This window comes from Leptosomus discolor, chromosome 1, assembly GCF_034619465.1.
Source record: "Leptosomus discolor isolate bLepDis1 chromosome 1, bLepDis1.hap2, whole genome shotgun sequence".
Classification (NCBI taxonomy): Eukaryota; Metazoa; Chordata; class Aves; order Leptosomiformes; family Leptosomidae; genus Leptosomus; species Leptosomus discolor.
Genome location: NC_141391.1, coordinates 20,087,435 through 20,159,205, shown reverse-complemented (window position 1 = coordinate 20,159,205; position 71,771 = coordinate 20,087,435). Strand labels below are relative to the sequence as shown.

The window sequence follows — 71,771 nt, the reverse complement described above, 5'->3', positions numbered from 1 at the left end:
AGCAGAAATTTTAAAAATTGTGTTTTATAGAGAGGACAACCAACATCAAAAGTTTGTCAGCCTGTAACTCACTGCAAATAGGTCGGCAGCATGAGCCCCTGCCTACACTCCCTTGTAGCTGTGTTTCCCAGTTTTCCTTCAGTGGGGCAGCTCTGCTACTTGAAGCAGCAGTGGGAAACCCAGCGTGAGGGTTGCTTTCATTGCTGGTGCTTTTCCCAGTTGCAGGTATTGCTGCCACCCATTGAGCTAACTGGTTTGCCCTGGGAACACGGCAGCTACCTGACCTGCAGCCCCTGCGCCGACTGCTCTGAGGGCAACAGCACTGTCCTCCAAACACCCTGTGTGTCCCCTCGCAGCAGCAGCATCTGTAAGAGATGTCCTTAACGTTGTCTTCCACATTTCCTGTGCAGACAAATCCCTTCCCTGCCTGCTTCCTGGGTTTATGACACAAAAGGCTGAGAAGGGGGTGAGTGTCTCTGTCGGACACAGTCCTGCTCGTGCTTTGGTGGGAACATTTCCACGAGTAAGCGTTAACAGATTAGGTTGATGATTATTCCAGCATCTTCCCCCAAATATCTGTTCTTTTCCTTTCCCATGGAAGAATAATATTAAAAGACAAGCTTTTTCTCCTAAAGTAGAAAATTCCAAGAGATCTGCCTGAATGTACCGAAGTACAAATATTTTTTACGCAGCTCCCTGGCCTTGCTTCTCTTCAGCTTGCCATACATCTCTAGAAGTTTCCAGCCTGAGACATGCACTGTTCCTATTGAAGATAGTTGGTGGATAAAGCTGCATCCTGCACACCCAGAACAGGTATTTCCTTCTCTGTTTTCTGCCCCAGGATGATGGATGTTAACACAAAGAATCTCCCAGTGTCTGTGGCATTTCACACTGAATCTTTAATGACAATGGAGCTGTTGATAAATAAATCCTTTCTGGTCAGCCACGGTAGAGGCATGTTTTATTTGGCTTTATTCTGGGGCTCACAGAGCCCCGCAGACCGTTTATGAGAGCAGCACATATCCTTCATAACAAAGGTTGGTGGTGTGTAAGCCATTACATGTGTCCTGCGTCCAGAAGCATCATCATAAAGAGTCGAGCAAAACTTTTCTCCAAAATAAGTAGTTCCATGTGGCAAGCCTTGACAAGCACAAAGCAAAGCCTCAGCACCCTGGGACAGCTCAGCTACGTTGCAGAAATATCTTCCATGGCTCAACATGCAGGTCAGAAAATACAAATTCTGTAACTTTTTCTTTTTTTTTTTTTTTTTTTTGCCTGAGTGGCCATTCATGACCAAAATGTTCCGGCTGCAATAAATTACCTGCAACAATTTGAATAGGGCAATACAAAACCAAATTCTTTTCTCAATGCTATGTCGCATGTATTGCAATATCAATTAACTCGGTGTTTTTTTAAAGAAAGGAAATGTCCATCACTGGGGATTTACAATATGTGAAGTTTGAGTCCAGAATGAATTCTGACATCTTGGTTACCATAAGCTCCTCAGAGACACAGTGCTCAGTGGAAACACTGACATAATCTTAACGATAGTGGCGGGAATAGTGCCAGTAAAACAGAAAGTCCTGTGGGCATAATGTAAGGCAGAATCACTTTGGCTCCTCAGATCACCGTATCTTCGAAAGAAAAGTTGATAGGAAATTTGTGCACGCCTGTTCCTTTGACCAAGAAAGAATAATCTCTGTATGTACTGCTGCCCGTTGTTACCAGCTGTGTGATGTTCCATTCTGCACATGCAAAAGGTGCTGGGGAAATTTAAAGGGCAGTTTGTTGCAAACCTCTGATGTCTTCTGCAGAGCAGCGGAGGCATGGTGGGGTTGTAGATGAGTGACCATAAGGGCGTGGACAGAGGTGCACGCTGCAGCCAGGGGGCTAGGGAAGAAGTTGCTGCTTTTACATTTCTTGCTGTTCCTTCGCTGTCAGCTCTCTTGGCAGAGCTGGTCAGGGAAGCTCCACAGGCTTCTTACAATGAAACAGGTTAGTAAAGGCTTTGTACTTAGGTTGTGTACAAGAATCTCTTTGCTCTTGCCTGGAACGGGCGAGGAAAGGTTCGCACAAGTAGCTGTGCTGGCCCCGTCAGTGGCCAGAGGGCGTGGTGATAAAGGGCAGCCTCCTGCAGTGGTTCAGCTGGAGTCGGAAGCTGATACCTGTCCATAACCTGCTGCTTTCAAATGACAAGCTGTAAGATGTGATGTTTTGTGTGACAGCATGACAGACTGTGACATTTCAGATTGCTGTGAGCGGTGCTCTTTTTTCTGTTCACAAGATGTATAAGAAAAGTGCAGCATTCCAGAAAATAAGTGCCTCAGAATTGCTGGGGGGAAATTCTTGCAAGGAAAGAAAAACTATTTAAAAAGAAGTGGATCAGAAAATCAAGGACCTTAGGTTGACACTACTTCACAGTCAGCTCTATGCTTTGTTATCCCTGTTACAAAGCTAAGAATAATTCAGATTCATTTCTAGAAAACTTCAGGGCATAGAAGAGCAGAAGAAATGGCTCTTCTACCCCTATTAAATTAGGTTTGTTCAACATGAAGCAAGCTAAAATATGCTCTGTTTTTTTATTTTGGCTTGAGGAATGCAAAGGCGTAGTAATTACCGGTTGATACACCAATTTAATGCCAGTGTTCAGATTTTTAAAAGACCACTATCACTTAACATTACCTTTAAAAAAAGAGATCTCAGATTTTTCAATGAAACAAATACTACAAAAAGAGACACAATTACATGAGAGGAGGTGAAACTTTCAGATACAAGAATTGCAAAAATTCTGTTATTGGAGGTACAGATAGATTATCTCCTGTTAGAGACGAATGATTAGCTAAGCACAAAGGTTTGAAAATATAAAAGTGAAACATTAAGAACACAAGACACAGTTATTGATAAATTCTTACATTCTTATATACAAATTCTGATGTATGGGCTAGATCTTAAAATGCCATTAAAGTACAGCAGTCTGGCTGCTGATTACTTGTTTCAGACTTGGGTCTAGCCTCACCCAAAAAAATATGGAGCTGCTGCTCAAACAAGCTTCAGCCAGTATCATGAATGAGATTCAGAAAGGATTTTACCCAAGACCAAAGATGAAATTATACACTGTAGAAGTTATTAATTGGTTTCTGATTAGAAACCATGAAGACTAGTCAGAATGAGAGATTCTTGGGCTGCAAACAAAGTGGGAAGATTTGTGTATTTCATAGAATCATCACAGAATCGTTTGGGTTGGGAGGGACCTTAAAGATCATCCAGTTCCAAACCCCCCTGCTATGGGCAGGGACACCTCCCACCAGACCAGGTTGCTCAAAGCCCCATCCAGCCTGGCCTTGAACACTGCCAGGGAGGGGGCAGCCACAGCTTCTCTGGGCAACCTGTGCCAGTGTCTCACCACCCCCACAGTGAAGAGCTTCTTCCTAATATCTAATCTAAATCTCCCCTCTTTCAGTTTGAAGCAGTTACCCCTCATCCTATCACTATACTCCCTGATCAAGGGTCCCTCCCCACCTTTCCTGTAGATCCCTTTTAAGTATTGGAAAGCCACTATAAGGTCTCCCTGGACCCTTCTCCAGGCTGAACAACCCCAACTCTCTCAGCCTGTCCTCACAGGGGAGGTGCTCCAGCCCCTTGATCATCTTCATGGGCTCCTCTGGACCCACTCCAACAGGTCCATGTCTGTCTCGTGTTTGGGGCCCCAGAGCTGGACACAGCACTGCAGGTGGGGTCTCACCAGAGCAGAGCAGAGGGGCAGAATCACCTCCCTGGAGTTGCTGGTTAACAAAGCTTGTAGTTCTTCTTTGAACTATGGCCAGCAGATGCACACAATTTGGCATACGAAGGCATTGCACATTTTTCATTATTTTATGTTTAGATGGCAGATGAAATCTTTGGTCAGTCATGGAGAAGTTCTCACTCCATTTGCACTCAGGGATGCCTGGATTTGGATGAACGCTTTTTCATCCCACATTCTTTGAGCGTCTTTTCTTAAGTTGGTAATTTTTGGTGGTGTCAGTGGAAGAAAGCCACCAAGAATGGGCTATGCACCTGCTTCTGGTGGCTCTGAAGTTTATTTTCCTCCTGCTCTCTGCGGGATGTGAGTTGCAGAGCTCTTTAGCTCTGCACACACTGGATCCTGACACTGCTGAAATGTGGGAAATTATACTTTGTGCACGCTATTTCCTGGCCCAGCCAGGAGCAAAGCCAAAGCTATGACAAACAGCAATGCAGTCTTTTACTAATATCATAGCTTTTAAAGGAAGACTCCCAGAAAAGATGATTCTTGCTTTCCTGACTATAACAATGCATATTTAATCCCAAACTACCTTTTTTGCTGTCAAAGTATAAACAAGCCCTCTGACTTCTTGGAGAAGAATGTGCAGAATGCCAGGCGCTCTGCTTGACAGACGTGCGAAAAACTTCACTCACTGGAGCGCCGTAGCAGAAGAGGGGTGAGGCAGGCGTGGCGCAGGCAGGGTGTCTGTGCGCAGGGAACGTGGCCGTGGCAGGTCCCCGGGGAGTCTGCGAAGTGGCGCTGAGGCATGTGCCTGTCCTGCCACACCAGCACCACCGTAGGGGACAAACTAGGACGTTAAACTCCCTTCACTGAATAGACCATTCAGCTCCTGCGCTGTCCTCTTCAAGTAAATAACGCGTTTCCTCCGTGAAATTATTTTGCATTTCCCCAAAGGGTTCTTAAAATATCCGCGACACAAAGCGCATTGGAAAAACTGCTGGAATTTGGTCCTGCTGAGGGTAAGGTAACAATCTGAAGGATATGAGGCAAAGTACCATTTCATTGTGCTTTACTAGTGCTTGTAATTTACATCTCATAGTTTTCAAGGCCTCTGCTGGTAATATTTCCTTCTTCTAAGAATAGAGCTTAAAGGTATTTTAAGAATTCTAGTTGTCGTGCAATTAATAGCATAACACTTTGTTCTGAGTAAAAAGATTTGCTTGTTTTGAGCAGTAACAGTATTTTGCATGTAAAAAAAGGGGAATGGGGAATGTTTTGTTGCCAGCACTTTTCCTTACAGGGGGATGAATCACTTACATTCTTGGCAACCAAGCTCAAATTCACAAGAATGCTCAGTTTGATCAACTTCCTTCAAAACACTAAACTCAAAGTAAAGAGGAAAAAAGAGAGAAAGAAACTTGGATGGGCTTGGATGCGGAAGACATTTCAAGATGGACATCCAAGTAGGAAGACAATAAATCTAGTGTACAAATTGTTTTGCCCAAAGCAAGTCACTTACTTGCTGTTACAGGAGGATCCAGTCTAAATTAAGAGAATACTGGAAGGGAAAAAAAAAAAAAAGACAAGGAGGAAAAAAGCCAGAGAAAAGAAAGAAAACTGCTGATCTGGCAGACATGGCGGATGCTGTGTCAAATATGAGTTTATTTGCTAACAAAACAATGTGAATTTTCAAAAAAAAATTACCACCCTTCCCTTCAGAATGGAAGAGTGTGCTGTGAAACAAAATATGAGAATATGGTTAATTTAGGCGTGAGGAAACCGCCCATGTTCAGGCTGTGGTTTCACACAACAAAGATGAGGATCATAGGGGGCCTTCTTTGGCAGCAGCACCAAAGGGGTGAACCAAGCCGTCCACTGGTTGCTTCTCTCCACCCATGCAGTGGACCCCCCTGAGGAAGGGATGGCACTGAAAATGCTCCCTTTTGGTTTTATTCTAATGGATTCTTTCTCAGCTGGATCGGTTCCCCGGGCCAGTTCACCAAACAGCCACCCATGGCACTGCACAACGTACCCAAGCAGCAGTGGAGAGGATGACAAGGGGAAGGGGACATGGCGGAGGGAGAAGGATGAAGCTGGACAGGCATCCCTGCTGCAACAGTGCCACCTAAGCCGTGGTCTTCAGCACAGCACCGGCCTAAGGCATATTTGGCCCTGCTGCTCACTTCTGCTCAGATGGTCAAATAGAGACCAGTGCAAATGCTTGTTGGCTGAAGTAAAAACAACCCAAGCAAAACCAAAAACATTATTTAGTGTGGAATTCCCCTTTTGCTAGGTTAGGTTCTAGGTCACTCTGTGATCATGCAAACAGCTCTGCACGACTGTGAGGAGTGGTGGAAGACAAAGAGGGAAGTACTGCTCCCCAAAATGACATGTATCTTCTGTGTATCTCACTTGGTACCTTTTGATCTCCCCTGGTCCTCACCCCAGTGCTCTGCCCCCCAGCACCTGTGATGCACCACTGGGGCTGCAGCAGAGCATAGGGCAGCAGCACCGCAGGATGCTTAAGATAAGTGTGAGTGTGTCACGCCCTGCAGCCAGCATAGGGCTGCTGTGCTTCTGTGCAGGTGTCCCCTCAAAATATGTGTTCACTTAGTGAGCCTAATATGAGGGAAATAAATAACAGGGGAAGAATGAGAAGGAGGGCTGGGCCAGGCCACAAAGGGTGAGTGCAACTCTAAGCAGGACTCAAGGTACTGCAGCAGTGTCGGTGGCTAATACCCTGGGCATCATGCAATTGCTGTCGTGTATCTTCAGGATCATAGTTTCAGTGTGTTGCCTGGTTCTGTCATGCTCTGCAGTGCCCGTGCAGCAACTGCAGTACTTCCTCTCTGATTCTGTAATCAGATGTTTCTTGTATGTAGTAAATCCCACACTTCTGGGACATTGTGAATTTACTGTGTGTTCACCAAGCAACCACATCCCATCCATGGAAGAAGATCAGTGCTTCCTGGTCTGGTTTCCTGCACACAGATTGTACAATAGGTCAGCACAGGTCCTGGGGATTGTCCAGGTTCTCCACATGTGTAGCCTTCCTATCCAAGCTATGATACAGATAATCCTCAAAATTCTGTGCAGGCGATTTTTCTGGGCAGAAAAAGAAAACACCTATCTGAGCACAGGGCAGCCTCAAGTCAGAATCTCCAACACGACATGAATCACTGGACCAAGCTCCCAAGGAGAAATGTGTGGAATCTTTTAGCACTGGAGTTTTTAAGGCTAGACAAAAATCTGTCACAGCAAAGAGGGACAGCCCAAACTAGATCCTTCTCAGCCTTACATTCCTGTGAATCCCTGTAAGGAAGGACTGGTTTGACTCTCCCTGGCATGAAGAATGGCAAGCACAGTCTGTTCTCTGCTCTGCAACCTGCTCTCTCTTTCTCCAGCCTCTTGCTGGGACCAGCACGAAACCCAGGACAGACACTACTCCCAACCCAACGGGGCTGGGCACTGAGAAAAGGGAGATTTGTATGCAATGAGTCTGTGTATTCATGCATGGGAGAAATTGTGGTGGCAATGGTGTTCTTTCATACTAATGCAGAGCAAGATGGAAATGTGATGAAGGTTTTTTTCAAGATTAAAATAAGCAGAACAACAGCCAGTTGTTGTTTTGGGGAAAAGGAAAGCAGTTGCTGTCAAAACATTTCACTACTTGGCAAAAAATGCCAAGCTGACCCTGCCTGCAGTGTACATGGACTTCAAAGGGCTTATCTTGAATAAGGATTAGAGGGAGCCAGATCACTGCTTCCTACATGTATTCAGCTGAGGTTAAATGATATGCAAGGCTATACCCCAAGGGTGTGTTTTCTTTCGGATGACAGCCAAGTTGCTGACACCTCTGCCTGCAGGTTTCTGGGCTCAGTCTTGCTTTAGCCGCACACGCCCAGAGGGAGCTCAGCTCTGACCCAGCACCAGAAGAGCTGGGTCACACTCTCACAACCGGTCCCTTCAGGAGCGCTGCTCCACAGTGGGAACGCTCTGAAACAAACGGTCAGGCCCCCGCTCCAGCGGTGAGCCGCCGCTCAGGAGGGGCGTGTGGTTCTCAAACAGGATGCAGGCTGAATAACCCTCCATTCCTGAAGAGGGTGGTCCCCGAAGGTCAGGGCTGCCTTCAATGGTGTGGCAGTGTGAGAGGAAACTGCCTCAGAGGGTGCTTTCATAATGCTTGGGCTATGAATAAATTCAGCCTGTTGTACTCCGGGTTCCCAAGTGTTAGTCATTGAAAATGTGAACAGGAGAATAAGGTTAGGAAACGAACAATTCTCCAGCTGAACTTTCGTTGCAGGATGAATAGGGGTCCTGCTCCCCCCACCCTGCTTTGATTTCAAAGGGCTTTGCATCCCACGTAGGAGTTCTGTTTGCTGCCTGGGAGGAACACGCAAATGTAGGTGATACAAACTTGGTAGGGCCCAGCTCTCAGAATCACAGAATACTTGAGGTTGGAAGGGACCTCTTGAGACAATCTAGTGCAAACCCCTGCTCAAGCAGGGTCAGCTAGAGCAGGTTGCCCAGGACCGTGTTCAATCAGATTCTGCCTATCTCCACAGATGGAGGCTCCACAGCCTCTCTGGGCAACCTGCTCCAGCTGTAAACGAACAGGCAATGACCAGACCTGATGTCAGCATAGCTCATTCTGGCACTTTTCACCTTTATGGTAAATTATTAAATAAAAGTGCAGCCTTAATAAATATGCTTGGTATTTGCTCACTAACTCTGGTTCTGGTGAGGCTGGGTATAACGATGTGGGCCAAGGCTGGTCCATGCTTTACCCAGCTGCTTAATTATGAAAAAAAGACAGTTTAAGGGACGGTTGGGTGCCACATGGGATTAACACACAGTGGCCCCAAGGGATCGCTCCTGCTTCAGGACAGAAGCAACCATTATCCCAGTCAATGATGTGCTAATTTAGTGGAAGGAGGGCCAAGGGCCTCTGAACCTGTTACAACAATAAATCCAGAAAAATGATGGAGATTTTTCATCCTTTCAGACACAAAGAGTTTTCTGAGAATATTTGTCCCTTGAGCTCCAGAAGGTGAGGGAACAGACAGGGTCATGCTTTCTGTTCCCGTGTTTCCGAGCCAGCACTTTGCCCTGACTGTCACTGTTACCAGGGCATCTTCTCAGTTCTGGCAGGAGATCTTATCTGAAATCTTAATTGAGGCACATTTAGGCTATCCAAGGCAGTTTGATATTGCTCAAGCTAAAGTCACTGCAATGTGTTAATTAGCGAGCAAACACGGACGGTCTGTCGCTTTCCTCTCTGTGACGCACAGAAATCTGTCTGCTTCTTCCCTGAGTACGGTACAGCATGTCTGAGCCACTGGCTACTATCATTGCAATGGGGTGAGCATTTATATGGCACTATAAAGGTGAACGGGGTGCTTTGCAAATACAAAACCGTTAATCTCATTCCCAAAGAATTTAGAGTCAAACATGGTCAAGAAAAAACACGAGGCAATTGTCTCGAGGGAAAAAATGGTTCCTGTAGAGACCAAGAATCGCCAGGGCAGGAGGTCTGAAGGACAGATCTGGAGAGGAGGAGTCCTGGGCTGAATGACTGGATGCCACTCAGAAACACTGGGGTTTCTTTCCTAATCTGCCATGGACCTCATAGATGACCTTCAGGAGTCAAGGAGTCTGTGCATGAGTTCTCCTCCCTGTAAAACTGATATTACTTCAACTCATGCAGCTACCACATTAAAGGCAGGCTACAGAACAGAGGCTGGGGGGAGACAAGAAGTAGAGTGGCAGGAGAGTGTCGGGAGGCACACATGAAGCAAGAGAGGGAATGGGGGAAAAGGAGAGAAAACCTCTGAAGAGTGAGGAGGCAGGGAACCAACGACAAGTTAAGAAACAAGAAGGTATCCTTCAAGTGTGGGGGAGGAGAAGGTAGATTAACAACCTTTTGGTTAGGCTAAAGGGCGTATGGAAGAGCCTGAAGAGAGCAAATTACAGTAGCTGAAGCAGGTAATGGCCAGAGCATAGAAAAGATTTGTAGCCATGGTGATAGAAAAGCAAGGACCACTTCAAGAAGATGATACTGAGACAGAAACTAAAAGCTTCAGATTAGGCCTTTAATGAGCAACTGGTGTATGACATAAAATGAAAGAAGAGAAAAAACCTCCCCAAACCCAGAAAAAATAGAGGAAGTACTGAAAGCAGGTTTAGGGAGAACTGATATTACTTATATTGAAAAAGATCGATTTGAGGCAGAGGAATGTGTAATAGCAGCAAGAACTTTAGGAGAAGAAATTAAAAAACCCACAGGGATATGAAATTGGACAGTCACGGACAGAACAGAAAATAACTTCCCCACTAGAAGGTGCAGGCAGAAATGATCGAGTGCATTCGAGAGGAGGGTGGAACGATCAGCAGTGCTGTGTTTCAGGGGCCACCAGACAAACAACTCCAACTGCACCAGTACCGACGTTTGGTGTCACTCACTCTGTGCACACGCCTCCTCTCATTTGCTGAGATGAGGTTTAACCGTGATGTTTCAAATGGACGTGAAGTGAAGAACAGCAATAACTGTGAAATTCCAAGTGGCCAAGAAAACCCTTGTTGCACACAAACACGGCCTTTGCTTGCATTTCACAACATTGCACAAGGCTTCTTAAAAAGTAACTTCTACATTTGCACACCCATATCGCTATGTACACAGGGGATGGCTAAACATGTGTTGAAACTCATGACATAGCCTGAGCCCGCCATCTTGCTACAGGCACACCCAGGGAGTGGCACTGCAGGGAGCATTAGAGCATCATGAGTTCTGTGCGATTATGTGAGAAATGGAAAATAGATGGAAGAGCAATTAAGCTGATTTTCTTAAGCTAAAGGGAGTACAGAGGAGCATGGAGAGTGACTAAATAAATTACAGTACCTGAAGCAAGAAATGGCCAGAGGTTTGTAGTCATGGTGATAGAAAAGCAAGGGCCACTGGAGGTGTTTCGCATGCTGTCATGAAATGCCGCTTTAAAACAATTTGTTGTGACTTCTGTGTCTCTATTCACTTTGGTTTACGGTATAATAATATTACTATTCATGTGTTTATCACATTCCAAGACTTACAGAAGACTACTCATTTAAGTTAGAGACTCAGCATGGTGATTCTCATTATAACCAAATTATCTATTTTAATTATTTGCAAATCACGTGTTATCCAACCTGTACAGTGATGTATGGCGATGCATAAAAGCTACCCCCAACATTCAGAGCCTTTTTTCTTTAATCACAGAGTGAAGATTTTATGAGCTCTAGCACAGTATGCAAAGGTAACATACAGCAGAGACTGAAAGAAAATAGCTAAAAATTGAAAGTGTGTTTAGGACTGCTGTGGAGCCTTTTAGACAAGCAAGTGTGTATTCCTGAAGTGAGCTAAAGGCAGCAGCTGGTGTGGGAAGAAAGTTCAAAATAGACGTAGGTTGAAAGGCTGTGTGGAACACCAGGAGACACGTGGTGATAATGATAGTCGTCAAACAGGAACATGCGGTGGTGAAGCATTTTAGAGTGGAAAGTCTTTCAGTTTGGGTGCTGTTTTCATGTTCTGTTATTCCGTGATGACACTCCAGTAGAGCATTGTGGACAGTTGGGGATTTTTCACAGTCTCCTACGCAGGGGTCTTTCAGAATTTTCCCCAGTAACTTTTTAGGGGCTGTAATCCTGAACCTGATTTCCATAAAGCTTTATCTTTAAACTGGATGTGTGGCACATAGGGATGACAAGTCCCAACAGGCAGTTTTCTGTTTCTATTGCAAAGGCCAAGCAATAGTTACCACCATCCTTCCATCCTGCTTGTCATTATCCCAACTGATCCACAGGATTCAGGACAAGTTATTTTATTCATGCAAGTCACTCACCTCATTGACAGTAGTAAATACCTTCTCTGTGTTTTCTGGTGTCCTTCTTTGCTGATAAAGGTATGTAAACAAGTGCAAAGCACAGAGGATCTCAGCTCCCAGAGTACACAGAGGTGTGACTGTAGTTCTTCCTCTACTCGGTATCTTTCCCTCTCCCCCAAGAAAATACGTGAGGTTTGTTGAGTGGAGCTTCTTAGACTGCTTTGGGATGCCTTGCAAGTTGTATGTTATCCCACTTCCTTCCTGCAGGCGATCCAAACAGGGGAGGCTTTCCCCGGAGCCCTGCCCCTCACAGCTGCCCCACAGAGCTGCTCAGCTCTCAGGCCCTCTTACAGCACCAGAAGGGTGGTGGCTGAGTGCTGGGCTCAGCAGAAGCTCTGAGAACAGGCCACTTCTGCGGGCAGACCTCGAACAGGAGAGTGCTGCAACCCCGCCGTGCTCGGAGCTCAGGAGATGCCATGAGCTTGCGGCTGCCGCCTCGCCCTGCTGCACCGTGGGGCTGCTCCACACCGTCTCGCAGATGTGGCAGGTGTGCCAGCAGAAGGCCGGCTCAGCTGGTGCAGTCACCATGAAAAGCCAGTTTATTTAGGAAAATGGGACACAGCAATGGGCTTACAGCACCACTGGAAAATTGCTGTGTGTCAAAGAGAGGCTGAGCAGCAAGGGTCTGAGTTTCTGCAGACTATATAGGGTAAGACCTAAGTCTTACAGGTTTCCCCTGGAGCTTTGTGTCTGGGCAATAGCCTGGGGCCGAGAAACTGGACATCCCCTCTGACTCTTCGTGTTTTGCATCCTTTTAAATTTTTTTATTGCTGACAGCATGATCTAATTGCTGACCATGATTCAGGAGACGAGGATTCTGGTCCTGGCTTTGCCGTTGAATTGCTGTGTTCCTTGTGCACATTCATGCAGCCTAGCTGTGTTCCTCCATGCAACTTCTCTGTCCATCATACCTGTAAGATGTAATCTCTGCTCTGAAGAGGTGGTCCCATATTATGGTGGGGTTTTTTGAGAGCAGTTGCAGCCTTCCAGCGCACCACCACGTGTAGAAGATTAACTGACAGTTGCCCCATGCTTCTTTGGAATGTTCTCATTTAGTAGCTGTTCCACACATGCAGTTGCCTTGTGTTAGCATGGTCTTAGTTTTGTTTCTTTTTTTAATTTATGGACATTTCTGTCACTTGCTTCCACACTCTTCAATACAAATGCAGACTTTTTAAAAAAACAGAGGTATAAATAGTTTGTCTAAAACCTCACCACTTCTGTCTATAGCTGACACCTGTCCCTGTTTCCACTGTGGTCTTATTCAGTGTATCTAGAATGTATGAATGCACATAGTTCAATCTCTTACAGTTTGATTTCCATGTTTTATACCGGCTCACCCCTTTTTGCCTTGTGCATTACTGCAGTCAGTCTGCGATCTGTCTAGTTCTGTTCCTCTGCACTACGTGTCTTTTTCTTATCCACGGTTGTACTTCCTTGCCCATCTGTATTACTATTTTGTCTTTGAATACACATTAATAGTACTTCTGAATGCATGCCAGTGCCCATTTTTCTATCCCATCCCTTCCTTCACTCTGTTCCATGTCCAGTTTTCTCTCAGAATTTAATCAGTTGAAATTTGTTGCTAGTTTTTGGTATGGTGTTTTTGTTTGGTTGGTTGGTTGGTTTGGGGGGAGCTGATTTAGTCATAATAACAAGGCTTACAGGGAAGGATCCAAGTCTTGTTGAAAGATCTGATCCAAAGCTCATTACCATGGTCACTATTTTTTGGATAATCTTCCAACTATACTTGCCTGCTTTTACAGACTCTGGAAGATCCAGCATCTCAGAAGCCGAATGGTTTCCTCTGAGTCCCACATCTGGCCCAAACCACACATTATGTTTGGAACCCAAAATGTGCTCAAATGGTATCTAATCTGACACATCCTTGTCCTTTTCTGAAGTATTGCTTCTCCTTGTATTGCTTTTGATAAGGCAGCCTATTGAAAATGCTAACTTCTGACTCAATTCTACTCATTAGCTGGGAGAGAACGATCTATATGTTTGTAAGCCGAGATGATTATAACCTGCCTAGTTTTATTTTCTGAGGATACTGGACTGACAGCCCTGGCTGTTGAAATCCTTTGTTAGTACCTTTCTTCTCTCTAGCCATACCTGCATGTCCTTCCTCAGGACAAGAAGGATCTGGGTAAGTTTCTAAGGCATGGATGGCTCAAGGTTTTCTGAAATGGTCTTGTTTTGTGCTCTGAGAAGGGTTAGGAGTAATTGGAGTGAAATGCCTGTGACTCAATCTGGTTTGCAACCAAATGTACGTGGGTTCCTAACTATCCCTGAGGATGGGAGTTGAGTGAATCCCCCTGCTGCCACTGCTGCATCTCTGTGACATTTTGTCTCCCTGTTGGAAATTATCTATCAGGTTTTGCTGGTGAGGTGTCTGGTAGGCAGTTGCCAGTGGTGCTTTTAGGGAATGCAACATTTAGCTTTAGTGACCAGGCATTAATTGCAAGTAGGTAACTAACCGAAAATACCCATTTTCAAGAAAGTTTTGTTCGCTGCTCTTTTGGGCTTCATTTGAGTAGATTGCAGCCTCTGCCACATGAGTAATTTTTGTCTCTTCTTCCAGGATCTTACCTAAAAAATCTCAGATTTCCCCTATGTATGAGCTACTCAAAGGACAAAGCATGTGCCATTTTATACTGACATAGTAATTTATTTCTATATTCTTGGTGAAATGTGACACCATTTTTTTCTGCTTTCCAGACTTCAGGTTTTCCATAAACTAAATATATCACAGGAAATAGGAGATTTCTTCTCCTGCCCTCAAAGTTGGTAACAGAAAACAAGAAAACACTGGATTTGGGTTAAGAGGTGAAACATTAAATACATCCTTTCCTTGATAAACTCCAAAATATGTGTCATTTATTGTAGAGGTGACAATAACAATTCCTTAGCAGCCAACAGGTTTTAAATTGATAGATCAGTCTAATGCAAAGTGCAAATTTGATAGATAATTTAAAAAATATGTAATTTTCTCATGGGAAGAGCTACACGTGACTTTAATAGCAGACCTTCTAAATAGGTACAGTAAATTATCAGAGAAATGAGCAGTTTTCTTTGAAATTAATGTTACGTTATGATGCTGGGCTTTGAGGCATCAATTTAGCATAATGATAGCTCACAGAAGGAGCTAGTCATCCAGAGATTTCCTAGGCTTTCCAAGGCGTGGGAATCGTTCCTCTTTCCTTACAGACAGGGAAGCTGAGGTGGAGAAGTGAAATGGTTTGCTGACAGTCCCAAGGCAGGACAGGGAATGGAGAAAAGCTAATCTCTGATATCTTTGGCTCAACAGACCTGGCTGCCACCACCTCTCCCAAATCAACATGAAACTTTTCTAGTGGAGTATCACCCTTCTGAAACCTCGGATGGTCTGTTCCGGTTGCAAAACGCCCTTGCACTGGCGCGTGCATGTGTGTGTGTGGGACAGGGCGCAGTTTGTAGTCTCCATAGGCTACACACGTGGCTCATTCCTCCTCACTGTGCTTTGGTGCTGCTTACCCATCCTGTACTCCTCTAGGAGTTTCCTAGTCCCAAACCCTCACCTTGAAAACCAGTGGCTCTGGAAATTCTCTCCTATTTTCTTCTCCAGAGTACTGTGCCTCATTTGTTCCTTCAGGGTTACTCCCTCCATTTTCTTCCTCCCTACAGAGGCATTTTGGGAAGCTACTCTTCTCCTCGCCAGTTCCAGGGTCTCTCATTTTCTGCACGAAGCCAAGGGCTCTGAATGTGCGCGTGTTCCACCCACACCTTTTCTTTCTGTCTGGAGGGTGAATCATTCAGGGCATCTGAAGCAAGAAGGGCAGAGCTGTGGTGAGGATATTGTTGTGCTGGGAGATGCTAACAGCTCCTGTGCCAGACCTTTGATGAAAAGATAATTACAGGCCAGATTGATGGTTGCTGGATGCCCTCACCAGATGCCAGGGCTTCATGTGTCCTGCATTATCTCCTTCTCATTTTCTTCAGGATCAGAAGGGCACTGCCTACAGATGCCTGAAAACTTTTCCCAAAATTTTGGAATCAGTTGGCTGTGACTTTGGGAGGCTGTCTGCATTGCATCTGAACAAAGTGATGCCATCAAGCTGATTGCAGGGACATGAAAATTTGGCTGATTCATTCCCAAATGGAGAGCACAACTGGTTCCCGCTGGTGAAATTCCACACAAAGTCCCCACATTCCTGCGCTGCCTGGGCTCCAGCTGCAGTCAATGATTGATATGAAGTGTGGGGCTGGGGGCAGAGTACATAGGAACATGGGTCCTTGTGAAATTCAGAGTTTTGAACCTTCTGTGTGAGGGCTATAAAGGCAGTCTGAGCATCCAGAAGGCCTTACCCAGTTAACGTGAGCCTGGGTTCATGTTGCTTCTGCAAAGCTGAGGCAGTTTCTTTGTCAGATCTGTCCTGTTTCACCTACTTCGTGCTGAAATCAAATGTATTTCTGAAGTATGAGCTCTTACATTCGCTACACCTTTGCTGCCCCAAAAAAGTGCTGTGATAGATCTCATAGACATAGTCCTGACAGAAAAAGCATATCCAAATCATAGGTAGAATTTGATTAAAGTTTATTTTTTCACCCACTCAATTGTTGGAGCAATGAGCCTACCAGAAATGTAATTTTGCATCATGGTTAAACGTATACATTATCTTCACATATAGGATGTGCTGCCTACTGTGCTGGAGGACCCAGAACTCCTGTTTCTGTTTTTGCATTGCTGATTTGGGAAGAATGATTCCCCAGTATTATTCTGCAAAGAAAGTCAATATACTAAAACAAGAACATTTCAGTGATGTTTACCTAAGTCTTTTTTCCTTGCACATCATTCATTTTGTGTCACAGTGGTTTGTCCTAGACACATTGTCCTGATGAAGGATGTCACTGTCAGCAAATTCTTTGTCTCTGCATGCCCATACACACGTATGTTCATGTGTTCATAATCATTTCACGTGTGTGTGTTCCTCTTTTTGAAAAAAGACTAGCAGAGAGCTAGACGTGGCTGACATTTTTGCTTTACCTTCCTTTTTCAAGTTTTCTGAATGGGTTCAAGCTTTTTATTGACTACCAGTACTGTGTAAAGAAAAAGTTCATCTGCCCACATCACAATTATTTTCTGCTAGGAGTATTTTTAGCAGCACAATTTGGTAATTGGTTCCAAATGTGATAGTTTAGAAAGAGTCACACTGTGGCCCAGCAAACGGTGAAACGAGCACAGAGAGAGGGCACGAGGCAACCTGCAGCGTCAGATGCAAGGGGATGGAGCTGCAGAAAGCTCACACTTCCCTCATTGTCTCAGGTGGGTAGAAGGAGAAAGAATGTGAAATGGCGGAGCCACAGTTGCTCCCACCGTACCCACACGGCGGGGCAGACAGCTGCTCAGGCAAGTCGGGAGGTGAGTGCTGGAATCACCACAGATCCAGCAGAGTCACTGAAGCAGAGCTATGAATAAACACACTGACCCTTACTCATGGTAGATTGTTATCTCATGGTCTAGTCTGTGAGCAGATTTGCTCGTACAGACAAATTGTATTTTCTTTTTTGTAGCATCTTTCCTTCTGGAGATACCTTACTGTGGAGAACATAGTTGGGAGGAAAGACTTGACTGATACACAGTAGTCTCCAAAAACTTACAGAGATCAAATCATGTTTTAACAAAGTTGTATCATGCTGCAACCCAACTGAATTCCATTTCCTTAGTATTTTTGAGGAATGTGATTTCTAATAGTTTAGGTTTCTGAAGGCTAAAAGCAAAAATAGTCCAAGTCTGTGGCAGACCAGCCAAACATGGGTACTTTCTGGAGAGCAGATTCAAGCCATCTCTCCTCTCCTGTACCTGCTGCCGTGCTGGTGGGGATTCAAACCCAGCAACTCCGTGCAAATTCATGAAATTCAGCAAGTGCAGCTGGCTGGAACCAGGAGGTGAAACAGTGCAGCTGAGTCTCATTCCCAGATGGGTTGGAATGCAAAAGGAAAACAAAGAGTTCCGAAGGAGAAAAATAAATTAAAAGATGTGTTTTACCTAGATTTAAGAAGAACCAAATCTTACGAAAGAGCACATTAGCACAGAGTAAGCAATTTTTATCTTGATGCTGTTCCTTTAAACCAGCCTGAACTTTGTTGGGAAAAGGTCTCAAGCCATTGAGCAATCTCTGGTTTGGGCAATCATGTTGCTGTGCTTCATCGGTTAAGCACAGCAGTAATTCAGAAAATGAAGCCATGCTGCATCTGTCATATCATTTAAAATTTACTTCAGTTTTGCAGGTATTTGAAGATTGCAAAATGAACCACATTACCTTGCAATATTCTGCCGACGTTGGAATCTGCTTTGAACCTAATGTGTTTGTTTAGCTCCCCAGAGTTGGAGGTTTCCTCCCTCCCGCAATATAGTCTAGTCAATGATACTATTGAAATTCCGACAGAAATTTATATACAGTAACTGGCTGCCCTCAGATGAGACGCTAAACAATTTCTATGCACCAGGCTGCATTTTTCTCACGAAATGCAGCGCTCTGTTGGCAGTCACTTCTCCTCCCAAACCAGCATCATTTATAAGCACTATCGACAGTTTGCATGGAGGGCATTTGAAAAATCCCCAAGGATTATGATAAACAAGCCCAGAGAAATATCCTTAGATAGGACTGTCCACGAGCAACATTACTTATAAAAATAGTCCCCATGGCTTGGAAAAGGCCGTAAATATAGCTCCCATCCTGGAAAGACAGTTAGGCACAGACTTCTCTTTATACGTGCTCTTGGCCCTGTTGAGGACAGTGGGACTAGTCACATGATTAAAGATAACCATGCATCTGAAGCGTTTGCAAGACTCACATTTTCCCTGCCAAACAGAGCACCTCTACAATGAGGATCTCTCAGCTTTGCAACAGGGTTTCAAGATTTTTGAAGTATTATTTCAGGACTGCAGGCTTCTTCCATATTAATGATCTAAAGATATATGCATATATATATATATATAAGCTTACTTTCTTGTTGTTCTTGCTCTGTTATTAGTATTCCCTGGTTATGGCTAGTGTGCATATCTGTCATGCTGAGGGGTCACAGCCAGCCTCCCAGATCCAAATGTTGCAGTATTTGGGTGTGTGCGGATTATTTCTCATGGATAATTGTCTTTATTAAAGACTACAGAGATAGCGAAAATCAGACTGTTCCGGCTTTCATGAAAAACAGGCTCAGATCCAGACGGCTCCATCCATAACGAGGTCAAACACAAGCTTTGCATCCAAAAATCCTCCAGATGTGAATTCCATGGCTGCCCTCCTCTGACACCTCATAGCCCCATTGACATGATAAAAGACATGAAAAATAAGCAACCCACCCAAAAAAACCCCAAGAAACGAAAAGCCCAAATGGGCATTGATAGCCTTGCCACTTTGCAAGCACAGTTTTAGTTCAGCATGGAAGGAATAATAATAAAAGATTACCACCTCAAAACGCACACCTAATATGAGTTTTGGGGCATCCTGCAAGCAGACGGGCACCTCCAAGCCGCCTGCCTCCACCCTTTTCACCTCAAAAAAGCAGAGGCGACGCCATCCCCTCACCACCTCCGCCACCCCTCTCCCTCAAAACCCTGCGGGTCTGTGAGGGGAAAGAGTGCCACAAGCTGCTGGGGAAGCGCACCCTGAGGGGACTACAGAGCGGAGGCCGCCGCCGCGTTCGCCTCCCCTCCGCCCTCCGGTCCCCTCAGGGTGCGACAACCCTTAACGGCCCTTCCCGCCCTCGAAGCCCCTCCCCCCGCTGGTATGCGCCGGGAGGGGCGGCGGGAAGGCGGGGGGGGGAGTGGAATGACGCGGGCGCCGCGGGTCACGTGACGCGAATGGAATGCCAACAATGTAGCGAATGTCCCGACTGCGCCCCGCACTCGGCGCCCGGGACGGCCGAGGGGGAAGATGGAGACCGGACCGCCCCGTCGGGGTCGCCGCCGCCGTCGTTGAGACGTTCTCGTTACGCTCCTCCGGTAGGCGAGGCGCTGGGCGCCCCGAGGAGGTGAGTGAAAATGTGGGGGGTGGGTGTGTGGGGAGGCGCGGCGTCGCGTTGTTGTCCCCCCGTCCCGTCCCGTCCGTCCCCCCCCCCCCCCCGCAGCTGCGGTGTCCTGAGGGGAAAGACGTATGGGGAAAGTGGGGGGGGGGCGGGCGGTGGCGCGAAGGCGGGTCGGTCCGTTGAAGCGAGCGTCCCGTGTGTGTATCCCCCTCCCGGGGGCAGCTTCGGCGCCCTGCCCGCACCCTTCGACATTTTCCGGACACCCGTGTGACAGCCCAGCCCCAGCGGCGGAGAGGCGAAGGAGTCCCGCCTGCCTGCCTGAGGCCTCCGCCCCAGGCCGGGCAGCCCGGCTCCCCCCCGCCGTGGTGCCCCAGCAGGCCGGAGCTGCCGCTGGTAAATGGCCGGAGTTTATTTTGGGAGCTTTATGCTTGCGAAAGGAGTGGGGTTTGGGGCTGGGGGAGAAGGGGTTGGGGCGCCCGCGTCCCCCGGGGTTACTCCCGGCCGGTACGGGGGTTGGAGGCGACGAGCCTGGGCCAGACCCCGCCAGGGGGGTGTCTCTGGAGGCGAGGGCCGGGTGAGAGCCGAGCCGGGGCATCCAGAGCCTTCGAGGTCCCATCCGGCTGCAGCGGGAGCCCTGCTGTTCCCAGTCAGTTGAAGGTCACTGCCAAAATTCAGCACTTCGCCACTCTCCCTCCTGCCTCGTGAATGGTGTGCGTGTTGAAATACCCCCTTCTCCGGCAAAGGCACTGGTGCAAATGACGCAAAAAAAAAGCTTGTTTGGAGTGTCCAGGCTCTGCGGTCGATTACTGCTGGTCTGCTGTGGATGGGGAAGGTGAGCTGGATTGGGCCGGTGCTTATGGCTGGCAGTGGAACGTGGGCACAGAGTTACTTTTGGGCAGTTTTGTTAACAGGAGGAAGGAGAGGAGGAATGATTTTGGGGGAAATCCCCACTTCTTTTCACTTTCACTGTGTGCCGACTTGTAAAGGGGAGCACAGTTTGTTTGTAATAATGAAATGCCTGAAACACTCCCCCTCTGCTCCCTGACAATCTTAGTCCTCCAGTACGAAGTGGACAGTCCCTGCTTCCATGAATATGTGATCCAAAAAAACCAATGCAATACCTGCGAATTGGGAGAGGGAAGGCAGTTGTAGCAGTTTCTTAAAACTTTACTTCTGCAGTGATCACTGGTGCCTGCACGGTTATAGGCAGGGAAGCAGCTCACCAGCTCGTGGTTTGGGACTTGGCTCTTGAAACACAAGGAAGCTTTAGTTTCTTGCCTGTGTCCCAGCTCCACAGTGACAGTAGCACACGCAGCCTGTTGGTGAATGAAGAAGTGGGAGAGTGAATAGCTAGTGTTGTTGGGACAACAGACATCAGCATATAATTTTGGTGTGTGGTTGTTTACTGCCAGAGCAGCTATTGATATTTCGCAAATGAAGAAGAATAATCAGTTATTTAAAAATTGTTCTAATTTGATGCAATTGAAGTAATGCTGCGCTTATTTGAAATACTATATCTTCAGGATAATGGACAAGCTTCTGATTAGTGCAGAACGGATAACATTTTGAAAAAAAGCTTAGGATTGTTTAGTCAGAATGGCTTGAAGCTCAAAAATATTCTGAAAAATCATTTCTTGTGATGGCAGGAAGGCTATTGATACACTCATGCTGTAGGCAATGTGCAGATTAGAAGGATTTGGAGTTATCCAAATCCAGATGTACAGTCAGAAATGCTTAGACAGAATTAGACACACTACATGTCTTTTAAAGCATACAACTCTTATCTTTTGCTAAAAATGCAAATCACAGGAATATTTTAAAAAGCAGACAGTTTATCTTTCTTTGTAAATCACCTGTAATATTCAATGTTCTGATTTCTTGGCTTATCCTACATATTTAGTTAAAAAGCCCTTCTGCAAAATAATGAAACATGTTTGCAGTCAGCACCAATGCTTACTGTTTTTGCTGTTCTCATTTGTACTGTCTAAATGATCACTGTTTCTGGTTTAGTGGTGTTGTAAATGTAAGCTGAGGAAGTTGCCAGCTGGCTTGACCTAGCATTATTAGACGCGAGCTTAGGCTAAAGGTCACAAAAGTTCTTTATGTGAAGCATGTGTGTAAGTGGGAAAGCAGTCCTTTGCTGCAAAAAGGTGGGGGGTTTGCAAGCTTTTCCAGTGTGTCCCAGGCCTGAGGATTGGCACAGGGACTGAGGAGGAAGAACAGCCCAGATTACTAAACCCAGCCATATGGTGCCTGCTGCTGTCAGGAAAAGAAGGACAGTTATAGACCAATTAATTGCTCTGTATCTTTTAAGCACTAGCTAGTTATGATGTAATCCTAAAAAGGCTGCAATAATATTTTGGTTGTTTTTTGTTTTTTTAACAAGGCTGTGTGTTATCTTTTGCTATATTTTGTCTAAATAAAAAATATTCTGGTCTTGGGGTCCTTCAGTTGCTTTTGTCTTCATTGAGAGTAGTGAAAACTTGATCTGTTATTGACTAATAGCTGATTTGTTGTTTGTGGAAATATCAAAATCTAGATGAACAGCTTTAGCACTTCCCTTAAAACAAGTGACAAACCCTTTCCAATATGCATGTGGGCATTTATGTCACTCTTAGTCCTCTATGTGTTAGGGTTGCAGGATACCCTTAGAGAGTACCGAGTGGAAGAGCTCAAGACCTTGAATGCATTACAGGTGTCTTGTAGTTAACTGAGCATTTAAATCTTAGCAAAAGAGGTTGATATGGATTAATCTCAAGTGATTAATCTGTGCTCCTACATTTCCAACTGATGAACCACCTTAAAAGAGTCTGGGATCTGACTTCACTGTTGTGTTTCAGTCCGTGGTTGTAGAGGAAGGCTTGAACTGGACTCTACTGATGAGGAAGTGGTGACGGGCTTCACAGGTGAATGTGTCCAGATTCTCTTGTCTTCCAACAGCAGTAAGCTGTTTGTCTGGCAGTGAGAAGAAATGGTAAACATATGGAAATGGTTGTTTGGTTGGGAAATGCCATAGCTATCACAGGAAGAGTTGTCACAATGAGTTGAGTTTTAGTATGAGCACGTGAAAATAAAGAACAATACTTTCTGGAGAAACTCTTTGCAATGATAAATATGCTATGATCGGAAGTGGAGCTCCTTTTTTTTTTTTTTTTTTTTTAAAAATCCAATCAGCTTGTCACTGAGAGGAACATACAGTGTGTTACCATCTTCTGTAGTTGTGATTTGAAAATAACCGAACAAAGTTCTAACCTTCCCAACACGGTGACGGGAGCAGCATTCACGAGTCACTTTGTAAGTGTTAATGTCAGCAGCAGGAGCAAACTTGTGTAAGCGGCATCAATAGCAAGATGACATTTCTGATTAAGCTATCTTGTTCATCCTTTTCCAAATGCACCGTTATTTGATGTTTCGCTTATGGTGATGCCACAAAGACTTAGTTAAGGTAGGATTCTTGTTGTAATTTCGTGCTGCACAGAGATAGCAAGTTGCACAGTAGCTCAGCTGTGCTGCATGGTTTTTCTCTGCTGCGTGTCAGAAGAGGTGCATAAAGCTGTCTTAAAGTCTTTTTCTTTTTTCTAGGTGCTCACTGAGCTGGTTCTGCCTCTTCTGCTGTTACTGAGTAGCTCCGTCTACCCCTCTTTTCCCTTTCTTCCCTGTAAGGCACAGCTAATGAAATATCATATAACCCTCCTTTATTTTTTTTCCCCCTCCTCCTTCCAGTTCTGGGGAGAATTCTTACCTTCAGGCTTTGCTAAGATATTCATGTGGAAAGGCAAAATACCTTGTCTTTCTGTTACTCGCTTTGTTATTGAAATACTAGAAGTTGCTATGGTTAGAGTCATCAATATTTCCATTATGAATCTTTTTCATAAACTTCTGAAACTGAGCTTAGCTAGTGTAAAACAAACAAGATCTTAAGTGGGGGAAAAACACTTCATGAGCATACGCTTCCCTAATTATGAAATAGGATAGGCTTGTCCAGGATTTGGTTGTGCAATTGTGTGGGAAACTTGCTGCAGTTGGGTACTGGAAGGTTCTTAAGCATGGTACTTTTTAATGGTTTTATTTCATTTATTTTGAAAGTGAAACTTTAAAGGAAAATGAATTATTTATTATGTTGAGAAAGCCTTTTGGAATTCTATTCTTGAAAACAGATAAAGTGAAAATCATTAAAGAGAATCCAGCTGTGACAGCTTAATAGGTTAAACTGATTCACTTTCACTTGATTAATTGTCATGCTGTCCCTTCAGAGGCGTTTACAATACCGACTTAATTGCATGTACTTTCTGTTTTCTTTTGTTTCAGACACTGTCAGTCTGCAAAATGATGATTCCAAGGATTTTCATTTTCTGTAGGAAACGTGAAGATTGTGAGCTGAAGTAAAACATTGGCAGAAATTTCTTGAGAATTTTGCCTTTTCTTTTTCTCTTTGAAGGATTATGTTTACAAGAAATTGATACCGTCAAGCAACACTTTTTCGAAGTAATTTAAAAAACCCCCTAAGAATAAAGCTGTATTTATGCTCAGAGAAAACTGGATTAACAATGAGGCCAAAGACTTTTCCTGCTACGACATACTCTGGAAACAGCAGACAGAGGTTACAAGAGATTCGAGAAGGTTTAAAGCAACCATCCAAATCTTCAGGTCAGGGGCTACCTGTTGGACCAGGAAGTGAAACTTCTCTGGACCCTAAGATTTTAATAGGGAAGGATGCTGCAAGGCAGCAGCAGATGAGACAAACACCTAAATTTGGACCATATCAGAAAGCTCTGCGAGAAATTAGATATTCTTTGCTGCCTTTTGCTAATGAGTCAAGCACTACAGCAGCTGTTGAAGTAAATAGGCAGATGCTCCAGGAACTGGTGAATGCAGGTTGCGATCAGGTATGTATGAGTTTGGAGGGGGGGATTGTCACTGCCTTCAAGACGAGTTTGTACTTCAGTTGTACTTGTACAAACTGGAGAAAGGATTTTGATGGCAGTTTTCAAGCTTGTGACAAAATGCTCTGACTCTTCTGGCAGTTGTGTTGATGTATAACTAGCAGAGTAGATGGACTTGCTGTTGAAAGATGTGCCTGTTGTGGGGTTGATTCATGTTAAAGATGGTCATGCTGACCTCTTTAAGAATTCTCTTACGATTTCTCCAGTTGATGTATAAGGCTAAACAGGGTGGCTTGTCTTTTTTTTTTTTTTTTTTTCCTTCTTTTTTTCCCTCAATACTGGAACAAGCCTTAGCTGTGAGTAATAGGGTAGAATTTTGTCTAGCCATCTAAGCTCAGTCCACTGTCAGAAGCAAGTAGAAGAAATGACAGAGACAGTATGTGGTCTGTGAAGCAGCTCACTTGCTGTTTGCCAGAAGCAGGTGAAATTGGCTGGATGTTCAGCAAGCAGCAGTGGTTGGGTGCACACCTTTTCTTTCTCACCTTCACTGCTTCTGTCAAGAGGTGGTAGTCCTGTCTCAGGTAAGGGACTTGGCACAGAGATACTTGCTTTTGTCACTGATGCTAGAATGTATTCCTGATTCAAAGACCGTTCACCTAGTGCAGAACATGCTCTTTTTGTGTTGAGCTGCATTCGTCTTGCATGTGCTTCCAGTGTTGGTATTGACTTTGACCTCTGTCGAGGAATAGTTCAAATTTTTGATTTTTAGAGATGAAGTGGTGTTTTGGGTTTAGATTGTGATTGTTGTAGAAAAATTTTTTTCACTGTGTGATTGAATGGTTGTTGTTGATGTGCTGAAACATTTCCATTTATAGTCCTTGATACAAATTGGAGAGATTTAAAACCAAGTGCTTTCAGTGGCATTTCCTTGAGTTCAAAACTTAATCTCCATGGCATATCATGGCAGAGTGACTCTTGACTCTCCTAGACCATATATTCTGCATCTGTATAACAAAACTAATATCAGGCATTATTATAAACAGTCTGCATTTCGCTAGAGCCATATAGACATTAATTAGTGCTATTTCTATTCCAAAGAGTTTATGCTGTGTGAGATAATCAGAGCTAAGAGTGGACTGCAGATCCAGTGAGAAGTGCTGCAGTACAACTGAACACTTCCTAGTCCAGTGAACTGAGATGCTGCACTGAATTATTTAACTGGAGGAACCAAGGATTTTCTCTGATCTTAAGCATGTCATGAAAACACAGTGTTTTTTAGAACTCTACCCTCTAAATTTCCCTAGCTGTGTAGGATGAGAACACTCCTTGTGCATATGAGCCAAGGTTAAGTGAGCACAGCTGGATTCTGGATTGGAAATGTGCATTTAGTAGGTTACATGGACAAAGCATTCGCACACAGAACAGGCTTGTTGGACTGAAATCTTGGAAAATACTTTGAGCACACTGCAGCACAGAAATGTTGAACCAATGTGTAAAACAGAAATACCTGAGCACCTGTTAAAATGTCTTGGTATTAAAGACAGTGTAATGCACTGTATGTGTAAAGTTTTTAATATCTTTAGCTATTTTGACTTCAATGGTCATACGATGGTGTTGCTTCCTATATAGCACTGAGAATGAGCCCAGTTCTGACTCTGATGTGGAGATCTTTGCTACCTCGTTAAATTTGGCTGCACATTTTTGGTAGTGTGGTTTGTTGTTTTGTTGTTTGGGTTGTTCCCCCCCTTCCCTCACTGGCCGTGATCCTTCCATCCTCACATTTAGCTTTTCTCCCTAGCTGTGACTTGTTGCCTGGAGATGGCATTATTGGTGTGTTTGGCTTTCAACCCTAAGCATAGCAGGATCGCATTTGGCTAGAGTCCAGATAGGGGTTCCAAAACTGGAGTTTTGTGGCTAAAAATGCTGTGTTTTGTAACCATATGAAGGTTGGCTGTCCTGGAGGATTGTGAATGAATGGAGCTTCTTGAGATGGTGTGAATGGTATCTGGCCCTGGGGATGGCATGGTGTAGGGTGACAGACTTGATTACTACCTCTAGATTCTTCCTTTTCTCCTGGTGTCTGAGCTGTTTTGAATCAAATGCTGAACTGTTTCAGAGCACGACGTGTAGTAAATCAGCCATCCCAAGCTACCCTGTCCCTGCTTGTGAATCAAAGCCTTTAAATGCCTGCTGCAGGGACAGCTTCTGTAGTCCTGCAGGCAGCTAGCAGATCTCTAATTTAACAGAGGTGAAGTCAGCTTCAGTTTCTTTGGGGATGGTTTTATTTACCTCTGAACCCAGTGCTAGTGTGAGGTTGGTAAATGGACATTGAAGACCCCCTGCACCCATCTTAAATGCCAGGAGCAAATGTTTCGAGGTTAAAGATTTCAGTCCATGAATAGCTAACGGTCTGCTTGAGCCTTCCCCTGCAGCAAGCTTGCAGAGTAGGGGATCTTACACCTCCTGATTCCGCCTCATGGTCACTGATCAGCTGTTCAGTGGCTGCAAGTGTCCTGAAGTCGGCAGTTCGTTGTAAGAAGCTCTAATCGTGGGTGTTCTAGGAAGTTGTGAAAAATGAATAGGTGACTAAAAAATTATTCAGTTTGATCTTATGTGAACTCCATTTTCAAATTCGATTTGGGCTGATGCTTTTTGATGTTCTAGATGGAACACTGGAAAGTGATCCTAACCTTGTGGGTAATCTGTTCTGGTGGACACCATGCAAGGACTGGGATTCTTCTTCAGTCTGTTTATTGGGCCACAATAAGGATTTTTGGTAGGGTGAAGGGGAGCAGTGACAATTAAGGAAGAAGGCGTGTAAATTGTATATGCTGGGGAAAGGCTACTTCTATTTATTGCTCTTATTAGCTCCACTCATCGAGTGTCTCTGTAGCATGGTTAGATTTTAACAAGCACCATTTAACATACTACAAGAGATGATGCCTATTAGGTAACATAAAGGTAGGGTTTGTAGCTCCCTGTTCTGCATAAGTGACTCTAAGATTTAAGGTGAAATTGAAATCGGTTTAATTAAATAAAAAGGAAATATCATAAGATTTTATCACTTATTACTCTTGCTCTATAAAAGACCCATGCAGACAGGAAACTGGTTGTAAGCTGGTTGGTGAACATAACAAGTGTATAAAATGCAGTGTAATTAATGAAGTAAATAGAAAATTGTTGTCTCTGTTACAGTCATCATAGGTGATGCATGTGAAAATGGATTATTTGTTTTTAAACAAATTGATTAGGAAGTTCCCAGTGTCCTTTTAAATGACCTATGTTCTTTCACAAAGATTTCTTTTCAGCCATTGTGCAGCTTATGATTTTATAGTGAAATCTGGCCCCCAAAACTTAATGGGGACTTTGTTCTTGACCTGAAAGAAGCCAGGATTACACACTTTTAAGAGATACAAAACAAAATTACACACATAATTAGTCATAGTGCTTCTCAAACAAATGGAGTAACTTGTCTGTTGTTTGCTTAAGTCATCTTTTCAACAGTAATTATTTGGCAAGTTTCAATCAAAAATAATTAGTGCAGCATAAGTTGTTTTGAAACTTGTAGAATATGACTGCAAAAGACCAGACCTTTTTTGTTGCACAAGCTTGAAGCCAGAAGCACTCCTAATATACCTTTCTTTAGTAAATAAAACCCCTTGGGCTTGGAAGTGTAACTTGCAGTCACTGCAGAAGGACAAGGTCGTGGGGCGTCTGTCCTGGGGGCTGGTAAACCGCTGGAAACACCTGGGGCAACTGGATGGCGTTTGGGGTGTGGTGGTAAATGCAGCTGCTGTTGTGGATTGAATTTTTCTAATGAATAGATGCAATTGAGCATATGATCAGTGACATTCCAGCAACCTGAATGGGCTGTACTGTACTTACTGTACTTCCTTGGAGCATAAACAGCCACTGACATTGTAATTTAGAGTGGACTGCAGCAGTTCTAGATGAACTGTGGAACATTACACACTTGTCACTTCCCCCCGCCCCCCCCCCCCCCGCAAACTTCTTTTCTTTGAGCAAGGGTGCCTTTCCTGGATTTATGTTTTTTTACAGGCTGTGTATCTCCAGTAACATGCATCAGGAACTATATACTGAGTAACTATGTGAATATGTGAGGTGGGGAAGTCCTTATGCTTCATTTTTTCCAGAGGCTTTTATAAATATCTCTGTAATAAAACATGTACGCCCCACCTGTGCCAGTATCAGAACATTCCAAAGGGGAAGATCTGTCCTTTGGACACTAATTATAGTGTCTTTCAAGGAAGTGGAATGGTGTTTGTGGGTACTGTAATGTGTCTAAGAATATCAAGCTGACTATCTTGTCATCTGTGTTGCACTGAGTTCATGGAATTCACTTTGTAGAAGTGGGGTGGGTTTGTTTTTTTTTTTTAATTCCTCCTCCTTGCATTCCAGGATTCTTTTGATCTCTTCATCGTGGATGACATCCTTTTTATTTAACCCATTGGACAAAGATTCTACCCTGATTTAGGAATGCTGCTTGATTTTGGGGAAACTTTGAGAATGGGGAATGCAGTATTTATCTCAATTTGAAAAAAATATTTGCGCTTGTTTAAGTGAGGGAAGTTCTGCTATGCCAAATAGAGCTTGGGAAGAAAATACTTTTTTATGTTTTGTATGTGGAATTAGTATTGTTTTTTCTTTCCTGCATAGGGTTTTAGGTCACGGTTGTTCACGTATAATCCATGAGCAGTGTGTTACTGTGGCTTTTCAAGGAGCAATGAGACCAAGCAGATACAGTGCTAAGTTTTGTTTTGGTTACGGTGCATGGCTGGAGTTTTGCTTGTAGTAATCTGTTGTGATGTATTTGTTAAAAGGACAAGTCTAAAAAGACAGCTTGCCTTCAAGGTGAAGGGTAGCAAATTTTGTAATAGCCCTGAGCAAATGGGGGAATTAATTTCATAACATTGGCCTGTCCTGTAACAGAATTTTGTCTTCTGCTTGGGTAAACTTTACCTGTGTTAAGAGTTCTGCTTGCCCAGCTATTTACCAAAACCACCATGGTGAACTTCTTAGTCACCTTCTGGGTGTTTTGGGTACAGATTGTTTTGTTAATGAAAAATGACCAAAGAATGAGCTGTTAGAAGATTGCCTAGGTTATGCTGTGGGACATATGTTAAAGGTGACAAGAGTCATTACAAGCTGTGTTGCAGGTCAGGAGGATGCAAGTGTTCTTGAGTTACAAGGAGAAAAAAGGGACCTTCGAATGAGGGCACTCACTGCTGAATGCAGGAGAAGGATTTTATTTTAGCAACTGAAGTAGATTTGATAATTCAGGCCAACAGTCTCTTGTGTGCTCGTTGCCTCCCTGATTTGAAGGTAAGTTGTTCACTGTGTCTTCTCTTTCCTGGCTGTGTTGAGAGCTTTGTTCATAACCTTTTCCTGTACTTTCTATCTTTTCTTTATAACCTCCCTGTTAGGTTTCAACCTTTTTCTCGTTTCTGAGAAGTTCCCAGTATCTTCCAGTATCATCCAGTGTTCTTCCATCAAAGCATGTAAGGGAATGTGTTTTCCCACCAATACACCTGAAGTTAACTCCTTAAGTCATTTCTGGTTTTAGCTGGTTCAGGAAAAAAAAAGTGAGTTGTAGCTTTCCAAGGGCTGAAAGCAAGAGGCAAGGATTGCTCTTGAGCTGATACCTGCTGACACCTCTCCCTTCTATCCCGTTTCTCCTGTCTCCAGTCTTCCTGTGTTGCTGTCACTTCTTGATGACACTGTCTTAGTGAATATACTTAAATCCTCTATCTCATGACGCAGTTCCCACAATATATTTGGGAAGGTGCTTTTGGCTTTTTTCTCTGTGAGTGTGGCTTGGAGTATGCTTGTCCTGCAAAAGGAAGAAGAAAAATATTGTCTTTTCCCTTGCATTTCCATGGTAGTGGAAATATTCCTTAGCTGTAGTAGGTGATTGCATGTGCTCCTTCACATTATGAGATGTGGCTTCTTGGCAACTGGGCAGTAATATGGCACTGAACAAGACTGCGGTATGTTTTAAACTCTGTGCTTGTTAGTCTCCTTTCTTCTTTGGCAAACTGTAGAATAAATGGTGGTGGGATTATGTTTGAAAGGACAGAACAGGAATTAGGTGCCAGACTTCAACTGTAGATGAGTGTGTGAATCTTGAGTTATGTTAAACTAGTGTTTCCCTATTCCTCGTGTCAAATAATCGTTCTAGAAGCTTGGGAGTTAATGTAAAAGTCTGAAATTATATATTGCTGTAACAGGGTGCAGGATTAACTTGCATTGGACGCTTAAATTGTATTTATTAACATTTAATTGCCAGGAGAAGATTGATCTATGGTTTTTATTTTTTTTTTTAATAAAAAAGGAAATTGCTTCATCACAGTCACTAAAAATTCTGCATAAGCATTAACTTCAGTGTCTGAATAAAAGAGCCACTGTGACCGAAAGTAAAGATTGCCATTATTATAACAGGAAGTTGATATCACAATAGTAGTAGGGTGTAACTGTTCCTTTTGCATTTTTTTGTTGTTCTCAGCCTAAATCTCTGCTGTTCTTTTTAGCTTGTATCTGAGAGGAACCAGTGTGATTTTATGCTGAGACTGAAAAATAGTATCTCTGCATGGGGGGCGGGGTGGTTTTTTTTGGTTGTGTTTGTGGATGATTTTTTTCTTTGTCAAAAAAAATGCAATGATGATTTTAAACTTAGAGAAATTTCAGCAGAAGGACTGGATGCAAGGCTTTTGCATGCTACAGTCCTTAGAGGTAATCCAAGATGTGCATTTGGAACTCATTTAATTCAACCTAGGAATGCTTTTCTGATAGTTGCTAAACTAAATAAAAGCTCATGTTAAAGCTGCTAATTGAATATCAGTAGAATGCAAATAAAAGTCTGTGACTACTTCTCATGTGATACACAAGTATGTGCCATACTTGTGTGGAGTGATTTTTTTTTTTAATTTTTTTTTTTTTCCCCTAAAGCATGGACAAATATACATAGAGTAACTTCCAGTAGCAGATCTTTTTCCCCACCTTTTTTTTGTGCTGTACCCATAGGAAAAATTATTTTACAGACATTTTGAAATTAGTTGATCAGCGAAACTGAAACTAAGTTAACAGGAGGAAAAAAAATGAGGAATTTACTATCACCAGGTACATGAGCTTACGGTAATTTAAATTACAAGAGTGTAGCCAGGCATTCAGTTGCATAATATAATCTGATAAACTAAAAGGAACTGAACTACTTTTTCTTTCATTTTATTTGTAAAATATCATTGCCAGATACTGTTATATTTGGCCAAGGGCACAATGAAGTTACTGTAACTACATTTTCTGGAAGCATGGTAGTATTCTATCTGTTTCATGGAAATGTTAAAAATGCTAGCTGAATTCTTACCAGGCTGTTGTTGGAAGGAGAAATGGTGACTGGCAGGGTCATGCCCAGGAGGTTGGGACTGAGGACCACATCACTGTTGCTCTGAAGGTGCATGGTTATGTGCTACAAAATACAGCAGAAGTGCTTTTTTTTATTGTGAGATTGATTGTGTCACTCTCCAGCAGACCACAGCTTGTTGGTTCTCCCTTGGGCACAGTGTTCAAATCCTGCTTGGCAGCTGCTTGTGTTGGTTGTGGCTCCTATAGACTGTCCAGGTCCCATGTGTGTTGTCTGTGTATCCTCCCCAGTCTACCATAAATCAGTCTCCAGTACATACATTCTTTGTTCCTTGGGTACTGGCTGTCTTCTGTGACTTGCAAATGCGTGTATGCAATGCTATCTAAAATAGGCGAGGAGAGACATGAAAGAGACCTTCAAGTCAAGTTTTCTTGGTGATGGCAGCTGCTGTTTTTCTCATTCCCCACCACTACCCCCCCGCCGATCTTTTTTTTTTTTTTTTTTAATCTCTCTTAACAAACAGCTGGGTGGGTGCAGGTTTTCCTTTATTTGACTTTGGAAGGAATTCTGGTTGGATTGCAAACTGCCTCACAATGGATATAGCTACTCTAGAGTAGATGTTTTACAATCAAGTACTGCTGGAACAAATGCAGTTCACACTAGTAAAATCTAGGACGGACAGAAACCATGTATGCTTTAAAGCTACAGATGATTGTGTTAATTTGGGCCTTATCCTTATAGAAGTCATGTACGGCATGTGAAATATATTCTACTTTTTTCACTTTTTCTGTGTATGTTCGTAACTTAACTGTAAGTATAGCTTAGATCTGGCATTTTTGTTGCTTGGAGCCGAGGTTTAGAGTGGAAAATGCTGGCCCTTATTTCTAGGTTTTCGTAATTCCCTAGCTTTTTGTAAAAAAAAACCAAAAAAACCAAAACAAAACAAAAAAAAAACCCCACATACATTTAAAAATGCCTCTGATTACCAAAATAGAGCCTGAAGTTGCTGTGGCATTGTGATCTTTAGTGCTATCCTACTGTAGCAACAACAGGCTGATATTGTTCAGACTTGAGAAGGATCCCAGTTTCCCATCTTCAGAAGATGCTTGAATAAAAGGCTGGTGAAAGTCAAGGAAACTTGCTGTCTGCCTGCTCTACACATCTGCTGCTGGTCACCCAAAAGGCTGTTGCTGCTGGAATGTTTTCGACTTCGTGTTGTTTGGCAGATGCGTCTTCCCTGATACCATGTGGCTTCTGCTAAGGTGGTTCTGTCAGCTTTGATCTTGATGGGGTCACCCAGCTATGGTTGCATGACAGCAAAACTGGTTTTGTTCTAATATTGATGTCCTGTGTCGTGGTTTAACCCAGGCCAGCAGCTCAGCCCCACACAGCCACTCACTTACACCCCCTGGTGGGATGGGGGAGAGAATGAGAAGAGTAAAAGTGAGAAAACTCATGGGTCGAGATAAAGACAGTTTCATAGGTAAAGCAAAAGCCGCGCACTCAAGTAAAGCAAAACAAGGAATTCATTCCCACTTCCCATCATCAGGCAGGTGTTCAGCCATCTCCAGGACAGCAGGGCTCCATCACATGTAACGGTTACTTGGGAAGACAAACCCCTTAACTCTGAATGTCCCTTCCTTCTTCTTCCGCCAGCTTTATATGCTGAGCATGACATCACGTGGTCTGGGATATCCCTTTGGTCAGTTGGGGTCAGCTGTGGTCAGTTGTCCCAGCTGTGCTCCCTCCCAACTCCTGGTGTACCCCCAGCCTGCTTGCTGGTGGGGTGGTATGAGGAGCAGAAAAGGCCTTGGCTCTGTGCAGGCACTGCTCAGCAGTAACTAAAACATCCCTGTGTTATCAATACTGTTTTCAGCACAAATCCAAACCACAGCCCCATGCTAGCTACTGTGAAGAAAATCAACTCTGTCCCAGCCAAAACCAGCACATCCTGCCATCTGCACTGTCACTGGCAGTTCACGATGAACTTCTTTTATACAATTGACACACAGAAATTAGGTTTCACCTGAGAAATGCATGTGTGCATTTATGTGTTATCATGATTGCAGCATTTGCATGGTACCAGCTGTTTGTGAAGGACTTAATCCATAGGATTTACTGCAGCACTGAAGATTTCTCTTTCAGTCTAAGTAAACAAGATTCTAATGTTGAGGCTGTCTTCTGCTTCCCTGCAGTGTAAGAGGTGGATTTTTCCTGATGAGAAACTTGTGCTCTTCATTTTAACTGAATCCAAGCAATTAAAAATATTTCCTTAGGGAGGCAAAGGATTAAGAGAACAGGAGAGGATATGAAATTTTTTTTTTTTTTTTTTTTTAAAAAAAGATTCTAGGTCAGTTAATTTTCAAAAGGCTAAAGCCAAAGAACACTGTGTACCCATAACTGTGAATCAGGTAACCGCTATGTCAGGGACAGCCTGTGAAAATAGCTGTTCTGTGCTGCTTTGTCTTTAACTGTTACCAGTGTATGTGTGCGTATGTGAAACTATTACTGCAACACATGCTTTCTTCTACACATTTAAAGAAATCTAAATGCAATGTGAATGGAAAAATGTTGGGATTTAAATGTAGATTGCTTGAATGACTATTTTGCAACTGTTTTCTGTATCCTTCATTAATCTAATGCATGATTTGTAAATTACTCATTTCAGCTGAAGCATGCAACCATGCGGTATATTATTCCTCACATACATAAAAGGCTAGAAGACTGCTGATACTAGGTGATAATGTGGTTAAGTTCTTGCCCTTCAAAGAGATTGACTTCAGTAGGACAACTAGCAGTGTAAAATTACTCCTGCATAAGTCTTGATATGGTTAGGTTTGGATTTTATCCACCACTTATGAATCTGTTGCATGTGGGTTATTTTAAAACAGAAGAAAATGTCAACACAGACTTACAGATTGTTGTTGCTGCTCTGCAGCTTCCTTCTCTCCCTGTTCATTTTGTTTGTCCAACTCTTAAATTATCTTCAAGGCTATTCAAGTCTATACCTTCTTTCACCTGTTGTCCTATTGCATCGTTTTTTCTGCTCTGTTGGTTTGAATGACTAATATTCAGCACCTCCTACATGGTTTTCTCCATGTGCCTCTGAATACCCTAAAGTAATTAACTTTTTTTTTTATAATTGCAAAGTATTAAGAAAGAACTCTTCTATAGGCTTCAGCCTTATTTTTTAGATTTGATGAGACATCCTAAAGAATTATAGATACAACTGTAATGTGACTTTGACAGCACAGCCCATATATTTTCATTTCTGCATCTTTTCTTCCGTTCAGTGTCAGGACTCCATAGTCTGTGCTTAAACTTGCCACCTGTCCCATTTCTTCTTCCAGCTTTGTGACAGTCACTGTGTTCATTCTACCTTCCTGCCAGATGTCAGCCTGATAAAGGTGCATAAAATCTAATTTAATCAATGTGACTAGAACATTAGAGATATTAATATGTGCAGGGCATCGTGGTTTACAAAACCAAAAAAAGTCTCTGGCTCTCCCAACTAAAAATAAAAGTTGTGACTATATGACAGAGATCTTTGAATCAAGACAAATCCACTTCATATCGGGCTATTTTTGCCCTGGCTCCAAACAGGTGGTGAATAATTTTCTCCAGAGATGTGCATTCCACCTTGCTGGAGCCTGTTCTTTCTGATTGTCCAGCACAGTTTCTTGATTGTGCTTTTAGATGATCCCCTGATTGCTGTGTAATGTGTGCTGCCCAGATATGGTAGCAACCAGCTGACTGTGAAATTCCTTTTTTCTTTCAGGTGCTCCAGCAGTTGCTATGCTGGAAGCTCACTTCCATCTCCTTCCTGTGATAATTTCTTACACCTTGACCATTCCTCCCATTCTGAAAATCTTTTCATTATATTCTGTAATGCAAGAATTAAGTTCTTTGAGTGCTTTCTTGAAGGTGTTTTATGAAGAACCTGTGAAACACGTGTGTGGTGTTGCAGCCATGCAGATGGTGGAGAGAAGATGTTGGTGCAGTGCTCAGCAATGCAGAGCAAAGACCTAGAGCTTAGAAGGAGTTTACAAGCGGGTAAAAGTCATCAGTCTCTGCCAGGGCACGTGGCGAGCCAGCTCCCCATGCTACAAAAGCAGGACCTCACTGGGAAGTGCCAGCAAATTCAAAAGCAAGCCACAAGAATTTTCATTTGCGTTGGTGTGCCTCCCCCCACCCCCCATCTCTCTGTTTACTGAGAAGTGAACCTTCAGGGTTTTAGCCACATGAAAGCAACCTAGAAAAAGTATTTTTCAATACTACTTTGGTGCTGTAAAGCCTTCTGTAACAAATCAGTTCCACTTTTCCAGGAACTTCCCTGTGGTTCATAAGTGTTAGAAACTGCTGGAGGTTGAGAACTTGCTGTTGCAGGCCCTGCTCTACCCTTGTGCAGAAATGGGTGCTCAGATTTCCTGCCAGGGAGAATCTGTTGCCTCCTGAGCCTGGAACACCTCTGCTCAGAAGGCAAAGCAGAGTCTGAGCTGCAGCACAGTCTGTGGCAGGCCTCCGGTGGTGGAGGCAGAGCTGCTTTCTCCCAGATTCCTGGGAAGGTCAGAACGTCCTGCCATGTGTTCAGCATCTCCAGGAACGCTATTCTGGGCAAATAGCAGTGCTGTGTGTTCAACAGGATTCCTTGTTTTTTTTGCAAAGAGCCATTTTCTTCCTCTTGCCTCATGGAGGAGAGTTTGTGTTCCCAAGCTCACCACTGTGTACTGGAGTATGAACTCAGTCATCACCCTGCCCTACATGGGCTAAACAACAGCAGCTGTAGCATTAGCACAGCATCTATGGGAGGCCAGATATCTTACTTTCAGCTATGCATAAAACTTCCTTCTATTCCTCTCTCCCATTACCTTGAAATGGGACGATTGCTCAGCACTAGACAAAACCCGGAGTCAGACTAGCAGGGTGCCATCAACCCTCCTTGCACACAGACCCTGCCAGTAGACCACAGATCTGGTTTCTTTTGCCACTTTCACATAGTAGTTTTGTGGTTTCTCAGTCTGGGAAGAGGCTCAATGGAACTAATTTTTACTTCCCCCTCCCTGCCTTTTTTTTTTTTTTTTTTTTGACTCTCAGATCATGACAACAGATAGAGGAGGTCTGCCTGCTGAGGATTAAACTTTGACAGTAAAATGATAACTGGCAGTCATGAGGGCAAATTGGAATCATAACAGGGATAAAGCCCCTGCTAAAAAGCAGGAACTGGATGTGTGAGCAGAGAGGATGATGTTTGGCATTTACTTGGGGAGGAGGGCAGTCAGGTCACAGAGCTGGCAGTGCTGAGCTCAGCCATTAGTAGCAAATTGGTTGTTTTAGCTGGAGGAACATTTGCACTGATGAAATATCTGCCTTGAAAACTGGATGTAGATTTTGAGGATGAAAATCCTAATCGTGCACACTGAATTGCTGTTTTGCTTTCTCGGCCCCCAGGCCACCTGCACAACGGAAGCCAGCACATGTTCGATGAGGGCTTGTGCTTGGGCATTCAGAAAGTCCTTTTCTTCATCTCTTCAAGAAACGGCAGCAGGAGCCAGGACTGCTCCCTGCACACTAGGGAAAACAGCGTGGGGTTCCCAGCAGTGCCCCCCCCCCCCCCCAAGAGTGAGTGCCTGCTGCTTGCTCTAGCTGGCAGGCACTGCGGAGGAGAGGCGTCTTCCCCACCTTCCCAGCCTCTTGAATTTAAAAGCTCCAGGTTGCCTTCCTTTCTTCCTCCCCACTTCCTTCTTTTCAGTGTTTTTTGTGTGCTTGCTGTCTAAAGTCATGCTTAACCTCTCATCCTGCCCACATGCTCTGTTCACAAGCTTAACTGCTGTTTGTACTTGTAAGTAACACCCTCCTCTATTCTAAACGCCTGGCTTCTATGCTTGTTGCGATGGCTGTTCTTGCTTTTGGGAAAATAAAGGATTTGCTTTTCATGTAAAAATAGCTTTATTATTTCCATACGTGAGTAGCAATCAGGGCAGGCATATTTCCAGGTCAGCCTGGAGATGGGGTTGGATAGTGAAACCCTCTGTTCCAAAAATGGGCTGGAACGGGCAACAGTTCTTGATGTGCTGAGCAAAGCTAACTGGCTTGGAGAGAAGTGGGAACCCTTTTTTGGGTGCAGATGCAACATGCTGGTATTCTGCTGCTATGGAGGGGAGCCAAGCACTGACATGACGAGCACTTTACTCTGTTAAGTACTTAGGTTAGTTCTACAGTTTTCTCATAATAGTGTTCTTTTGGTAATTGTAGGCACAGGTTTTGAGTAAAAGATCACAAAGAAAAGTTTCTTAGGGCATAGTCTATAACTACAAGTGCTTAGAGTATCTGAGTAGAAGGGATGTTTGCAGGAGCAGTTTGTATTATTCCACAAGCTTGTGCTCAGTTGGGTACTGAGTAAATAAACAGTAAATGTGCAAATCTTGGATAGTGTTGCTCTCTGCATGTTTAGATAGTCCAGCTGTACTTTGGATTTTGTTCTGTATGGTAGCTGTCTTGTGAACTTTCTGGCTCATTGCCATATATTTCTAGATTTATATGAACATGATGTGGATCTTTTTCATCTTTATATTTTGCTAGTTCATATTTTTACTTCCTTCAGGCATATTTTAGAGGTCTCTTTAAGGCTTTTAAAAAACAGTCAGCTTGAATTTTCCTTTTATCTTCACAGAGTCACTGCAGAAGTAAGAAAAAAGCACAGAAGGGGAATTACAGACAGCATTAAAAATGTTCCTTCAGAACAGAAAAGCAGATTTAGCATGCATTAAAAACTTAGCTCTGTTTCAGAGTTGCAAAAGCTCTTTTATTCACCAGAGAACTGTTAAAGCTAGTCATTTTTGGCATAGTATCGGTCAGGGAAGCGTGACAAAGTGCAGTGGAATGCACTGAGCTGCAATCCAGCTTGTAGTGGTATATGACTTTAGTGTATGGAGCATTGCAGGAGGTGCTGGGGGGTGGGGAAGCCTTTTCGTTTCATCAGCTACTGAGTAACAGTGTTCTGCTTCCTCGGACCCCACCTGCAACAACAGAGGGTCCCTTGGATGCTTAGGTCAGAAGACAAAATGTGAAGAGCCTGCATAATCCGAGTTTCTGGTAGAACTTGGCTCTGTTCTCTGAGCACTGCTGTGCAGAATGCAGTGAGATGACAAGGCTGGGTAGAGTAATGCGTTTGGGATTGCAGATCAACTGTGCACGTCTAGACTGGGACTGTGTCCCCAGCCTCACCGTGCTGGAAGATGAAGATTCTTGGGCTGAAATTCTGTCCTCATTGAAATCAGCAGCAAAATTCCTCCTGATTTCATCAGGCCAGAGCTTTGCTGCTTATTTTGTGCAGTAAAAGAGTCCTCTTGTTCCACCAGTACACACACATGCTAAGTCCGTTTACTTAGACTTAGGTTTAGGCACAGATTTTGGCCTTAAATGTAAATCTGTTCAAATCCATTTAATATCAGTACCTTGGATTTCAGATTACATGGATGGTTAAACCCAGCTATATGTGATAATTAATAACCTGTTAAGATATTACTGTAATTTGAAGAGTACCTGGTATTTTCCTTCTTTCTTCTGTAAATTACGATGTTGGTGTCCACAGAGTTTTCCAAGCATTTGTAATGATGTTATAAGAAAACGTGATAGTACCTTTCCTGGCAGAACAGGGTCTTTGGTCTGTGACTTGTGTGTTAGAAGGTGGGAAAAGCCTGGTGTGGTATGGATCATGTTACCAGTGTAAATTGCTAACAGCAGTTTTACTGTTCACCTTGGGTTTCACCTTTGCATTGCTCTGTTACAGCGATAATGAAATACAAAGCCACTGTTATATTGGCATTGCACTAAAGCTCTGTGATGCAACATCATTGCAAAAAATGAGGTCTCTACCCAGAAGACATTACAACCTGGACTGTGATGTTGCTAGGGTAGGGATGTAGGAAGGTTGTAGCACGGAGCAGACAAAAGGATAATGATATTTAGTGGTTTTTTGTTCGCATAGATATCTCTGTCACTTACTGCCTGCTTACTTAATGTTCTTGAAGAGGAAAACTTGAGGTTGTATTGAAAATGTGGGTAAATGTTCAGAGCAGGAGTAAATCAGTAGTCAGCTGGTGGGATGTCCCAGCCCATACGCTTCAGGTTTGAAAGAATGCAGAAGTTGCTCAGCAGATAAATGGCTTAGATGGGAGCGTAGTACTCACTGAAAGCTCATCTGGCATTTAGGATATAGGTCCTATTTAAGATGTAGGCTGTCAGGTTATTACAGGTTAGGGTACTTCTACTCTAGATTCTTAGCTCTACCCTTTTGCAGGGACGAGCTGGAAGTTCAAAACTGACTATTAAAATTGATACACAAGAATCATTATAGTCATTCAAGTAATGGGCTGCATATGGAACTACTATGATTATGTTACTGTTTTCTTTGCGTGGCAGTACTTCACATAGTTCCAATATCTCAGGTATTGCATGTTCTGGAACATAAATCCTACAAATTTCAGTTGTGGAAAAAATTGCCTAAATTCAGGTTTTTACACATAATTCTACACGTGTGTATATATACACATGCTTTTAAGCTTGCTTATCATTGGCCTCTGTGGTTAGTCTCTGAAGGTGGTGACAGATACTGGAAAGCTTGATTAAAAATCATTAATTGTAAAGTTGACAATTTTAAGAGCTGATGGATGCCTCAGAGAAAAGAAATAGGCAGTTGCAGTGCTTGTTATGGGAGGTGAATGTTGACCTTGGAAGCAGAGTGTCTTCTTGAACACTGCTGTTCAGGAATTGTTGCATCTGTAACTCTTCATCTCACAGCATTATCCAAGGCAGTGTGCTCACAGATGGGAGCCCAAGTAAGATGCACACACAGCAGAAGTGAGGAAAGAGCATTTCTCTGGAGCTACAGAAATTACTCCAGGATGACCTCTCAGAGCTTACTGGTGTAGCATGAACTTGATCACCAAGATACAGGGACTGTCTCCATGTACCATTACCATGGAGGCTTATCTTTGTTTGGGGCTTGGTGTGCTGGAAGAGTGTGAACACAGATCTTCTCATGAATCTCCAGCGCAGTGTGATGCAGTGATATCTGTTTAACAGCACTTTGCAACATGCACACGCGTTAGAAACCAGTAGGAGCGCTGTCTCCACCCAGTTCTTGTAGGGGAGATTTAGGAACTTGGAACTTGATTGCCTGACCAGATATATATCCTTACTGTTGGCAGCTTTGTCAAACAGGTGCATAGAAACTGTATTTTTTTTAAATTTCATCCAGAACTGAGACGTTCACTAATGCACTACTCTACCTTGTGGAGTCTTAATTTCTGGGACTCCATGTTATGAAGCCTCCCTTCCATGCCATGTAGCATTATGCTTGTTACTCCTAGTGTTGCCCTGTCAAAACACTGGCCAGATTTCATTTTGCATCTGAAATATTTGAGAAGAGTTTCCTGAAATATTCAAGAAGAATTTTGCCCACCATGGTTTTGCTGTAGACCTTACTTTTAAGAATACATTTTCTCAAGGAAGAAAAGTGATTATTTGTCTTTTATTGGTTTCTTAATATTTTGCACTCTTAAATGTTTCAGAAGAAACATTGCTGTCTGAATAGTATTCGTGCAACTGAACATGTGTAATATGTAATAAATATGTAATAATAATAATAAAGCCTGAAAAACAATTGCTAGTTGTTCTCCTGTCACGTGGCATAGGTTGAAAGCATTGGAAAACAATAGTCTCATAAAAGTTTGAGTAAAGGCTTGAAAGAGGGAGGTGAGGAACGTTGATCCACTGCCAGGATTACTGGGAACTAGTGAGCAAATGTGTCAACACTGAGTGGCTTGATCAAGGGAACGGTTTCCTTATCTGTTGAGCCTTCTCAAGCTTCCTCAGATTTCAGCTGTGGAGGAAGGGTGAGTGGAATCATGTCCTCTGCTCCGCTTTCCTCCCTCTCCTTTGTTTCGGTCTAATCAAGTTCAGACTTCTATAGAGTTCAAAATACTGTATTTTCCTAAGAAATATAGTTGTTATGGAGTAGATCCAATATCTTCTACTCAGTGTTACAGGGTTTTTATTGGCTTGATACAGTGAGATTTTTTTTTTTCTTTCTCTTGTGGTTTAAAGTTACTTGTCTAACATGTTGATTTATAGCCTGTCATGTAAGACTGTTTCCCCTTGGCTATATCTTTTTAAGATGATCAAATGTATTTCTGAAAAATGTCCTGTTGTTGCCTTGAAACGTTAGGTGATAACTGCACAAGAGAGGGATTAGCTTGTTAAACCTATTGTGACACCAACGCACAAAATACTGCAACTGAAAACTTTCTTAAGGCAGCATAGAGGGGAAAAAAAAAAAACCACAACCCACACACCTTATGGTCTGAGATATTACAAGCATATTCCATTCACCTGGGAAGTTTGTAGGAAGGAGAGGAGACTCCTGGGCAGGGGCTCCAGGAGAGCAGCTTTCGGTGGTGCAGCCAGAACTGCCCATCTTCCTGCTCGTTCCTCCCCGGTTCATTCCTACAGGTTTGCGGAGCTGAGTGGTGACTGATCAGGGAACTGATCCAGGATAAAATAACTTTTGGGGGCTGGTGAGAGGGACATGAGCACAATTGGGGGTATGGCAGGGGGCCACAGAAAGGAGCAGAGAAGTTGAGAGCAGTGGCAGCTGCCTTGGCTGTCAACCACCATCAGAGGAAATGCCGAGAGAAAGCTCAGGCTGTGCTCACGTGCTTTCCTCCTTCCAGCTGCGCTCCAGAGATGGCCATCTGCTCAGTGCTGTCTCTTCTTCTCCTCTCACCCAGGTCTTACTGCCCCAGCTGAGCTGCTGCCGGAGTTAACACTAGCTCACTTGGGTCAAAATGAGCTGAGTTCGCTTCAACAGCTAAATCATAAGTCTGTGCTAACCCAGCTCTCTCTGGTGACAAGTGGACCACAGTGTGGTCAGGCAAGAGGGAAGCAGGTGATTCCTGAGGCACAGGGAGCAGTGGCAGGCAGCCGGGGACAAGGTGGAAGTAGTTTTCTGCTGACACACTTGCAGCTGGAAGATGTGAATACTAAGTTATGAATGCTGAAAGTAGTGATACGGTCATTTTTTGTGTGGCTGCAGCTGATTTCGTTGGTGGTTAACGGCAGGTTTGTGAGGAGATACTAACGTTAAGGGGATGGCATTGGGGAGGATCTTGCAAGAGGATTTCTTTTCCTATAACAACCTAAGACACATATCACAGCCTTTGCACGTAAGTGGAGCGGAGTGAGAAAGATGCTTCTTCAGCACTGTGTGTCTTGACTGCTAAGTGTGCCACTTGGCTGGTAGCCAACAGAAATAACGTCAAGGTGAACTGAGTAAAGATACTGCTAAGGAAATACTAGATTGAAAAAGGACAATTTAAGAGAGATATTGTGTAAACCTAGAAAGAAATGGTTTTACACTTACAAAAGGTATTTTTGAAAATAATTACACAATAAAAGCAAAGCCAGATGACTATTCCTTTCAGTTGTTCTGTTCAATATTATCTAATATTTCTCCCCTTGCTATTCTATGTTAAACTGGACTTGGGTGTCTGCTTAAAAGGTTTCTCTAGGACATTGATCAAAGTGTGTGTTACCAACTGGCTTTATTTTTTAATATTTATTTATTTATTACAATTCTCTATTCTCACTGAGCACAGAAAAGGAGCGGTCGTGCGAAGCATTACTATGGCGCAGAAGCAGTCTTTCAGTTTATTCCCGCTTCTAGTCAGTTTTGGGGACCCAGTGGGCATTCCTTCTTCTGCCCAGTAACTCCCAAGCTGAGGAAGATGCAGCTGCTCTCTTGGGGGAATTGTTTACCTCTCCGTGGAATCTTGTCCCGGTCAGCTATGTGCTAAGAATGTGAATAATTTTGCTGCGGCTGCTTTACATGTAAAAAGCCTGACCTTAAGATATTTTATCCAGCTGGGTCTTTCTCTTCTCTTTTGCCTCTAGCACTGGTAGCGTTGAGTGTTTTATCTTGCAACTGCAGAAAGCTGCAGTGACTAGCAGTCATATAAAGTGTTCAGTACAAAGGGGCATTTTTGTAGTCTTAGAAATCATTAAGTATCAGTCAGTGATGTTTAGCCGCTCTTTTGGACCTGTAGTTACATATGTGTATTTGATAGAGTTAACGAAACTAAGCACTGCATGGAGACTCCTGGAAGATGTCTAATGAGATCCCTGGTGCTGCAGAGTTTGAGTATATTGTATTACAAGGTTGAGCATATTGATTTTAAAATGTGAAAAGCTGAATGCCTTTTTTATATTTTTGAATGAGAATTTTTAAAAAAATAGTGTTACAATTAAAACAAAAAATGCCAACACATTTTCAAATAGTATTATATGTAAAAGTTCCACATCTTCCTACTCTTTGGACAATAAATATGCCTTTCTTCCTGTCTTGCCCAGCACACTTGCATTCTGCGTGTGTGTATATGTGTCTCTACCAAAAAATACTAGGAATCTCAAGATAAAACCCAGATGTTTCTTCAGTCACGTGAGATGTGCTGTGTTCGACTGTGAGGCTGAGAGAGAAGTAGCTTTCATTTGTCTCACAATGGAACTGTATTTCTCGGATATGTTTTTTTTCTTTTTGACGTTGCATTGCTGCTTGATGTCAGTTGGGGTCCCATTGTGATTTAAATCCTCAAAGGACAGAACAATTCAGTGGTAATGCATTCCAACCAGATATCCTGGAGGTTTTATAGTTCTATTAAAGTACTCCCCAAAGAAACATTAAGGGGAACAAAACTCTCCTAAGCTTCTAAGGGCCATATCAGGAATACGCTTGAACCTTGCTTGGAAAATTATGTTAGTATTTGACCTTGAATATGAACGGCCAACTTAATTTTACTGTCTTTACTTGACTTTTTCTTGCCTTGGAGAAGAGGTTTTAAAACAACCCTTGAAAGTTCTAGTGGTTTAGAACTGAGAAAAACCCATATAAAGTTACAGGAAAAGGGAGAGGAGTATCACTCTTTAAATGCTTATGAAATATAAGAAAACTTGTAATGCCTTAAGTAGCTAGCACTCAGTAAAAATGACAGAGGCACCGTTAACAGGAATAGGTGCAAAATTCAATTTGTAGAGTTGGATATGGGGCAATGCAATAAACAGTACTAAAGCATTGCAAATTTGCAGCACCGTGTGACTTTCTGGGGAACAGCTGACTTTGGCAGTGCAAAAAGCTCTTCCAGTCTTTGACACAATTCTTTTCTGTGCTTTGGGGCTTTATTCCTGGACAACAAACCTTGTAACTCGTCTTGCTGAATCTGAATAACTAGTTTACAAGTCCCTTGTATCCAGTTTGGCTAAGAAATCATTTGCAAGCTCTGTGAATATTTGTAAAAATCCTCTTTTATACTTAACTCAATATGTATGTATCTTTATAGTAGAAGAAAGAGCAATGGCCACTGAAAAGAAATGCTTTAATATACAAATAGCATATTGTAAACGTAATGCTGGCCAAATGCATTTTTGGCTAATGTGTGAGCAATAAAATTAGCAAACACATCACTTGCTGCTAATGAAGAGGAATAAGCTCATCATGAAACCTTCACTGAACTGCCATTGTATCCAGCTTGATTTACTTGCCCTGAAGAGTAAGAAACTGTTGTCTCAAAAGAAAAAAAAAAAAGGCAGAGGGATGTGGCCGCTAGTAGGAAGGAGTAATGCTATCATTCTGACAGCTCAGCATGTGAAAAGCGGGCCTGGAGGAAAGCAGGGATGGCCTGCTGCTCTTACAGCAAATGTGCCCTGGTTACTAATAAGTGTAAATTACTAAGATCGCAGAACATCCCATCTGAGAGAAAGAACCCGAAAGAACCCAATTCCAAGAGAATACTTAAAAGAGTTTATATAGTGCATTTTAAATGGCAGCTGGCCTTCGCAGAGCAAGGTGTTTCTTTTGCTGGAACTGCCATCTTAATGCATTTAGTAAGTTAAGACACATTATACTGGAAATAGGTTGGGTTTTGGTTTTGTTTTTTAAGATTGCACACCTTGAGTGTAGGGACACTCACTTGGACCCCCAAAGTACAAGAGTAGCAGATGTAATTTTTTATTCATGGCTGGATTTAATGCATGAGGATCCTGGTACATACCTGGAAATGAAACTGTACCGGATTGCCTTTCTTAAAACAGCAGTGCTGTTCTGCAGTGTGCTGCACCTTTACCTCAAGGTTGGGTCCGATTCTGCCTCAACTTTGGAGGTGCCTTCTGTGCAAGGCTCCTTACCGTGTTCTACGTGTGTTGAGAGTTTGTGAGATTTCAGTGGAATCAAATTCCTGAAGGCAACTTGCAGTGTTTTCCCCAGGAATTTGTATTGGTTCTTTGCTGGGTGCTCCACTCTTTATTAATATTCTCAAATTGGCTTTTAATACTTAACATTGATATTAATGTCAGCACTGTTGGCCAAATTTGCATGTTTCATTAGGCTGAGTCAGACAAGGGTAGAAGTGAGTAAGGCTGAAGTCTGTCTGTTCTCTTGGGTGGGAAAACTTTCTGATTACATCGGTGAAATGCACAGCACCTCTCCTGCTCCGCTAATGATTTCAGTACATGTTATGAAGAAGTGATAGGAAAATGCTTCCTGTTCTCCTTGTCTTTTCAAGCTGAATTATATTTAAATTGAGTTTCTGGATCCATTATTGCTTTGTGGACGTAAATCATACCAATCCAGAGGAAAGTTTCAAATGAAATGGGGACTGAGTATTTGAAGATTCTTGCCCCATGTGTATTTTCCTCCTAGTTATAAAAGCTGTAACACCTGATAGTGTCTGATAATAGCTTTTGGCAAACCCTGCTACTTAGTGCTGCTGCTGAAAGAATTTGCTGCTATTTGCATCACCTTAACTGCTTTAGTGTTAGGATAAAGAAGGCAGAAGACAGGGAGATGGGAGGTGTTGCATTCAAGACTTTAGCAACTTGAATGACAATATAGAGGCTTGGTAACAGGCTCTCTACTGTCTTGGACTTCTCTGCCATGTAGAGAGGATTTGTTTTGGAGTACCAGACGAGTGATTCTTGTTCCTCGAGTTACAGTTGTAAGCCTCACGTAGTGTTGAGCTTGGTATGAAAAGGGGATGGTGTGTTTGGTTACACCTCTAGTTATTAAAAAATGTGAACAGGAACCTGGAAGGGATTTTCAGTGAACATTACAGGAAGATGATGATGCTTCTTGGTTTGAGACAACTCATTTGCTTATACTTGAATTTGTCTTCTAATTGTCCTCTGTTTCCTTTTCTTCAGAGTTCTTCAGAGTATTGTAGGATGTTACGTTACCTTTGTAATATTAAAAGTATTGATGAATAGTGCTGTGGCTTGCCATGGCTTGACTTGTGGGAACAGGAGAAACTCTTAAGCCTCACTGGTTGATGCAAGGCATATGGCTGAGGCACTGTGTGACAGAGTAAAGGTCAGGAGGGACAGGAGTGAACTGGAGTCTGCTATAGACTGCACCCAGAGGGTGGGAAGTTCCTTCTTCCTGTAACCAAAGTGGGGGATTTCAGGGAAGTAAAATAGCACCTTTGGAAAGGAGCCGTGTACAGACTTGCATGTGTGTGCATGTGCATCCACACATGCATGAAGTAAGCAAAGCTTTTCCATGCTGCTCTGTAACGTAAACCTGCCAATGCAGTAACTTATAAATGCTGTTTATATAACATGATTTGGCCTCAGTATAAGATTTCTGAATTAGCACATAATAGTGCTCCTGGTTTGAGTTCCCTCTACTCCAGTGCTGAGTTAAGATTAGGAGAGATTTGTACAACTTGCTGTCTGTTGATGCATCCGCCATGGGTCATTTGGTTAGGCTGAACTCTAAATAGTTTAAATAGCTCTCCAATGAGCAGACTTAAAGAGTAATGAGGAACAGTTATGGCTGTATATACAATTGTTTGTTCTGTTTTAAATTAGAAATCCTTTTTAGAATAGAATTCTTCCCTCATGTTTGTGTAGGGCTCAGCGCAGTGCAGAAGGCTTTGGGTGCTATCACAGTAGAAAGGATTTTGTGCAGCTAGGAGAGGTATGAGCAGTGAAGGCATACAAATACACACTTTCCCTTCTCCTTTATTTTACCATTAATGCAAACCTGGCCTGTGAATTTTGGAATGTAAATAGTCTTGGAGTACTACGTGTGTCCAAAACTGGATGCTGTATGCTCACTCCATACACCTCTGTTCTGATGTGGGATCTGAAGCAAAGTGTGTGTGGTCACAGAATGGGGTCTTTCTGTACTCTGGGAGATGTTGCAGCCTGTTACTGTTGGCCAAGTTTGATTGCTGAATCAGGAGCCTGAGCTCCTTCGAAAGCTGGGGGAAAGAGTGAGTGCATTCAGAAAGGGGCATTAGAGCCTCTGACACCACATATCTTGGGTGCTAACAGAGTCACTCTCTCCACCAAATACCTAGTGAAACCAGGCTTCTACCACCAGCTCCACAGCCACAGATGTGCTTTTTCCAAGGCCAGGGGGGACAGGGAGAACAGGCTCTTTGTCACTGTTCTCAGGTCTGTCCATTAAGCTGCCTCCACGATGGGGCGCTCTGTACTCTGCGCCCCTTCCTCTTGTGCTTGTGTCCTGGTTGGGACAGAGCAGCTCAGCTTTGTTCTTGCTTCCCAGCCTACTTGGAAGAAAGGAAGAAAAAAGTGGCATTCATGATGACTTTTGATTGTTTTCACTCCCTTTCTGTTACTGTTGTTAATGCCGTGGCCTCTCTTTCTTTCCTTGCCTGTTTGTAGTTGTTCTTTCATGACACTTGAGCTTCATGCAGAGTGCAGGTTTGTTGCCTGGGGCAGGAACTCTTCCAGCTTCCTGCAGGCCTTCCCCTTTCCAGATCCTTTCCAGAGTGCCTGATGTGTTTCTAGAAATGCTATAATAAGTGTATATATAAATGGAATTACTTGTCTTGTCTGACTGGTGACATGAATAAGAGCCGTATTTCTTCATGAAAGAAGCTGTCGTGTCTTTTTTAATACATTGCTTTCAAAGGGCTCACAGGCTTACTTGAAATTAGATTAGTTTCAACAATATCACATACACAGACATGCACATATTATGTATTATCTACATGTGTGTCTGTATGTACAGACACGTACTCTATGGGACGTCAACAGGAGTTGTCATTAAATGTTCTGGTTGGATTTGAAAATTGACATTGCAGTGCATGTGTGTCCCTCGAATAGCTCGTCAGAGCTTCTTGAAGTGTTTACATACACACTCTTTGCCTGGAGATGCCTTGTTATAAATACTCCCTTCATTTTACAAGCATTTGTTTGGCAATTTGTTGAGCAGCCGTGCTTGGTTTATTTCCAAATGTCTTAACTTTGGGACCTCGGATTGGCTTATAGCCTGAAGTTTGTATCGCGCCTTTTCATGCAAAGAGCCATATTTGAACAACTCGTGGAACACAAGGACTGTAGTGTAAAATGGCAGGCGTCCTCCGTGAAACACCCGTGGCCAAACACAGTCTGTCTTACAAGGAGCTGCAGTTGGGGAACATACTATATGAGTTCAATTAAAAGAACAACAACAACAAAAAAAACCTAAAACCAAAGAAGTGCCTTTTGAGGCACCTAAGGAGCTGTATGATGTTTACAGTTACTCTTTTTTTTCTCTCTTGCCCATTCCAAGTTGGTGAAGGTGTTATGGTGGTTGTTCTTTTTAAGTACCTTGCTGCTAAATCTATAGAGTATTTTTTCTTCTCTTGGAAGAACTTAAATAGCTTTGATTAATCATGAACTTAAGGAAAAGCAGCTGGGAAAAAACAGTAGAGAAGTGTCATGATGGCACTTTGATTTTGATTTTGTTTGTTTGTTTGTTTTGGTGACACTTGTGAAAGAACTTTGTATTAGCTCTAGGGCTAGCAAAATGCAAAAACTAACGTGATAGATTTCCGGTGTTGGTTTCATTTGATGGTTCATTTGTTTGCTTTTTAATAATCCAGAGCTGTTTTAAATCTGAAAAGATCATCAAAAGATGCTTCTCAGCACTAGTTACTTTTGTTTTATTTTGCTTTATTCCTTCCATAGCTATAGGAAATGTGCCGTGTCCTGTGGCTTAGAGGATTAAGGTAATCTTATTTCAGGGTTGGTTTGTGGTGGTAGCGATACGAGGGTTTCCATCCTGGGACCTAGGAGAATTGACACTTTAGCCCTCTTTTTGCCTGCTACTTCAAGTTGAATATTTTGGGCTGGACTTAATTACCTTACTTTAATTTAATAATATTTTTATATAAATAATAATTTAATAATAAGTTGTCATCTTGCAATAAACAGAACAATAGCAGGACCCCATTGTAGTGGATGCTGCACGAACACTGAGTAATAGATATGCCTGCCTTCTGTAGGTGACTGTCTAAATAAAGACTAAAAGGGTTTGGAGGCAAGCAGAATGAGCGGCAGAGTAGCAGCAAATGTCATGTTATTTTTATTTTTATTTGTTTTTCTTCTGATAGGACATTTACTAGAGCATTGTATAATTTCCAAAATCCTGCCTCTATCTTTTGGGCATACTTTTTTATGCTCCCTTTGTTAGTTCTTCAAATATCCCTTGAAAATGTTATCTGAAAACCTTCTAGTTAAAGTTGTTCCTTATGTGTAATTCCCCATTTCTAATTTACAGTCATTTATTTTTTTCTGATGTTGATGTGATTTAGCTTAGTGAGTCTTGCACTTCATCACCTATCCATATTCTTTTTCTGTCTACCCCAACTTTATGTACTACAGGGTGTCGCTTCTGCATAATTTTTCCATTAATAAGTGGTATTAAAAAAAAAAAAAAAAAAAAGGAAGCCCTCTGACAATGTGAAGTGGGAATGCACAGTCAGTGCAAAGCAGGGCTGGAGCATCTGACCAAAATAATGACCTTAAGGGCTGGAGTGCTACCAGAACCAAAAATAAATTCAGGAGCACAAATGGTAGAAACGCTGCAAGCAAGGACTAAAAGCCCCAAACTCAAACTTCCTCTGCTGAAATCAACAAAGGAAAGGAATGACTTTACTATGAGGATAACTTTTCCACCACTGTTTGCACATCATCAAGAACAGTGTGTGCAGCTCTTGTCAAAACCATATGCCAGTCTGATTTTTCTTCATACGGAGATGGGCTACTACAGCAATAAAGAGAATGAAGAGCCTGCTTTACAAGAGAAAACTAGAAGAGTGGGGTTTGTTTAGCCCAGGAGGCCAAGCTGCAAAGCATCCCTTAGGATGAAGGGGGCTCACTCTCTGTAGGTAACAGCAGAGCTGCTGAAGTTAAAAGACAATCAAAACTAAAGGCATAGGGAATAAACTGACCCTGTGTAATTTAGCCTGAAAGTAAGAGGGAGGTTTATGACTGTCAAAGCAGTATAGCTTTGAAGGAGTTTTGTAATAGGAGCAGTGGGGGCAGAAAGCTCTTAACTATCCGTGGGGTAGATCCTCATTAGTTTCTGAATGGGTTATGTTGTTTATGAATGAATTAAATGATCCTGCAGCAAACAAACAGGTGCTCCATAGGTCTCCTGCTTTTTTGATACACTAAAACTGAAGAGCACTAATGATTCTCAGGATAGGTTTTAATTATGTGTCTAAAATATTTTAATCAGGGTTATAGTTAGGGATGGGAATTTGTGGGAAAAATTTAGCCCCTGGTGTTAGCAACATGAAAAGAGGCAAAACAAAAGTAGAATACAAAATTGGATGAAGCATCCAGCTAGAGAATACTTTCAGATAGAGAATATTACAAAATAAGTTTCTCTGTTTTGTGGGACTGCAGCAATCCTGACAGAGCATATTGGACACACTGTTTCCTGAATTTCTTAGGTTTTGCATTTTAAAATAATGAATGAAAATTCCTACAATGGTGGGCTGTCGTGGAAGGGTTCGTAATCAATTCTGGATCATCTCTTCTGGCATGAGCTTTAGTTTTTTCCCTTCCGCAGGGAACCTGTATCTGTTTCCTGCATCTGTCGCCCATCCTTCATTGTGAATGGAAAGAAAGTAATTAATTTTTGTTGTTGTTAGCAATTAATTACCCTTGCCAAATCTTGGAGGACCTATTGTCTCCTTCAGACACAATGTTCTTGGGAAAAAGTCTTACTTATTGTAACCTCTTGTGCAATCTTCACTTGGATGATAAATACATCTTGGCAACGAGAAGCTTTCTGAATGAAAAATGTTGCTGGACAACCCTGTAGTACAGCAAGAACGCAAACCTCTGCCAATGCTGGTGGAGTGCAGCCAGGTGGGAGGGTAAAATGGGGAAAGCCTTTCACATTGCCTACAGGGCGCAGAGTGAGGTGAAGTCTGTACATCCATACATCCAGATATCTGTTTACCATCAAACAAAAGAGTTTTCCCTATTGAGTATCTGAGCTCAAAGGTGGCCTTCTTTCTAGCAAAATCTTGAAATCTGCTGGAAAGCTGCCTTCTACCAGCACGAGGCTGGGGAAATAACAGAGAGCATGTTGACTGTGCAGCTGACTGATTTGGGTAGCCCACTGTAAGAACTAGCTGGGAAACAGACCCCTCCTCATTTTTCCTCTATGAACCCACAGATTTGGGATCCTGCAGAGTTACCTCAGGCTGCATCGTGGTTCATGGCCTGACTTTGGTTTTCCATTAGATCTGTCCAGAACCACAGCTGACCACTGAAACCTCATTTTAATATTGCAGCTGTAACGTTAATTACAAAATTATTAGAGTTAATTGTAAAAGCACATTTTCCCCTTGTAGCTTTTCATCCTGCCCTTTTCTGGTTTATTTTTTCACCAACAGCTAGTGATGTATGGAAGCAAAAAGGTGCGTAAAAGCCTTGCAAGGAGAGATGTTTGAATCCTCCAAAGGGAATACACAGAATGCAAAGAATGAGTTGGGGCCGGGACCGCTCTGTTCCCTTGTGGTTTGTGTGCACGCTGCCAGTGGCTTGTGTTTCTCCTTGCAGCCTGACAGCTGGCTGTGGTGTTAGCAGAACCCAGCCAGTGGCCAGGTTTCTCAAACCATGCTGTGGCTGACAGCGTTTTGCCTGATGAAAAGGAAATGATCCGAAGCAGAGGGCCTGATGCAGTGTACCTCGCAGTTAATGGAAATCTTTGTTGACCTCAGTGGGAGCTGGGTTTGATCCTGTGCCTACTTGAATGTTTGGTGTTGGATATGGCTCCGAGCAGATTTTTTTCGTCTCATTTCTGGTCTTTTTTCCCTTCTCTTTCTAAAAGTTACTTACCTTAGAGTGGCATAAAATCACAACAGCTCTGTGTCAGTGTAGCTGTGCACTTTTGTCCTTGCCCAATGTCTGTCCTCTTGTTTCCTCATCCCTTCTACTGTCTACAGTGTCAGCTTGCAAGATTTTGGCATTGATTTCTCTCCTTGAGCCATTCTGCTGCTTTTCACAAACACCCTCCATCTCACTTAAACCTCTGCTCTCCAACAAGTGTAATTACTGACACTGCTTAATCTATCTTCTGCCCTTCCCATCCTTCAAAACAGTCCTTGTATCGATTTCCAGCAAATACAGCCCAGGCTCTGGCCCCTCCTGCCATCAGGGAGACAGCTTCCCCTTCAGCAGGCTCCTGGAGGCCAGCCCTTTGCTGCCTCGTCCCAGCCATGCTCCGTCACTCAGCAAAGCTTTTCACTGCGTTGCCTATAGGAAGGAGAGGGCCGCCATGCCCTGTTAGCCAGTGGCCACCTCAGGCACAGAGCACACCCTCCATGAGCCTCAGCCATGTGTCAGCTTTCCCCCATCCCTAATGAAAAGGTGCTGGAATGAGTGGAGCCCTTTTCAGGTGGCTGCCCAGAGAGAAGAGAGCTGTGGACATGGAGGATGGCGATGGGAAAAAAAAATGCAGAGGCCAAAGGCCAGCTCTAACAGTGCAGGAGATTCTTGTTGCCCTCCACTGTCCTTGAGTATCGCGTGCCCCCAGAGGGTTTTGTCTCCTGGGTGGAGAATTATGGTTATATGTGATCTGCCTCTGAGAAAAACCCTTTCCTTTTGTATTTGGAATGTTTATTTTTTGTTGGTGGCTTTCCATTTTCTTGGAGATGATGCAAGGCTTTTGTGAACCAGCGTCAGAAACTGGGACTGTTTGTGTCTCATGATAGCTATGGGGGAAAGGGCCAAAGGATGGTGTACAGGGGAATCACAGATGTTCTTCTGAACCACAAAAAAACTTACTTCATTTTTTCCAGCAGTAGTGTAAATGCTAAGCAAACAGGTATGCAGTGAGGAAACCCTTTCAAGGGTGGGAGCTGACCTAATGAAAGCTGAGAGGCAGTGGGCTGGAGCACAGGGCTGCTGCGGCACTGGGGGCTTGCGAGGGTGAGATTGCTGGTCCTAAGCTCTTGCTGGCCCTCTTAGGTTATTGTAACAGTCCACACTGAAATGTATTTGGCTTATCCTCTCCCATTACTCCCACTGAAGTTTAAAGATGAATCCCCTAATGTATCTGTTGAAGGTAGAACATGCAGCCTCGAATAGACCAGTGTCATTTTTACTCTGCTTTTCTGACATAGGCAATGGTGAAAGAGGAGAAGGTAGTACCACAGTATAGGGTGGGGGCAGATTGTTTTCATAGTTGATACCACTATGCTGGTGATAAAAAAACTAACCTATTTTAGCCCCTTTGTATTCCATACAGCCGTCACAGCTAAGAGAGGGAGAAATGGATTATATGGGCTGTTTTCTTAATCATTAAGTTAATTGTTTACCAAGCACTTATTGTCTTGCTACTCCATTGCAGACAAAATCAAGAGAACTCCAACGTCCAGGCCAGCCCAAATGTGCGTATGGACCACACGTGACTTAGGAAACTCTAAGATTTGTCATCTAAGATTTGTCAACCAGTGTAAATGGGCAGAGTTTGTTAGCAGTCCTGTGGAACTGGGCTGTAAAGCCCAGAGTCCCTGGGTGATGAGAATGCTGAGCACTAGGATGCGAATTTGCTAATACTTTAGAAACGGATCCAGAAGAAGAAAAAAGAAAGGGAGGGAAAAAACATTGTGGGAAATTCTTTCCTTCATACATAATAGTTTTCTGTTGATTTAAAATTGCCCTTAGTAATGTGTTGATGCCAGTGAAATATTTCAGCTATAGGAAATGTGAAACCAACTACTGCCTTTCTATGAATTATGACTCATAAATTGCATGAAAAATATTCAAACTTGCTATAGCTATTCCCCAAGCAGAACCTCTGAGTAATGGAGAAAATGCTGCCATTTTGCGGGGAGTAGAAGGGGACTGAGCTAAGCGAAGTAAAATGCCAAGTGCCAGCATGTGGCTCTGTGCTAAGTGTGAATTAGTGTCATCTAAGATGATCCTCCCTTGCTAAGTAAACAGTTAGCGTGTATGTTACATGTACTTGCAGTTCAGTCAGCCAAAGTTACTCTTTGCTCCAGGTGGTACGGGAAAGGGGCATACACGTTGGGGCTACGGGACTGCTAGCCAGTGCACAGAACTGGCCCATGGGAAAGCGGTGTGCTTGTGCCACGCAGCCATCACATCTGCAGTCGGTAAGCCAAGCCAAGAAGGCACAAACTCCATCTGATTCATCGTTCAGTGGGCAGGTTGCGATGACAGAATTCCCTTAAAAACGTCAATAAAGTGGCAAGATAATAGGATACTGACGTTTGCAGGCGAGTGCTTGATGGTGACATAAATTTCAGCTGACATTAGCCATCTAAGAGATAGTAGTCCAGTTCAAATTAGTCCTCTAACCTTCTTTCACCAAAGGTCAGTTTATCTCCTGTTATATCTATTTTTATGAATTGCCTTTTGGAATTGATTATAGAAAGCTTCTCAGCAGCTACTTCTGACAAGTTATCTTAACTTTTTGATGAGTGAAGTTCAGCGAGTTGAATTTGACATTAAAGGTCTGGATTTCAGTTTCTCCATCATTTCTGAAAAGACCATGCAGCCTTCTAAGGATTTGTCAATTTTGCTTTGCAACCAGAGGCTAGAGTCGTTGTTGAAAGGTATTCTGTATGCCTGAGCTATAAGTAAAAGTATAAACAAACTGCAGGAGAGTTGCTTGCTGGCTGTAGAGCAGGGGTTGCTAACCATGGTTGTGTTAGAGTAGTTTAACTAGAGCATTCATATTTGCCCATATTTAGTTTTCAGGTCGTGTGTCTGGCACACATAGTAACTTCTCAGGGATGGATGTGTGCCCAATAAAAGACAGCTAGAAAGAGCAGTGATGCGACATGCAGTTTGGTGTGCCTAGTCATTTTCCAGACAGATAGTGAATGATGTCCCAGCTGTACTGAGAACAGCAGTCTTTCCTCCCCATTGACTCTAGTCAGTAGAAATCAACCCCTGCCTAATTAGCTTCTCAAGGCATCTGTGAAAGGGTAAAGCTTTTACTGTGTGCGGGTGTGAGTAAGAGACATGCTCTCAAATACCAAAAGCTAAATATTTCATTCTGTTTCATCCTATGTCAAATTATGCTGCCTTTTCCAGACCCGATTCAAAGTTTATTTTAAGGAATCTTCAAGTACACATTTCAATTTGATGCTTCTTTAATTGCCAGAGTCTGCATAGGTTAAGGTTTTTGTTATTTTCTGCTTCTAATTTTTGAGTTGTATAAGGCATGCAAATGTTTTCAAAATAGAGTCCATTTGGCTTTGGGCAGCTGTGATCTGGTGTGAATTGTAAAATATTTCTATAAATGTAAGAACGTTTACTGCTTTCTAGCCTGCAGTACAGTACTTGGGTTTTGTCTCAATGTGATTCAATTCTTGTTTGCTTTATACAGGAGATGGCTGTCCGAGCACTGAAGCAGACGGGTAGCAGAAGTATTGAAGCGGCTCTGGAGTATATCAGTAAGATGAGCTACTTGGATCCTAGAAATGAACAGATTGTACGTGTAATTAAACAGACCTCACCAGGTAAGCATGAACTTTTTGCTTTTATTTTTTTTTAATTGTGTTCTTCTTTCTTGCAATAAGCTCATTTTCAAAATATAGTTGTTGCTGGTGAGAAGTAGTGGATTGGCAGTATTCAGTAGTAGTCTTGTAGGAGACAGTGAAGTGAAGTGAACATGGCCTTGCAAGGTGAGATGGGCTGGGAGCTGAATACAACTCAGCTGCTATGCAAGAGTTGTCCATGTGCACTTTTGTAGTCCGCCTTCTTAAATAGAAAGCTGTTTATCGTTCAGTGCAAGTCTGCTCAATCATCTTAAGTTTACCGTGAGGTAAAGCTTGTGTACAGGTAATTGCTACGGACCTATGAGGCAGCTCACTTCCCAGGAATTCATGCGTGTTAACATCCTTGTAAGTACACTGCAGAAATAGCTTGAGCCAAGATACAGAAGCTTTCCCACTCATCCCTGCTAGTCTGCTTCAGTTCTGTTTCGTGTAAATTAGCAAATGGAAGGATTTGGGCCCTGTGTATGCCTCGTCAGCAAACAATCACACCACAGCTGACAAAGGCCTTGCAAGAGTTGTTTCCATTTGGATATTGGCACTTACAGCAGTGCAGACTGCTTGTGATCTGGGATCAGGACACACTCTGATTTGGATAGAGTTTGTTACTTTATATCTTCTTTCAGTTTCAAAAATTGGCCAGCGGACAAATAACCATCCTCTGGCTGGCTGAACCTGTGTGATCACACAGTAGTGTTACAGGCTGCAGAGGGGTTAATGGACCAAGGGTTGAGTGGATTGCAGATCTCTTGTCAGGGTCCTGTTTCGTTGGACAAGGAACTTCTGTCAGTGGCAACATTTAGACTTAAAACGTCTTGTCTGTGATGGACTAGTTCAAGCTCACAAATCCATTCAATCAATCTGATTACAATAGTATAGATCTCTAAGTGTGGTCATAAATTGATTTTACTGAGTGCACGTGATTTCCACATGACAAATTTCTCTTCTTGGCCACCTCAGCAGCACCTTCCTTCTTGCCTCTTGAAGATCCTTGTTAGGAAGGGTGTTAAATTTGGCATAGTTGATAGAGAAGTGTGTCAAGAGACGAAGAAAGCTAAGGAAGAGAAAGCCTATTCAGTTTGCAAAAAGAAATCCCTGGACAGGAAGGAGGTCTTCAGTAAAGCCACTTCTTTCCTCGGGGACCCTGAGGGTAGCCACATAAAGGGAAGATGGAAATGGAGGACGATCTCATTTTCTAGGTGGTCACTCTCAGGAATGGAGCTTCAGATGGGGTGGGAAAGGGTGATGCTTCTATGTAAGGAACAGCTCAGCTGCCCTTTCTGTCAGTCTTATACTTCCGGTTTTATTATTGGGGGGAACTCTGGAAAACCCTAAAAAACATTTCTGAGACTGTTAGGCTGCAGGATTACCACCTGACAGACAAAGTAGTACCGGTCAATTTGCTGTTTGCAGAGCTCTGTCCTAATATGTGCGCAAATGTGGCCTCAACTGGGCCTCGAGGAGAATTTAAAATCACTTTGGCAGAATTACTGAAGTGTATTTTGCTTTATATTATAAAGGATTTATTCTTTGAAGTGAAAGAACACACCCAGTCCTAAAGAGCATAATTTCATCTGAAAGGGTTGGAAAATCTTTCTAGGCTAACATTTTAATTACTTGTTTGTCTTTCATTTGCATTTGCTTTTGCTTTCATTACATTCCAATGCATGCAGCTGTCTTGAATACTTAGCCTTTCGAGCTGAAGATCCACCTTTGCTTTTCGGATACACAGAATACAAAACTTAAATATCATGCAGTTGATATTTGCCTGCCTGAGGTGCCACAAAATCATACTGATTTGTTCGGCATGGTATTGTTTGTGCAGAGATAGGATATGTCTCCTCTAGTTCATTGGGAAGCATGTAATGCTACTTAGGAACTTTTCATTTGCAGTTTGAGAATTTGAATCTTCTCTTTCTGAGTTCCATATATTGGTGTATGGAAATAGATTTTAAAATTATTAATTTTTGTCCTGTTTTAACTTCAATAGTAAGGCTGACAAGAGTTTCAGCATACTGGCAAGAATCAAATAAAATTTACCAGATATTACTGTGTGACGGGGAGTTATGTATAAAAACAGATGATCCCATGAGTATAGCTGATTAATCTTAAGAGTACACTCTGATCTAAAACCTTCATAGGCAAGAGATAGTCATAACAGTTACTGTGTTGAATAGGAATGTGCGAAATAAAAATCATCTGCAACTACCAGCTTTGGTATCTTGACAAATCCAAATGTTCCTCCATCAGACCAGAACAGACTTACTGGTATACAAATCTAGGAGGTGGACATCCTATCTCTCTTGACATCAGCAAGATTCCTTGCACAGCTGACGTATGTGTCCAAAGGAGGACAATTATTGCTGCTACTTTCCTTCATGGCCTCTGATAGGGAAAAACAAAGTCAGTTTGCCTCTGAGGCTCAGCATGAATCCCGCTGACAGAGATGACAAATGGGTCTTATGGCTGCCTCCCACCTCCAGGCCAGGGTAGCCACTTCTTAGGGTGCTTTGGATTGCCATAGCCTCCTCAGTGCATCTCACAGTGTCCCGACAGATGAGCTATCAGGGAGTGCTGTCACAAGTACAAACTCAGTAAGCGTGGCCTTATGTTACCATAGGAAAAAGAGCTGTTGATTATAGATTCCGCTTTAAAGACCATTGATTATTTGTTCAACTTGATTCCATTTCAAAACATTGCATTGTTTATGAAAGTGTCATTTAGTGTGGGGGAAGCCTCTTCGATGTGCAGAGATGGTGCATAGACCTGTCTTAATAATGTGCACGACCTTGTGTTTCTGCACGTAGCAGGGCTTGTGCGTCAAGGCGACGAGTCAACAGCTACGGTCAGGTGTGCTGCATCTGGCCCAGCTGGGACATGCTGTGATGCAAGTAATCAGAAAAACTTGCAATCCAGTGTTCAAGCCTGTTAGCTCTATAGGACTGTTCTTGCAGTCCTTGTGAAGTCAAGATTTTAAAGGGAAATTATTTAGGCATAAGTGGGCCAAGTCCTGTGACTTGTGAAATCTAAAGAACCAGAAGGGGAACAAAAAAATAGCAGCAGCACAGGATCTCCCCTTGTCTTTTTAGCAAAGTCAATGCCTTATACACCTGCAATTTGTCCTCAGATCAAAGAACTGATGAAAAGTGCCATTAACACTTCCAGTGTAGGAATGCTGCTATCTTGTCTCTGCACATTCTTCGAACTAAGGTTAACATGTTGACACCCTGAAAGATTTGTCTTCCAGACAGATGGAAGATGAGTAATATGAGGGGATACTCTGTCCAACACATTGGAAGGAATACAGGACAAATTGTGTGATGCCTTTGTTGTAAATGAAGGAGAGGGAAACAAGGATTTTTGAGGAGAATGGTGGAACAGAGAGATGTGAACAGATACCCAGCGTGAGCAGTGAGCTCACTGTACAGATGATGTGGACTATGTGACAACCTAGCAACTTGTAGTAGTGTTGACTTTAAGTTGTGTTGACAGTCCTTTCAGGAGCTTTTTTCTCCTGTTGGTGCTGTACTTAACCCCCTGCTCTGTAATTTCCTTCTGTCTGTGAGTAATGACTGGTAATACTGGTCCAGCTTTAGAAACCAGGCTGTAGTGTAATCTGATGATTTCATAGTTAAGGAATTTGTGCTTCTATTTTCATGATTTGATAGGACTCCCTGATGATTCCTGGCATGAGCAGTGTTGTGGGCCAGTAGCTCGTTATCAGTAGTAATACTTGGCACCTATAACTTTAAATGTTCAGAGTGCTTAATTTAGATTTTGAAAGGGGCTTTAGAACACATACTTCCTACACAGTGTGCGTGCATGTGTGTGTGTGTCTGTATGTATAGATGGATGTGTTATGCAAAGTAATTGGTTCACCTGAATTGCTTCCTAACATTCTTTTGTGTTCTTTTATAAAGGAAAGGGTATTGTGCCAAATAATGTAACCCGCAGGCCAAGCTTCGAAGGATCAAATGAATCTTTTCCGTCCTACCATCAGATCAGTAATGCAGCCTATGAAGGGACAGGCTTCGGAGCAGAAGGTGCAAACATGCTTACTGAGGTTCCAAGGCCATACATGGACTATTTAATCTCTACTTCACAGTCTACAGCTATGAATGGTCCTGTACAGCGACCCTCTGGAGTAGGCACTCACAGCACACCAACGAGCCATCAGCAGAAAACGTACCCTGCAAATATTGAGTCTTCTGTGATTAGTTATCCAGTGGCTAATCACAGCAGCCAAGCCTTGCAGCTGCAGGCATCCCATGGCTCCAACAGTCAACATTACAGCAGGCAGCACATGATGGTGCAGGGGGAACCTATGGGGTATGGTGTTCAGCGGAGTCCGTCCTTCCAAAACAAGATGCAGCAGGACGGAGGATACACCAGTCTCCCAAATAAAGGGGCAGTTGTTCAGAATAATTCTGGTCATGCATTTCAGCAGGCACCGGCAAGCCTGTATATATCGCATTCTCATCACAAACAGACAAGTCCTTCTTCTCATCAAATGCATGTGATATCCAGAGGTCCAGCCTTTGCTAATGATTTTTCAGACAGCCCACCACAAAATCTCTTAACTCCATCTAGAAATAGCCTAAACATGGACCTCTACGACATGAATAATCCTCAAGTTCAGCAGTGGCAGGCAGCAACACCATCACGCCGAGATTCTTTACAAAATCCAGGAATAGAAACATCTCCACGGCAACATGTATCCTTCAGACCTGATGCCACAGTGCCAAGCAGAACAAACTCCTTTAACAACCATCAGCAACAGCCACAAGTGACAGTGTCTATAAGACAGGTTCCTCCAGGAAAACCTGATCCTTCAATTACATCTCCAAATACGATCACAGCAGTCACATCTGCCCATATTCTGCAGCCAGTGAAGAGCATGCGAGTGATGAGGCCTGAACCTCAGACTGCAGTGGGACCTTCCCATCCTGGTTGGTTACCTGCACAGGCACCAGCTGTGGATGGCTTGGAGATCATTGAGCAGCATGTGCCACCTGTTGGAGCAGCTAACGCCTATCAACTAGACGTGGATTATGGTAGCCAGGAACTGCGGTGTCCACCACCACCATATCCCAAGCATTTGTTACTTCCCGGTAGCTCTGAGCAGTTTGATATTAACTGCTTATGCATGGGCGTAGAGCAGACCCTCCGTGTAGTCCCCAATTCAACGTGCAATAAGGCTGAGGAGAACAGCGAGCGAAATGATAAAAGCAGCAAGAACACTAAAGCTGAAAAACCAAGCAAGGATAAAAAGCAGATTCAGACGTCTCCGGTGCCTGTGCGAAAAAATGGCAAAGATGAGGAAAAGCGAGAATCCCGAATAAAGAGCTACTCACCTTTTGCCTTCAAGTTCTACATGGAGCAACATGTAGAAAATGTCATAAAGACCTACCAACAGAAAATCAACAGAAGATTACAATTGGAGCAAGAAATGGCTAAAGTAATTCTTCTTGTTTTGTTATAATAAAAGCTGATGGGGTCAAATTGATTATTACCATTTTTGATCAGTTAAAAAATGTATAAAGGCAGACTCCCTGGAAGTAGTAGATATCCAACATCTCCCTATACCAGACTGTTTTTGCTTAGAAGCATGGATGCAGGTCTGGGAGGCTGTTTGAAAAGCCTGAGATGTGAAATAATATATCTTCATACCAGAAAAGGAAAACAGAGCAAAACCCCCATGGTAGGAGAGGATTAAGTTTGCTTAGGCAAGAACGCAGAAGCCAGGTTTGAGGCTGAGATAACTCTGGCAGTATTTTAGTAGCTCTTGCAAAACTCTGAAAAAGGTTTTGCTTTGCTCCCGTTCTTCCTCCCTGTTCCATGACAGCCACTTATTCACCAAAGCCGTGGTTTAACTTGGCAGTATAATCTCTGTGCCATATTTTCAGATGAATGCGTAATACTTGGCTGGAAGTTGTCTTTTGAACACGTGTAAGTAATAATATCGTGCAAGTAACCACATCTTGGCCAGCTTGAAATGACCTTGGGACCCTTGCTGGAACTTGTTCTAGAAGCAGGTCTCAGGGAGGTGCACTTTTGAGTGACAGCACTTCTTTCATGCCTAATTGTAGCTCTCAAACCTAAGCTGATTCACTGGTAGGGCTGCTTAAAACAAAGCTGCCAAGTTCTGATGTTGCTCTGGCAGTTTTGGTTTTAATTTTTAAATGTGGAAGAGGTTTTTTTCCCCAGGCATGACTAGAATATGACTAGTCTACTTTTGTATTTAAGGATAAACTCTTAAGAAAAGCTGCTATTAATGCATAATGGATAATAATTAACTACCCGATCTTCCCTAGCACAGTCAATTTCCAGAGTCAATTAATTTAATGCTTACATTGCTCCAGAAGACTCAGTGGTTTGTTTGTTGAGGTTTAAATTAAATGACTATGCTTCTAAAATCTCTTGAAAGTTTGGCATTTTGGTGACAGTTAATAGTTTGTCCTCGCTGCAAGTACAGATTGTGTTGCATTGCTTAGATTTAGTGAACATTTTCCTGAAACTGAGATAGGGAATGATCTCTAGAGAAGTAAAACAGCAGCTAATTGTGTTAGTTCTTCTCTTCTGACTCTTCAGCTTTCCCTCACTTCATAACTCAAGAGATAATTCAGCTATAAACAAAAACAACTCCTTCCCCTAGCAACCTCATCACTGGCTGGAATAATACACTCAGGAGATTTTGGCTATCTGAATATCACATTGTTCTAGAATTAACCAAGAACATAAGACACTAATTATTTTACCTTAAAACAATAAACACTTCCTTTATTATGGATTGATGTACTTGCCTTACATTTTAAAAACAGTGGTACTTGTTTTGATTTGGCTGTTGCCTTCAGTCTGAAAAGTCATCCTACCTGTTCTGCAAGTTTCTGCAGACCTCCTCCATCCTTTGTTCATACAGTTTTCATTTTTATGCCATGGGGATCTCACTGCGTAGTCTGGCTGCCCACATGAATCTTTAAAGACCTGGACTACATATGTCAAATTAGATCAATCTAAGCAGCAGCCCTGTGGGCTTATGCTCGGGTCTCTAGCCTGCTAATCAGTCAGCCTCAACTACCTCCGTGCTCCTCCCCATTGCCCCTTCTCACCAGGCACTAATCTTCCTCTCAAAGTGGTTTGGTTGATGCCAGTTTATTCAGGATCTTGGAAATGGGCATGCAGAAAGAAAGGGGAATGCTGCAGAAGATGAGTTGTCAGAGGATCCTGCAGATCAGCCTAGGGGCTTCTGCTGGTGGAGGCCACCAGTGGCTCCCAGGAGAGGGACAGGCACCGAAGCTGGCAGAGTCGTCAGTGTGCAGCCTCTGTCTTGAAGGATGGGGAAAGCCTGGTTGGATACTGCTGCTTCTCCCTTTTTCAGGAGCTCTTTCGTCACAGCCATGTGAAGTGTTACTTGCAGTTCCTTGGAAGCTCTCTGGGGACAGGAGGTAGACAAGCCAGCTTTTCTACAGCTTAGGTGCAGAGGGGAAATAATACATTTAGGGGGGAAATAGCACCAGGGTCTGGGCTGCGATGGCTGAGGAGAGGCCAGATCTGAGGGTTGTATGTGTGTATTTTGGGAGGGAAAAGGAAGAAGTTTATAGAACAGATGGTCAGGAGATCTACAAACCATGAGAGTGGAGACTATATGGCAAAGGAAGAAAAACAGTTTCTAAAGAAGACAGTTCACTTGGGAATGTGTAGGTTGAAACCAGCTTCTTAATTACAACACAAAAACCAACCGTCAAACAGAACTTAAAGTAGGAAATATTAATGTGAGTTGCCGTGCAGAATCATTCATGAACAAAGTGGACTGCTGCATCTAAGTTTCAGTTTAAGTAAAGCTGTACTGCAGTGCACATACATATAGCAGAGTGCAGTGGCAAAGTGCATGTTTGAAAGGTATAAACCAAATCCAGTGATCAGGTTTGTTACATTATATTCCCCTCTCTGACTGTATTGCCCCATGCCTCTTCGTTCAGTCAAATGAGAAAGGCAGACCTATCGCAGATACGGCAAATTCAGGTAACAAGTTAAGGCACAGTGAATTTGTTGGTATTTCAGAAATACCTCAACAGATGGACCAGAGAGTGTATCTCATGAATACATCTTTTCTCGTTCTTGGTTAATTTTTCTGAGAAATGTGTTTTGGGAATGCTCGTTTATTGTTCTCTTGCTAAGAATTAACAGTACTAGCTCTTGTGGTTTGCTTTCCTTTGTAAAGGCTGGCCTTTGTGAAGCAGAACAGGAACAAATGAGGAAAATTCTCTACCAGAAGGAGTCCAACTACAACAGACTTAAAAGGGCCAAAATGGACAAATCTATGTTTGTGAAAATCAAGACTCTGGGTATTGGTGCATTTGGAGAAGTATGCCTGGCTTGCAAAGTGGATACCCATGCCCTGTATGCCATGAAGACACTGCGAAAGAAAGATGTGCTAAACCGGAACCAGGTGGCTCATGTCAAAGCGGAGAGGGACATACTTGCTGAGGCAGACAATGAATGGGTGGTTAAACTCTATTATTCCTTCCAAGATAAAGAGAACTTGTACTTTGTGATGGATTACATTCCTGGTGGGGATATGATGAGTCTACTGATTCGGATGGAGGTCTTTCCAGAGCGTCTGGCTAGATTTTATATTGCAGAGCTCACTTTGGCCATAGAGAGTGTGCATAAAATGGGATTTATTCATCGAGACATTAAGCCTGACAACATTCTGATAGACCTTGATGGGCATATCAAACTGACTGACTTTGGACTGTGTACTGGATTCAGGTGGACCCACAATTCAAAATACTATCAGAAAGGTAATGTTCTTAGACTTTATTTGTGATAGTATTGCATTATTTATTTTGAAACGAACACCTACCTCTTGGCAGAAATGCCGGCTCAGAAAACAGAGCTGGTGTGTACGTTGACCAACAGTCAATGACAACATGATGTGTCTGTCTCTGACTCATTCAATTAGTTTGTTTCCAGCCCTTTGTTTCCAATACTGTTCAAATCCCTATTGGTAGTGTGGCTGACCATGCAGTAGCAGCGATTTTTCAGTTTATATTTGTTTGGAGAGTCTCTTTTGATGGTGAAATAATTTAATCACAGATTTAAAGCAGTCCATGCACTGCTGTGTGTGCCATTGAGGAGCGTTGGTGTCTGTTGGCAAAAAGGTCATAAACAATTGGTATAGCTAACCGAAATATACTTCATTGTTCCGTATCTCCCTTATGGGAGCATGCTTCCTTGCGCTGAGACAGAGACATTTTGCTGGTTATGGAAAAACAACTGTGAAGGGGAGGGCAGAAGGAAATGCCTTGGGTTTAAAGTTTAAATGCTGTTCTTCAGTGAGAGTAGAGGATGGCATAACTAGATCTAGATAAATACTTTTCTCTTTGTGTGTTTGTTTTGTGACCGTGGATGTAAACTTTCTCTCCTTGTCGAAAGGGAGCCATATCAGACAAGACAGCATGGAGCCCAGTGATCTTTGGGATGATGTGTCCAACTGTAGATGTGGAGATAGGCTGAAGACATTGGAACAAAGAGCTAAGAAGCAGCATCAGAGATGTCTAGCCCACTCATTAGTTGGAACCCCTAATTATATTGCTCCTGAAGTCCTCCTTCGTAAAGGTAGATAACCTGTATTTTTCTCCTGTTTTAAGTGAACGTTGATGCTTTGAAATACTTTTTTTTTTTTTTTTTGGCCTTAAATAAGCTTGCTGCTTTGGAATATTACCATTGTGAAGGCTACAAACGCTTAGCTCAGATTAAGGAGAACAGATTTGTCTACATGCTCCATTGTTCACCACCACATTGCTGACATTGATGGTGGTCATAATTTGTGTGTCTGTGTATATCTACACTCTGAGGCCTTTGAATGAGACTGCTAATAAATGTGTCAGATGATGTCAACAGTGATATTTTTTAAGTATAAAGCAGATTATCTGTACTCTGTGACCACTAGCAAGTTTACATAGACCAGTGAGTAGCCAGCTGATGGTTCTGAATCACTGATTCAGACCGGCCAATTAAATATGGATGAAGTAAACTTTGGAAGCATGTCCTCCAGATTCCCAGCCAGAATCTTGGGGAAACCCAACAAAAAGTCTTCCACAATTTACACTGGACACCCTGCATTGAAAAGCTTGGCTTGAGGAATATAGACAGTACTTGGTAGCTATCCGTGCAGAACAGACATGGTCACTGTGGTAAGGAGATTAGATGTTTAAAGTTGTCTGCAAGCCAGATCCTAACCTTGGTTTTTCTCAAGTTGAGAGATTTTACATTGGACCCTACATCATCCGATGACACAAATCTCTAATGAAGTCAGTGTTTAAATCCTCCATTCCTTTTCAGACATCTCAAACGTGCACCTTATTTGTCTTATCACAGCAATTGTTCCTCTGCTTGGAACTTGCTCAAAGTCATCTGTGGCTTTCTTCTGTCTCTAGAGTCAGGCTGTGTCTTTTCAGCAGCTTTTCAAACTCACGGTGTCACTTCCACTGAACCTAGGGGGGACATCAGTTGCTAAACCTTTTTGTTATTCTTTGAGGTCCAGTCTGTGCTGTGTAGTGATGTAGTTGTGGCACAAAAAAAAAGGTCATTCTTTCTAATTGTATGATTTCACTACTCCCTTTTGAGAATGGAATTTATTCAGAAAGATTCCCAGACAACAGGATTAGGTCTTCACTAACAGCAGTAGAATTCAGGTCAGCAAGCAGAAGCGACTTTATGATGAAGGTGGATTGGGAGTCCTTCATTTTTAGGTAACAAATTGTTTGTCTGAGAAAAGGGAGAAATCTGTGCTGTGTGTTTTGTGACTTAATTGCAAGTAGCTCTATACACATTCTCCTTAGTTGGCAGAGGACAACCTTTTGACTTCCCTTTCAGGATACACTCAGCTCTGTGACTGGTGGAGTGTTGGTGTGATCCTCTTTGAGATGTTAGTGGGACAGCCTCCTTTTCTGGCTCCTACACCCACAGAAACCCAACTGAAGGTAAGTTAAAGCAAAATTCCAATCTGTGGTAGCAAAATTTTAACCTTTTCCCTTCCTTTCTCCTCCATCCACAGACCTATCCCCTTTTGTTTTACTAGAGAAAGGAGTAGTGATTACAAAAGCCTGATTTTAAATAGTTCTGTGGAGGCACAAATCCTTTCGCAATCGATGGAGATACTGAATAGCAGACTAGAATTGACTTGTCCAACTGCATAGATAGTTATTGGTGTTACCAGTCTTCTCAGCACAATTCTGATTTCTTAAGCACGAGTTCATCCATCTAAACTGCTCAGAGTGCCTGTCAGATTTGAGTAAGCTGATATGCCATTGATAATTACAGTTAGCAATGGAAGTGTTTCAAAGGCAAGCAGCGAGTAGTTTTTTATTAGAAAGGATGTATCTCATGACCACTTTTCCTAGTTTACATTTTGGAAACCAAGTAAAGTAATTCCTTGAAGCCATTTCATGAAGTCATGTGTAAACTGAGTATGTTCTCAGGTCTGACTATGGGAGCATTCAGGAAGGAGTCTGCCTTTTTTAAAAGTGGAATTGCTCCTTTTATCTGCTATCCGACAATGTTTCTTGATTCATTAACGTAATTATTAACAGCCGGTGCAATCTAATAATTGGCTTCTTGAACCTCTAAAACAAATGTGTACACTGTGAGTTGACTACTTATGTGTATACTTCTGTAACGTTGACAATCAGATTCTGTTTCCAAGATTAGAAGCTGTTTGATGCCTTTCTTACCTCCAGGTGATAAATTGGGAAAGCACACTGCACATTCCCTCACAGATCAAGCTAAGCCCTGAGGCGACTGATCTCATCACAAAGCTCTGCTGTGCTGCTGAGGACAGGCTTGGAAGAAATGGAGCAGATGATATTAAGGCCCATTCTTTCTTTCACTCTATGGACTTCTCTACCGATATCCGTAGGCAGCCAGCTCCCTACGTTCCAAAGATCAGCCATCCGATGGACACTTCAAATTTTGATCCCGTTGAAGAGGAAGGTCCTTGGAACGACGCTAGTGGTGACAGCACCAGGACATGGGATCCACTAGCCTCTTCCAGCAGCAAACACACAGAACATGCTTTTTATGAGTTTACTTTCCGAAGGTTCTTCGATGACAATGGGTATCCGTTCAGGTATCCCAAACCTTCTGGAATGGAACTTGGCCAGTCTGAGAAATCTGATGTAGAAGACAAAGGTGTGGTGGATCAGACTGGAGCTTGTCAGCCTGTATATGTGTAAATTATTGTGTAGAGTACTCCAGATAAGACTAATCTCAAATCCAGTAGGGCCCTTGACTGATCCTTTAGGAGCTGATCCTGCAGGGCTTGTTCAGGTGTAACTTCAGCTGCGGCTGGAGGCATCCTGGGGAGTCAGAAGCTTGCAGGGCCAGGTCCTAAAGACGACACTCTTGAAAGTTCAGGTCAGTTTTACTGTAAATAACTTTGTTGATAACTACACTTGAAATCCTGGTCTGCACCAAAATCTGCCAGGCCAGCAGTCTGTCATTTTTAGGCCTATTTTTATTTGAGGTCAGCATCCCCCTACTCAGATTAACATTTACAGACTTCTGCAACTGTCAGCGTTATTTTTTAAATGAATAAAGAGCACTTATATTTTGTTTATAGCAGGGGTTTTTTTCCTACTAAATTATAGGGATTAACTTTGACAAATCATGCTGCTGTTCTTCTTTTCTACATTTTTATTTTATCCATAGCACTTATTTCACATTTAGGAAGATGCATAAAGCTGAAGAACATGTGATGAAAGGTCTCTGTGCAATAATATAAGAAAGAAAAAAAAAGAGGAAAAAAGAAAAAAAAAGAAAACTGCTCTCTAATTTTCTAAATTTACTGATGCCATTGTATTCACACCGTGATTTTTGTTTATTGTATGTATTTTCCACATTTCAAAATTGTGACATAACCTTAAAGCTGCTTTATTTCCTTCTGCTTATTGGAGTGTAATAGAAAGTGTGAGCAAGTGACAATTTGGGTGTGATTTCATTGTCTAGTGTGTGAAGAATGTTGCATGAGCAGTGTTTTTCTATTTGAAAAGGCCTTTTCTTGCCATTCACAGGCAGGTCCTGTGGATCCATTTTTACTAAGGGTCTAAAATTAGACCATTTTAAACCGCGTGTTGATAATGTATTGTGTGGATGGTTTCCTTTTATGATTGTATCCAATATTAATTTTGTAAAACAGGTTGCAAAGGTTGTAACTGAATAGTGATTTTGTGGTCTGATGTAATAAGCATTTTAGTAAACCTGTATCATCAGCAAACATGTTTCCCCACAAAGGATCAATAGCAAGACCGTTATTACAAAACCGATTTGTGGCAGCAGTCTAGATCAGACTTAGTGGTGCAACATGCAGCGCAGCGTCCGCTGTTCAGCACTGGCAGTAGTGCAGAGAGAGCACCAGTACTGACGGAGGTAGCTCAGCATCCAAAACAGACTGTCCCACGCCGTGCTCCTGCGACGCGTCGGGATCCGACGTGCAATGAGGCTGATGTGGAGTGCGTGCAGGTCCGCGGACATCTGTGGAACCTGGAGGTACGTGGCTTTTCCAGACATCAGATCCCTACACGTGAGTGGCTATGTATCTGTTTAGGATCCTAATGTTTTAGGCACTGACATCTGAAACTGTTGGCATTGTTCACAGGTCATTCTGTCCTCTTGTCTATAGGTAAAAGTGTTGCTGTGGTGGAGCACAATAGTCCTTCATTTCTGTCAAATTATAGGCATACTTAAAAATATCAGTTCTTAACTATGTTAAAATATGCATTTTTCTTACATGTATAAGTGAGAATTATTCAAGGTGATATCAGAATACTAAAGATAATTAAGCCATACATATTTGCATATATATTATATATATAACTAAATAAGTAAACACACACAAAAATCCTTAATTCAGATTAGTGTAACAGTCCTATTTAAAGTGATTGACATAATAACATTTGAGGAAAACACTCCTTTAATGTGTTTTTGCTTTATTTTTAGATCTGGAGCATCATTATTTTTTCCATATATTATTCCACATATTATTCCTTAATGTTTTAGCATATCCTATCCTATCCATTGTTTAGATATCTAAGCAACAACATATAAATTCATCAGCCTAAACTAAACAAAAATGATTGTGTATTTGTTTACATTTGTATGAAAGGAATGTTCTGAGGTATGCAGTGCTTGTGTTGTGACAGTTCATGTAAGATTCAGTATTACTGCTTTTTTATATAGTAATGCCATTTTTTGTTATTTACATCTATCTGACATTCTTTCATGTGGTAGGTTCTTTCTCAGGAACTCAATTTAACTGTTATTTATTGATATATCATTGCCTTTGAAAGCTTCTACTGGCACAATTTATTAAAAATCTGAATCAAAATCTAAAATGCATTATGTGTTCTTGGATAATTTCTGCTATTTTAAGGCAGAATATTTAATGGGGTTTGTTTTGTACTGTTAGTGCTGGGTTTGAGCTACAAAAATGAGATCCAAATCTCACCTCTCCTGCAGCATTTAGAATCACAGAATCATTTGATGTGGGATCTCTGCCCCACAATTTCTTCTGCCCTTCATGGCCCTTGAGAATAAGGGGGCAGGATTCATAGGTGGAACTGGCTTTGGTGTGACCAGGTCAGTAGATGGCATAAAATTCAGCAGTCCTTTTCTCTGCAGTGGTGGCTCTGCCAGGGCAACCACAACCAGTGTGCTCGCCCCCTCTGGCTGTTGCCTCTGAGGCATTTCTTAAATACAGGTAATTCACCTGCAAATACAGGGTCTTTGCAACTAAGCAAAACAAGAGAAACGAGCCCAGAAGGAAGCAGGTGCTTCCCCACCGAATATGTTACTCATTAAAATCTGTGCTGTGGGGAACAGAAGCCAACTCCCGTTTCACCTAAAGGAGAACTGATTTGAAAAACAAATCTTTTGAGCTTATCAGGTGCT

The 71,771-nt window shown here is 42.7% G+C and overlaps 1 protein-coding gene across 2 annotated transcripts; it reads left to right on the top strand.

Moving 5' to 3' along the window:
• Window positions 1–24,183: 24,183 nt before the first annotated feature.
• LATS2 (large tumor suppressor kinase 2) lies at window positions 24,184–71,209 on the top strand. Of its 2 annotated transcripts, XM_086476168.1 has the most exons (8): window positions 24,184–24,554; window positions 56,651–56,783; window positions 60,740–61,044; window positions 61,075–62,277; window positions 65,041–65,623; window positions 66,258–66,440; window positions 67,701–67,807; window positions 68,564–71,209. In XM_086476168.1, the coding sequence occupies exons 1-8, from the start codon at window positions 24,216–24,218 to the stop codon at window positions 69,056–69,058; spliced, it is 3,348 nt and encodes a 1,115-aa protein (XP_086332294.1). In that variant the 5' UTR covers window positions 24,184–24,215; the 3' UTR covers window positions 69,059–71,209. The 2 variants fall into 2 exon arrangements, with proteins under 2 accessions (XP_086332294.1, XP_009956272.1); XM_009957970.2 differs by having other exon boundaries at window positions 60,740–62,277.
• The last annotated feature ends 562 nt before the right edge of the window (window positions 71,210–71,771 follow it).

Coding starts and splice junctions, on each gene's coding strand:
- LATS2 (XM_009957970.2), top strand. CDS start 24,216: ATGAGGCCAAAGACTTTTCCTGCTACGACATACTCTGGAAACAGCAGA. Junction 66,441..67,700: donor TGAAGTCCTCCTTCGTAAAG/GTAGATAACCTG, acceptor CTTCCCTTTCAG/GATACACTCAGCTCTGTGAC. Junction 67,808..68,563: donor CCACAGAAACCCAACTGAAG/GTAAGTTAAAGC, acceptor TCTTACCTCCAG/GTGATAAATTGGGAAAGCAC.